At 37.5% G+C, this 72089-nt stretch overlaps 1 protein-coding gene across 3 annotated transcripts; it reads left to right on the forward strand.

The window, feature by feature from the left end:
* The first annotated feature begins 11024 nt into the window (after positions 1-11024).
* On the forward strand, positions 11025-44626 carry SFXN3 (sideroflexin 3). 3 transcript variants are annotated; one of them, XM_053692477.1, is made up of 11 exons: positions 11025-11146; positions 19411-19577; positions 22775-22945; positions 26909-27007; positions 27427-27502; positions 30372-30457; positions 31741-31868; positions 38671-38720; positions 41053-41102; positions 42715-42762; positions 44437-44626. In XM_053692477.1, exons 2-11 carry the CDS (start codon positions 19414-19416, stop codon positions 44531-44533), a joined length of 969 nt encoding a protein of 322 aa, XP_053548452.1. In that variant the 5' UTR covers positions 11025-11146; positions 19411-19413; the 3' UTR covers positions 44534-44626. The 3 variants fall into 3 exon arrangements, with proteins under 3 accessions (XP_053548452.1, XP_053548451.1, XP_053548450.1); XM_053692476.1 differs by having other exon boundaries at positions 11131-11237; XM_053692475.1 differs by lacking the exon at positions 11025-11146 and adding an exon at positions 14252-14272.
* The last annotated feature ends 27463 nt before the right edge of the window (positions 44627-72089 follow it).

Genomic DNA, 72089 nt, shown 5'->3' on the forward strand with positions numbered 1-72089 from the left:
GCCGGGATTGGTGGGGTGGTGCTACTGCTCACATTGGTTGGCTGCTTGAGATCAGCATTTCTTTGTGCTTTATCTATGTGTTTAACAACTTTGCATGGGTTAAACATATAGAGTTCTACAGTGAGTAGTGCAAAAATTATATTCTCTAACATATTTTTTTCCACTACAATGTCCCTTTGTCAACAACTTTTCATGTGTTGTGTAAGGACCTGCATATACACATTAAGCTGCTTCTGTTTATTACGTGATTACAGCATATTTTTCCAATATAAATACAAATTGTGCAGTTTAAACAAGTCAAAACAGCGATATCAGTGTTTCCTCCTTTCTGCTTGTTTAATTTAAAAAAATGAAAAAAAGCTTATGTGTATAGATAGATAGATAGATAGATAGATAGATAGATAGATAGATAGATAGATAGATAGATAGATAGATAGATAGATAGATAGATAGATAGATAGATAGATAGGTAAATAGATAAATGCATAGCAGGTATTAAAGAGTGCAGAAAAGAAAAACCCATGGCTACAGCTGTTTCATCCTTATTAGACTTCAGCCCATTAAGGGGTTGCCAAGTGTCCAGTAATCATCTGGACAGTCCAGTAAAATCTTCACTTAAATGTACAGTTTTTTTTAAAGTCTTTGAGAGTTAGTTAAGTGTAAAAGGTCTCCTATGCCTCAATAAGTGAGGAGCAGTCAAGGGGGTCAAATTGCTTCTATTTATGTGTTACTGTCAGCTAAAGACCTAAAATTATTGATTTATATGTTACTGGCATATAAATCAATTAAATAATTGCTGAGTTGTGCAAAATATGCAAAATCAAACAAGAGTGGGAGCTATGGTAGAGCTTTTTTTTTTTGGGGGGGGGGTGTCATTGTGTGACCCTACCTACTGTCATACCCAGCCATTGACTGATAGTCCAGAATTTTTGATGAGGACAGCTGTCAACCCTAGCCCATGATCAATTTCTAAATGCTGCTGAGTGAATCTTGGTCTAGTGCAATTAAATGATGGGGAGTAAAATGATGTGGAAAAAACACCTTGATTATGAGTTAAATAAAACTCAATAGTTCATTGCATAGCCCATCTACACCTCCCCCACAGAAAACCTAAACTATGCTATGCTTAAAAGCAACCCAGCATTGCACTAGCATTAAGAACTCTCTGTTTAAAACAGATACTTGAAGCAAAAAAAGGTTGGGCATTGTATAGCTCATTTGCATATAATTTCCCAGATTCCTCTGCTCCAGTACAAAAAAAAAGTAGTAGTTTAGGTTTTCTGTGTGGGATGTGCAGATGAGCTATGCAATGATCTGTTGATTGTTACTTAACCCCTTTTTGGAAATCTTTTTTTTATTCACTGTAATTTAAATGGAGACATTTAAAATGAGAAATAAATATTAGAATGTATGTGGTTGTAGAGAACTGCGCCTAGATTTATATATATATATATATATATATATATATATATATATATATATATATATATATATATATATATATATATATATATTGTATATACAGGCTACACTAAGTATAATAGTTAGCTAACCAAGGTAGTTAGGCAAACAAGGTTTTGGGGTAACCGAGGGGAAATATATTTATTTTATACTTTTAAGTTAAACCTTTTATTAAGAATGTGTGAGAATCTCATTCAGTGTACAGCTTGCCACATGTTTGCATCACTGGAGCAGCCGCTTCTGGGATTATATGTTTGTGGCAAGTGCGAGCATATTGTCTCTTTAGAAACTCGTATTGGGGATCTGGAGGAACGAATTGCAACACTACATGAAATTCAGACACTTGAAAGGGAAATGGATAGGACTGAGCTGGTTGTTAATGGTTCCAGCAGTGGGAATGGGGAGGATTCAGATGAGGAGACTCCAGGATGTAGCTGGGTCACAGTTAGAGGGCGAAGTAAGCGGAAGAGACGGGCCAGTTCTGAGCTGGTACACCCCAATAGATTTGCAAGATTAAGTGAAGATGTTGGGGATATCAGTTCAGGGGTGGCAGTGTCAGAGAGGGCCGTGTTGCCTAGTATAGTGAACAGTCCTTTAGCTGTGGAAGAGGAGCATACTATGGTGGGCAGTCCTTCAGTCATGGAAGAGGGGCATACAAGTCAGGGCCAGAGGCAGATGTTGGTGGTAGGAGACTCTATTATAAGGAAGGTTGATAGGGTAATTTGTCATCCAGACCCTTTACATAGAACAGTTTGCTGTCTTCCAGGGGCTCGTGTTAGGCATATTGTGGAGCGTATTGATAGATTGTTAGAGGGATGCGGGTCTGATCCTGCAGTCATGGTGCATATTGGTACTAATGAAGAAATCAGTGGGAGATGGAGAGTCCTAAAAAATGACTTCAGGGAGTTAGGTAGCAAGCTTAAAGCAAGGACCTCCAAAGTAATATTTTCTGAGATATTACCAGTGCCGTGTGTTAACTCAGTAAGGCAGAAGGAGCTAAGGTCTGTTAATTCATGGCTAAAAACATGGTGTAAAAATGAGGGGTTTGACTTTTTAGAACACTGGGCTGATTTTTCACTAGGGTATAAATTGTACAGTAAGGATGGATTGCACCTGAATGACATGGGTGCAGGTGTGTTGGGGGAAAGGATGGTAGCACGTTTAGAGAACCTTTTAAACTAGGCAAAGGGGGGGAGGGTAAATTAGAACAAAATAGAACAGAGAGATCAGTGTCTGAATATGTCACTCCCTTAATATCTCAAGGAAGGGATGACTTAAGAAATGTCACATTAGAAAGTATAGAGGAAAGTACACCAAGTAGCAGCAGAAAGCACATGAAAATTAAATGTATGACAACAAATGCAAGAAGCATGACAGGTAAAATGGGGGAGCTGACGCTCTTAGTTGCAGAAGAGGACTATGATGTTATCAGTATAACGGAAACTTGGTGGGATGATTCACATGACTGGGCAGTTAACTTAGAGGGGTATACATTATTTAGGAGGGACAGGAATAATAAAAGGGGTGGAGGAATCTGCATGTATATTAAACCTGACCTTAAACCTACAATAAGGGAAGATATTTATGATACAAGTGACAATGTAGAGACCCTGTGGGTTGAAATAAAGAGTGGGGGGAAAAATCCTAAAAAAATATTACTAGGAACATGCTACAAGCCTCCCAACATTAGTGACCTGGAGGAAACTCAACTACTTATCCAAATAGGTAAGGCTGCTAATAACAGTGCTGTAATTATGGGAGATTTTAACTACCCTGATATAAACTGGGCCAATGAAACTAGTAATTCAGCTAAGGGGGATAGATTTTTAAATGTTCTCAGGGATAACTTCTTGTCACAATTAATAGAGGAGCCAACTAGAAGTAAAGCTATATTGGATTTAGTGCTATCAAACAATACAGATATAATATCAAACATAGAAGTTAAAGAACATTTGGGTAACAGTGATCATAACATGGTCACATTTGAAATCTCTTTTCATATGCAGTGTTTTAAAGGCTTAACTAAGACTTTTAATTTTAAGAAAGCAAAATTCAACGATTTAAGGAAATCATTAAATAATATAAATTGGGAAAATGTATTTTCTAATAAAAATACAGAGGATAAATGGATAATATTTAAAAATTTGTTAAATAAATATACATATCAATACATACCATATGGTTATAAAAATAAAAATAAAAAAACTAAGCCGTTATGGCTAAATAAAAATGTGTTAAAAGAAATTAGGAAAAAACGTAGGGCATTTAAATTATTAAAAGAAAATAGTACAGACTCGGCATACAATATTTATAAGGAATGTAACAAAGCATGCAAAAAAGCAATCAAATTAGCCAAAATTGAAAATGAAAAATTAATTGCCAAGGATTCTAAGTCTAACCCTAAAAGGTTCTTTAAGTACATAAATAGCAAAAAATCTAAGAAGGATAATATAGGTACATTAAAATGTGTGGAGGGTAGCATGATAAATAATGACAGGGAGAAGGCTGAGGTACTAAACCAGTTTTTTTCTTCAGTATACACAAGAGAGGAACCATTGAATGATACTTTGGAACAGAATAGAACATGCCAGTCCATACCACTAACTGGGTTTTGTTTAGAGGATATCAGGAAAAAACTAAAAAATATTAAGGTAAATAAAACTCCAGGCCCAGATGGAATACACCCAAGGGTGTTAAGTGAACTTAGCACTGTTATAGACAAACCTTTACTCTTAATTTTTCAAGACTCATTATCCTCAGGCATGGTACCCCAGGATTGGCGTAAAGCTGATGTGGTGCCACTCTTCAAAAAGGGAAGCAGGGATGATCCAGGAAGCTATAGACCAGTAAGTCTGACATCAATAGTGGGGAAGATATTTGAAGGGATTATAAGGGATTATATTGATGAGCATATTCGTGTAAACAAGATTATGAGTTCTAATCAGCATGGCTTTAGGAGAAATAGATCATGTCAAACTAATCTAATTAGATTCTACGAGGAAGTAAGTAAAAATATAGATAAAGGGGAATCAGTTGATGTGATATACTTAGATTTTGCAAAGGCATTTGATACAGTGCCACATGAGAGATTAATGCACAAAATTAAGGGACTGGGAATAGCTGAAAATGTTAGCTCATGGATAAATAACTGGATAAAAGATAGGGAGCAACGAGTAGCAGTAAATGGATCATACTCAGATTGGACAAAGGTAATCAGTGGCGTCCCCCAGGGATCAGTACTGGGCCCTGTTCTTTTTAATATTTTTATAAATGACTTGGAGCAAGGATTAAATAGCGACATCTCTATTTTTGCAGATGATACTAAGTTAAGTAAGGTCATTAGGTCAGAGCAGGATGAACTCTCTTTGCAAAGGGATTTGCTAAAATTAGAACTATGGGCAAGTGAATGGAAAATGAGATTTAATACGGAAAAATGTAAGGTTCTACATTTTGGAAGTAAAAATAAGCAGGCTATGTATTTTTTAAATGGGACAAGACTTAGCCAAACACAGGAGGAAAGGGATTTGGGAGTAGTAATAGATAACAAGCTAAAGATGAGTGCACAATGCAGGGCAGCGGCTTCAAAGGCTAATAAGATACTAGCATGTATTAAAAGAGGCATTGATTCAAGGGAGGAAAGCATAATTCTGTCATTATATAAAGCCCTGGTAAGACCTCACCTTGAGTTTGGAGTGCAGTTCTGGGGACCGATTGCTAAAAAAGATATTGCAGAACTAGAAAAAGTTCAGAGAAGGGCCACAAAGCTAATAAGGGGATTGGAGAAATTAACCTATGAGGAGAGGCTAGCCAAACTGGGTCTGTTCTCTTTAGAAAAAAGGCGCTTGAGAGGTGACATGATTACTTTATATAAATATATTCAAGGCCCATATACAGAGATGGCAGAAGCTCTTTTTATTCCAAGAAAATTGGTTCTGACAAGAGGTCATAATTTAAGGTTGGAGGAAAGGAGATTTAATCTCCTGCAACGGAAACGTTTTTTCACTGTAAGAGCAATAAAATTGTGGAACTCATTACCAAAGGAGGTAGTGAATGCCAATACCATAGATACATTTAAAAATAGTCTGGATACATTTCTGTATATAAACAAAATTCATGGATATGATTGCTAGTATTAAATGGGTCACATTTTAATGGGGTTATTTAAGCTTAACTGGAGCTTTTTGTAAGTATTTTAGATTTGTATAGGTTGAACTCGATGGACTTCAGTCTTTTTTCAACCTTATCTACTATGTTACTATGTTACTATGTTACTATAAAAGACCCCCTAACTGGACCTTGGATTTTAAGTACCGAAAAAGGGAATAGGAGAGCCAAAATTGGCAAAAGTATATTTAAAACAGGATAAATCAGGGACAAAGCTGACTGAAAAGCAGGGTGATAATGACAATGGTATATCTAATAATGTATAAAATATGATATAGAAATTTATATATGGTATAGAAATTTCTATACTTATTTGCCTATATAGAAAGACCAACTGTAGGTGTTATATCATATATTATACATTATTAGATATACCATTGTCATTATCACCCTCCTTTTCAGTCAGCTTTGTCCCTGATTTATCCTGTTTTATATATACTTTAGCCAATTTTGGCGCTCCTATTCCCTTTTTCGGTATTTCGAGAAATAAATATTAGTTTGCCTTTATGTATTTATGTAAAAAATCCTTTAGCATAGTAAAAAAATTAATTTATTTAAAGGGATAGCCTAGTCACAATTAAACGATCATGATTCAGATAGCGCATGCAATTTTAAGCAATTTTCTAATTTAATCCTATTATCAATTTTTTTTCGTTCTCTTGGTAAGTTTATTTGAAAAAGCAAGAATTTAAAGGGACAGTCAACACCAGAATTTTTGTTGTTTTAAAAGATAGATAATCCCTTTATTACCCATTCCCCAGTTTTGCATAACCAACACAGTTATAATTATACACGTTTTACCTCTGTAATTACCTTGTATCTAAGCCTCAACAGACTGCCCCCTTATTTCAGTTCTTTTGACAGACTTGCATTTTAGCCAATCAGAGTTGACTCCATGGTAACTTCACGTGCACAGGCTCAATGTTATCTATATGAAACACATGAACTAATGCCCTCTAATGGTGGAAAACTATCAAAATGCATTTAGATTAGAGGCGGCCTTCAAGGTCTAAGAAATTAGTATATGAACCTCCTAGGTTTAGCTTTCAACTAAGAATACAAAGAGAACAAAGCAAAATTGGAGCCGGCCCAATTTTGGTTTAGCACCTGGGTAGCATTTGTGGATTGTGTGTGTGGGGGGGAGGGGGGAGGGGGGAAATAAGGTGTGCTATTGATGGGTTGCTACCAGAAATTACATTACAACTATACTTAGTTATTTGTATAATGATATTTGCAAAGATTTATTTATATAATTTGAATTTCTAAAAGCTTATTTAAAATGCATATAAAGACAATGTTTAGGACATAAAAGTATGCATTTGCTTTAAAGGAGATAGAAATCTCAAAATGTAATTGTTCATGGTTGCATTTTTTTTTTTGTTTAAATTTTTTTATTGAGGTTGTTAGAAGAAATTTAACAAACATGAAATACCATAAGACATAAAAATAAAGCAAAAACCATATTTCACAATAGTAAGGTATTGGATAATAGAAGAACAGGAGGTGAGTCTTTTTAGGTAGGTGGTTTGAACCTCAGTTTTATATTATTATCATATCTTATATGTGTTCCTCTATTGAAACTGCGGGTTACTCTTGAACCTTGCAAACTTATATGGTGTTAGAGAGGAATTTGGCTTTGTGAGTGGCCACTTTTGGGCCTAGATGAGGAGAAGAGAATTAGTATCTGGTATAGGAAATGTAATAATTAAAGTTAAAAGATAGAAAAGAGGAAGATGGGGAATCAACAGGCAATAGCTGTTTTGATTTAAATAGGGGGGGAGGGAAAGAAAGAAAGAGGGGGGGGGCTCTTGTGAAAAGTATAAGTAATTCGGGAAGGAGAAGTGACAATTAATACAAAGAACATCATTTTTTTTTTTTTTTTTTTTTTAAATAGGTAGGGTATATACTGTTCCATCCTAGCTCTGGGTCTGCAAGTGTCCGCGCATTCTAAGTTTTAATCTACACGGTGCTTGCTAACTAAATGGGGAGAGAATGTGAGCTAGAGGCAAGATAGAAAGTCTAGAAGGTTATATGAAAAATATGATAGGTAAGGTGAAGTAACAAGCAGTAAAGATCTATTACTGTGTAAGTGCCTAGGTAAATCTGACATTATCTTCTTGGTGGTCGAGTTAAACCAGCTTACTATTGCACTAGAAGATGTTGGAATGCCCTTATTGTGACCTGGGTAATAATTTGAAACGTGTGTTGGGTAGGATTAGTTAGGGGTGGGGGTGAGGTACTAGAGGCTTCATTGGGCGGTAGGGGTTACCTTATTGCAAGCGAGTTAAGTGGGGTATGTCAGGGTATTAAGCTGCACATTTAACAGCTATGTGTGATATAAGGCGTCCACTCTGATTCCCCTAACTGACTCAAACCTAATTGTTTATACAGAGCCTCTGTGTAGCGGAGACTATGATGTTAATCTAGCCACCCAAGTATAGTGCCTAATTCTGTACGGTAAATACTTGAATAATAGGGTAGGATAACATGTGTACTCCTGGAATATCACTTACAAGCAATTACAAATATGTAGGGTATATATTAGAATATAAACACATTGAACACTTACGGAATTTTAACATATGCTTACAACCCTGAGTCAGACATAGAACAGGTAAACTAGAGTGCATTGGGTTCTAATTTTCAAAATACCCATAACTAAAGAACTGAAAATGTTAAATAGTGTTCATAAAGTCTCATGTTCGGTGTCACATAAGACCTTCTCTAATTGCATTCGTCTCTATCCCACTCCTGACCGGGTTAATTCTGTGAAGTCCCGGGGCTCACCTACGTTGGAACAGTTGGTCAGGAGGAGGTCTCTGAAGGGCTTTATTTCGTAGTAAACCTGAGACACACACGGTCTAAACTTATTCATGTAATAGCTTCGATCATAGGCCATGTGTATTCTCAGCCGCTCCGGGTCCCCCACACGGAAGCCGGCCGTATCTCCCGCATAGGCAATCCGGGGCAGCGGGATAAGCCTGGACTTGTCAGCTGAAGCAGAGGTGAGATCGGGAGGCTGGTTGGAGATCTTGAGTGCAAGAGGAGGAGGCCGTGCCGGAAGAGGTGCCAGCTCAGCAGAATCATGCCTCTGTATAAGTGGACCGGATCTAGCCGAAAGAAGATTGCCCTTGCAATGTGTCGTGGGTGAGATATATTTCTGTTTGATTTGCCCAATTGGCCTGTCGTGAGTGTTCGCTGTTGTTAGGGCCGGGCAAAACTCCCCGGTATGTGTTTTCACGTGGTTCTTCACGGCCTCCTTCTCCTCCTCTACATTGTTGGTGTCCGTGTCAGTGTCTTCCTCTGTGAAAGGTGCTCTGACTAAGAGGGTAAGATCCTTAAAATAGTTGTCCATCTTCAGTCCCAAGTCTCTTAGCAGTGACTGGATCAGTGTACTATGCTCCTCCATGATGCAAGAGAGAGACCGTTTCCGTACAGTGCAGTCTGAGGAGCGTAGTAATTATTTTTATCTGTCCTGTCGCCTCTTCTCCTCTCCTTCAAGCAGTTCTTAAGCTCAGTTATATGTTGGAAGAAGAAGGGAGGGGATCTGCCGCTCTGATCACCGGGTATATAGAAGTGTATAGTTGTAGCTCCCACCTAACCTGGCTGCGTAATCTTGGTATCCCTGAGTTCAGGGGCATTTGTAGTTAAAGCTGAGTGGGCTTAGGATGTCGGATAGCAGAGATATTCACAATAAAGTTAAAGTTATATGGAATGTAAGCGGGAGCTCCAAAAAAACACGACCATTCCCCTCCTAGGCTGGCTCCGCCCCCTCATGGTTGCATTTTAATTTTATGTAGAAGGATTTTTGCAATTTATTTCCATTAGCAAAAGTGTTTCTAGTAAAAAGTATTACTGGCTCAGCGACATATGAACATATGCTACGTGGACTTGAACACCATGCCTGCTCAGAGAGCTATTGTATTTTACCTTAAAGGGACAGTATACACTCATTTTCATATAACTGCATGTAATGGACACTACTATAAAGAATAAGATGCCCAGATACTGATATAAAAATCCATGATAAAACGGTTTTAAAACTTACTTAGAAGCTCTCAGTTTAGCTATGTTGAAAAGTTAGCTGGAAAGCCCACTGCAAGTAGGAAATAAGAACCCCCCCTTCTTTTGCATATGAAAAGACCCTTTACACAAACAGGAGCAAGCTGGAGAAGGTAGCTGACGGTATTCTCATAAAATTTTGTGGCTTGGTTAGGAGTCAGAAAATCACAGCAATGTTATTTAAAAATAAGCAAAACTATACATTTAAAAAAAAAAAAAAATGATGGGCTATATAAATAGATAATTTACAAAACATATATGCAAAGAAAAAATGAGTGTATAATGTCCCTTTAAAGGGACAGTAAACATTGGAGAAAATGTTACATAATTCTGCAGTATGTGCAGAATTATGTAAGATGACAATATCCTTATGATTTATTTATATTTTTCAAACACGTAATATGTCACCCAAAAGTATACTTACCTCTACTGTAAAGTTGTCCTCTTCAGCGCAACTGCTTTTTCAAACAGCGTGTCACGGGTTCACTGTCTAATAACAGCGAGCCCATCGCACCATTGAATTACATCTAGCGCGGTCCTGCAATAAGTAAAGCTGTCGGCTGCTTTACCTAGTGTAAGAGTGGGCTACATATAATTTATTGGTCTGACGGGCTCGCTGTGATTAGACAGTGAGCCAGTGACACGCTGTTTGAAAAAGCAGCCAGGCTGAAGAGGACGGCTTTACAGTAGATGTAAGTATACTTTTGGGTGACATATTATGCATTTAAAGAAGAAACCATACAGCTATCGTGATATTACATAATTCTGTACATAATGCAGAATTATGTACCATTTTCCCCAACATTTACTATCCCTTTAATGAAGACATAATTTGTGCCATACAAGCCAATGCTAAATCTCTGGGAAGGTGTGACATTTGAATGCTGAAGCACTGGGCACTCACAGCATATGTGTGTATGCTGCCTAAACGGTGATAACTTTTACTAGAAGCATTTTTGCTAATAGAAATATATAGCAAAAAAGCTTAAAATTGAAAAACTCTTGTGAATTACCCCCATACTGATATATCCTTATCCAATTTAATGTAAGTGCATGTTATTTTCTTGAGCTATATTCAATTCCAGTAGAAAATATTCTCACATAAAACACCTACAAAATGTCCTTTATATATTTTATTAGGGAATTTTACAGAAACTGACGTTGATACGCACTCCCTCTTTGTTGATTTTCTCTTGCTTCTTTATAAAATAACATTCTGTACCTTCACTGCTACATATTGCCTCTGACATAATCATCTACCACTAACTGGTCTGAGCCGCCCACCTCCCTCCCAGCTCTTGGCTGGTTATTCTTAGCCATCCAACCCTTGTGTATTGCTTGTGTACACACCCATACTATGCTGTGTGATTTCCTGTAGCAGCCACTCACAGATCTCCCTAGTGTTTATGTCTGCTTTAGTATTAATGTATTGGTTTACAGGAAGACGGAGATCTGAAAGGTAGGTTGTCCTCCCCTGCATGTACTGTACAAGCTTGTGATGTCATTGAGAGGTCACTGTTCTTACTGCCTTCTGAGCAAGGACATATCAAGTAAGTGTCCTCTATAGATAATATTTTTTATAAAAATGAAAATGACTTTAGGATTATAATGCACTATAAACCCTTTACAGACTTACTATGTAATATTTAATTCACCATTTGTTAGTAGTGCACTGTGCTAGTGCTGTTGCCCAAAGTATTGAAATAGTTAAACATAATTGCATTTCACAGTAGAGATTAAATATATTTTTCGGTTAAGGGTTAATATAATATGTTCTTAGGGCTCCTATGAAACAGGTGGTGCTTTTAATGAAAGGATTTAGCTGGCAGATTAATGTCACACAGACAATACAGAATCCTTCTTTATTACAGCTACAGTGTGTGGCTGTGTCACACAGCAAAAACACAAAGATGTGTTGTACCCCACACCTGTTTGTGTGTATTATGTGGGAAAACCTGCATGTCCCCTCAAGCAACAGAATGCTGCAATATTTTTTAAAAATATATCAATTTCCGCACATCCTATCTAACTGAGCATGTTTATAATTGTATTTCCTTTATGAATTTTCTTTTTAGCTTCCTCCGACAAATAACACATTCAATATGCATAAATAATTTGTGCAGTTATTTTTCAGTCATTTCTACTGCCAGGAGCATTACGCCAGTCAGTCACAAATGAAACTGACTAAAAAATGTATCTAATAAAAAAATTAAAAGAAATTAATGTATGTATTTAATATGTGTCCTGTCTTATAACATGTCATGGTCACACCAGAGTCATGTGTTATATTTAATTTTTTTTTTTCTTAAAGTTTTGTTTAAAATTAATTTACTTAATAGTTTTTGTTCTTAATTTCCCACATGACAATACAATGTCACAACTAAACACACACACACACATATATATATATTGATATTGCTGTCTTGATCACATTTTATATTGTCTGAGCAATTATATTCAAAATCTACAAGCTGTGAATGTGTTATTTAAATTAAATGTTAATTTTACAATTTAAATTTCAAATAAATACAAGTAATTCTTCCTTTCCTTTAACATGGTAAAATCCTACACACAAGAAACACCACCGCTCAGTTATTTAGTTGTTATGGAAACAAGTCATATGACTGTTAGTGGTTTGTAATAGGATACAGCAAATAACCACCAGCAGAAGGAAGGTTATATTTGAAGGGGAAAAAAAAGATTTTTTTTCTTTCATTTTGGTATTTTTCAGTTCAGTTTACAATTATTAAAAATTGTATTTTTATTTAAAAACATAATTTTTGTTAAAATGGACCAATATTTTTGCAGCACAGGTTAAAAGGCCCTGAGGTTGCACATGAAAGAGGAGTAAAAATAGGAGTAGAGCTGTTTATAAACAGGTGATAAGAGATGCGTGAGAATTTAAGAGCTGATAAATTAGATATATGTTGTTGAGGGATAATTACATCTGTTCTCATAGTCAGATTAGCAGATCTCCTAGCTGTCCTGCATTCTGTGGGATTGTCCTGCTATAGGAGCTCTTTTTTGATGTCTCTCCTATTAATTTCCCATCACTTCTGGAACACCTAAACCCTGCCCTGGACTACCCAGTTATGCTTGTACCACCTCTTTCTCTTACACCACTTCCAGGGCACGTGAAAAGCCACACCCATAGATTTCACCATTTACACCCCCTATGGCACCCAGGCATGTTTCTGGACAGTCCTGATGCCGAATTCAGTTTGTCCTGGCTCTACCTCTGTGTCCCATAGATAGAATGTAGGAACATATGCATTAGTTGTGAGAACCACAACTGATGTCAGTTACATGGGAGGGCTGCGGGGAGAGTAGGAGGGAAGTCATGTGTTGGTCAGTTGCTTGCAGTCTGGAAGAGTTGCAGTCTGTGTTTCAAATTTTGACACATCTTGTGCAGAAATATGTGTTTATAAGTTGCTGAGAAATAGAAGAGACAGAATTTTATACTGTTAGGACAGTTTACGTTAAATGTCTTTATGCCCTTTCTTTCTCACACCACCCATGGGGTAGTTGATTTCTTCTGATACCTCTTGTTTGTGTAGCTTTTCGGTAGCCATTACTGCCACATTGACATTTTTAGTATAGGTTGAGGTTTCTACAGAAATAAAAGATATATTTTAAATGACATAATAAAGGTAAAGGAGTTATTTGTAAACAATTGAATACACTCCAGCAGGTAAAATAGATAGTTAGGAACAGATTAAAAGGGGAAACATTTTACAGTGCACGTCCCCTTTAAGCTCACTATTGACTTTAATTGCCGCATTAAAGGGATAGAAAGGTCAAAATTGAAATGTGTATGGGGGCATTTCAGTTTTAAATTGAACATTTTTTGCAATATACTTCAATTAGCAAAACTGCTTCTTGTAAAATTGACTACAATTTTTCAGAGACATACACACATATGCTGTGAGGGCCCATGCACCAGTACTCAAGCTCAGAGATCTGTCAGTAGTGTGTATTGCATCTGTAAAGACTTAATTTGTGTCATAGAAGCCACCACTGACTCTCTAAAAAGGTGCAGTGTTCGAATTCCGCAGCACAGGCCCCCACAGCAAATGTGCGTATGCTGCTGAAAAATAGTAATAATTTTTAATAGAAGCATTTTTACTAATGGAAATATATTGCAAAATTGAAATGTACCCATGCAAATTTAATTTTGGACCTTTCTATCCCTTTAAGGGGAGGAGGCAACTGGCATATGGGGGGGGGGGGGAGGAAAGATGACAGTTATTGTAAAATTGCATTGGACAAAAAGAGAGGGAATAGTATAAAATCCAGTTGCTGGAAGAACACAAAAAATAAGAAACAAATAAATATCTGTCCTTGAGCTAAAGTAAAACAAATCATATGATTCCTGTTTTTCAACAAAACAGCCACACCAAATGCAAATGGGTTAAAATGCCCAAGCTGTGACTCAGCTAACAAAAACTGGCATACAGTTGAATTTTTTTACTTTCTGGAAAATATGATAAAGCTGACTGTGTGGGGCGGTTGGATAGTTTAGCTCTTGCTAAAGTGAGAGCAGTTACTGTACGCAGCAGAAAGAAGCTTGAAGCAGGAAACTAAGGTAATTTGTTAGCTGTTACTTTTGGTCAGGGAGAGGGGTACCAGTTGTTAAACAGGTCTGGCACTTATTGCTACAGTTTTAATTAGTTCAGTTATTTGCAGTTCACTCTCGATAGTAGGACAATGATAATATTTGTATCTGTTTACCAGCTCTAAAGGCAGTGCAGCTTGTTATTGGGTAGTTTCACTTATAGTTTTTCCAGTCTCTAAAGTCTCAACAATTCCTATGTTATTTAAAGGGGTTCTGCACACCTCTCTATTTGTTATATGCATTAAAGGGAAAGGAAATTCAAAACTGAAATGTGCATGGGTGCATTAAATATAAGCATGTTTGCACTATACTTCCTTTAGGAAAAATGCTTCTGTTTTTCAGCGGCATACACACATATGCTCTGAGGGCACGTGCACCAGTAATCAAACACCACACCTTTTCAGAGAGTCAGCAATGGCTTATATAACACAAATTAAAGGGACATTAAACTACTGAGGACAACAACACAAGTATATTAACTCCTCACTATGTTATTGTGTTTCATCCTGTTCCTTCAGCAGTTTACAAATCAGTTTCTCTGTTTTAATAGCTTAAAGGTGCTGAAGCTCCGCCTCTTCATACTGGGTATGGCCATCTTTAAGCTCAGGTATTCTCACAGCCTGTGACAGAATAGTGCACACTAGATATGTGCGATTCGTTTCGGATCGATACGGAAATTCTGCAAATTCGGTGATTCGGATCGAACCGAATTTCCGAATTAAAATACTGCCGAATTACCAAATAAATCCGAATTACTTCGGATTTATTCAGTAAATTCGGATGGCCATGGATTACACTAGTATTGTACAGTATAAATCTAATCCCACCTAACACTTACCGAAATTCCGAACCGAACCGAATCTAACCGAATCCAGCCGAATTTAGGACATAATACTAGTCTAATCCCACCTAACACTTACCGAAATTCCGAATTTCCGAACCGAACCGAATCCAGCTGAATTTATTCGAATCCGAATGAATCTGAAACAAAACCGAACCGAATTTATTCGAATCCGAATGAATCCGAAACAAAACCGAACCAAATTTATTCGAATCCAAATGAATCCGAAACAAATCCGAACCGAATTGATTCAAATTTTTCCGAATTTGAATCGCTCCGAACCGAAATTCATAAAAATCCGAATCGATCCGAACCGAATTTTTCCGCCAAGCACATGTCTAGTGCACACTCACTGATCAGTAATATTGCCCACTTTTTTACAGCTGTATCATTTGGTTGGAGTTAGTGCAGGGGTCAAGTCGAGCGGGAACGCATGGGAACGGAGTTCCTGCACTGATTTTGCAGGAAGAACTAAGTTCCCTCTGGACAGAGAACATGACTGCTTCAGTAAACGCTGCTGCTGCTGGTGGGAAGAGCTGGAGCACAGTCTAGTCAGAGGGATAGTGAGATCCTCTAGTAATGGGCAGTAACACTTCCTACAATACAATAAATTCAAGCCTGTCAGCGGTCCTGCTGTGTGATCACCCCACACTGATTCTGTGACAAAGGAGGATTCTCAGGTCCAAAGGCAACCATTCAACCCTTCATTGGATTTAATTTGCTTTCATTAACCAAAGTTTATAGATTATATACATATAAATGCAGTGTGTGTGTGTATATAAAACAATATTAATTGTGATGGGGTGGTGGAAATCTTGGTGAGTGAGTTCCCACCCTTTTTTTTGAAGGACTTGACCCCTGAGTTAGTGTGCATGATATATTGTGTGAACGTTACTTTAATGCATTTCTACACAAAGTATATTTTAAAAAGCACTCAACAATAATATAGAGCAATGCAGCCACTGCAAAAATGTAACGCTCCTGTTCTGTATCATGCACCCTACTGTGTAGTACATTATACAGTTGTCAAAAAATTGACAACCTCATTGATAAGTAAATGAGCAAAATTTCTGTCTCAGGATTTGAGAATACCTGTGCTCCAAGATGGCAGCCCCCAGTACAAAGAAGTGGAGCTGGCACCATCTGATAGACTTTCAGGGGTTAAATAGGAACACAGCTTTAAAGAGAGCTGCAGCAACAGAAAGAAAAATGGCAGCATAGTGAGTAGTAACCATTCTAGAGTAGTTGTGTCCAATAGTTTAAAGGGACATGAAACACAATTTTTTTTCTTTCGTGATTTAGAAAGAGCATGCTATTTTAAACAACTTTCCAATTAACTTCTATTATCTAATTTGCTTCATTCTCTTTATATGCTTTGTTGAAAAGCATGTCTAGATAGGCTTAGTAGCTGCTGATTGGCGGCTGCGCATAGGTGACTCGTGTGATTGGCTTACCCTTGTGCATTGCTATTTCTTCAACATAAATAATAGAAGTAAATTGGAATCTTGTTTAAAATTGTATTCTCTATCTGAATCATGAAAGAAAACATTTGGGTTAAATGTCCCTTTAATGTCCCTTTAAGGCTTCACAGGCACAATACACACCACAGCCAACTCTCTGAGCTTGGATACTGGTGCATTGCTACTAATGGAAATATATTAAAACATGCTTCTATTTAATATTGAAATGCACCCAAGCACATTTCAATTTTGACCTTTCTATCCCTTTAATAAATATGATCCCCAACATATCATAGGAATTGGTGACAGTAAAGAGAAGGCAGAGGTCAGAGAGGCTGATAGTGAATCTACCCCTTTGTTAGTACGTATTAGAGTTTACTTATTAAAAACAGCTTAAAAAAAAAGCTTAAAGGGACAGAAAACTCCAAAATATTCTTTGTGATTCAGATAGAACATACAATTTTAAGCAAATTTCCAATTCACTTCTATTTTCCAATTTGCTTCATTCTCTTTTTATCCTTTTCTGAAAGAATATTGACAGCTAGCTGAACACATCTAGTTAATCACAATAGACAAATCTGTGCAGGCACCAATCAACAGCTAGCTCCCACTAGTGTAGGATATGTGCGTATTCTTTTTTAAAAAGGGGTACCAAGAGAATGAAGCACATTTGAAAATAGAAGTGAATTTAAAAGGGTCTTAACATGACATGCTCTATCTGACTCATGCAAGTTTAATTTTGACTTTCCTATCCCTTTAAGGTATTTGTTTATCCTTCCTTATCTAAAGGGGTTGAAAAATAAAATTAAACTGATATTTTTGTTTGTCTGTTTAATGTCTCTTAAAAGGGCACATTCTAGGTTGGCGCAAAGGACAAATTTATAAAAAAGTATAAAATTAATTCTTATGCTGCATTCATTCATATTTACAATTCCCCAGATGCTCACTAATTTGTCACATTATGCAGAAAGATTGTATCAAAATGCATCAAAGTAAACCCAGCAAGCTTCATGAAGCAATAAAGAACGTTAATGTTTGTTTTCTATCCTTATTTAATTAATTCAGACTTTCAACTGTGTCTAGAAATATTACTTCAATTAGTTTGTATTTGAGCAGCCAAATGACAGATGTAATGTAGTAATGTGAAAATCAAGACTTGTAGACTGCGAAACGCGTATCCCATGTATCGTTAGTTGCACTCTACGGGGCTGATTTACTAAATGTCGCCGGACATGACCCGCTGTAGCGGATCATGTCCACCTGACATCGCTAAATTCCGACAGCATACGCTGTCGGCACTTAACATTGCACAAGCATTTCTAGTGAAATGCTTGTGCAATTCCGCACCCTGCAGATTTGCGGCCGCTAGCAAGGGGTGTCAATCATCCCAATCGTATCTGATCAGGATGATCGCTGTCCGCCACCTCAGAGGTGGCGGACGAGTTAAGGAGCAGCGGTCTTATTCCTGAAGGCTCACGCGGAATAAGTAGCATTGAGTGCTTAGCAAATCGGCCCCATAGTCTTATTTTTATTGTGGTTTTAAATAAAGTATCTTATATATTGTATATATTGGGTTGTGAAACTTTTTGTTTTTATACTACGCAGAGACTTTTAACAGTACGTAGACATATGGCTTTAATTATTTTGTGTTTGGATCAGCGATGATGCCCATTCTTTTTTCTCACATTTAAATGTTTTTTTTTGTTTAGTTACAGTTATAGATTTTTTCAATCCACTTTAGCACTAAATAATTTTGTATTTTTTTTGGTGTATAGAGACATTCTAATGCATAATTAAAGGACCACTAAAGTCAAAGTGAAACTTTAATGATTCAGATAAAGCACACAATTTTAAACAAATTTCCAACTAGGAGTCTTAAAATCAGCACAATTTTATTAAAAAAATAAGCAAAACTATTTTTACAAAAGCGCTAACAGATGAGCTATATTGGGTCATCTGCAAAACATTTATGCAAAGAAAAATCTAGTGTACAATGTCCCTTTAAGTATTGTTACACCCTATGGCAGAAGATGTGCACAGTAAAAGTCATATTGTTGTCAGTTTGACCAGCCATATTGTGCACTTTAATTTAGCATGCACCATACAGAGAGGGAGCTGAACATTTTGTAGTGGTTGTAATATTGCTCTGTATTATTCCTGAGTGTTTTTAAAATATTGTTATGTAACTTTTAAACTGTGTAAAAACCTCACTTTCTATTCTATTATAGTCCGTACATGCTAAGGTATATGTACACTAATTACATGTTATATGTTATAATGTCTTTGTATTGCTGCTAAAAAACTAATATAATTAAAGCCCTATTATAGTGAAAAACATGAAATGCTTTCAGTCATCAAATCATGCAATTTTCTCACTATCAACCCTGCAAATCTATGTGTTAATCCTCGCAAATAGATTAAACACATAGGTAAAGTACCACTCAGGAGCATTAGGAACAATAGTCGAATGACCAAGCTGTGCAATGAGTGCTGCTGATTGGGTCAGCAGCAGTTTCTGCTTGGGACCAGCAGTTTTCTGTGACTTCAAATGGGTGATTTACGTAAGAGCTTATCCCCCACAAAGGGGGTAAACACATAGAAGTGCAGGGTCGGTATAATGATAAAATTTAAATGTTCTAACAAATGAGAGCATGCTATTTTTTCACTGTAATGGCCATTTAAAGAATAGTTTTTTTTTCCAGTTTATGACAAATATATATTTATTTCATACAAATGTATAACTTAGAAGAAACATTTTGGTAAAGACATTTTTAAACCGTGTCTAAAAATGTTTTTCTGCATACTAGACGATGTCTGCAGAACTTCCTTTCAACATCAATATCAAAGAACCACGATGGGATCAGAGTACGTTCGAAGGAAGAGCCAAGCATTTCTTCATGGTGACTGATCCACGAAATATCTTACTTGGTTCGAAAGTCTTAGATGAAGCAAAGAACATTGTACAGAATTACAGGTTGGCTTGCTAGCTTATACATCTTCATTGTAATATAATACGAAGTCCACTTTCAAAATCATGTTTTTGTGTTTAGTCAATGGCATCGACTCTAAACTTTTTTGGTTTCTGCAAGGTACCAACTCACTTAAAGAGCCACACTTCCTCTAAAAAGTAATGGGTCTGTCTAAAACCTGTGGGGGCCCATACAAATGTCAATATTCAAATATTGAATTTAGCATTTGAATATTGAATGTTAACATTTGACTACTATGCTAGAATATTGATTCCCATAGACTTACACTGAAGTCTATAAGAGTCAACTTTCAAATATTGATCAATAAATTCAGTAAGAAAGGGAGTTTAGCATAAAATTACTACCCTAGAAAGTAATGGGTCTGTTGAGAAAATGTGGGGGTGCAAAAAATGTCAACATTCAAATATTGAATGTAACATCTGAATATTGAATGTTAACATTTGATTATTATGCTAAGAATATTAATTCCTATAGACTTACACAGTCTATGAAAATCAACAATCAAATATTGATATATGAATATTCAAATACTATATTAGAAAAACAAATTTTACATTTGATAAAGGCAAAAATAAACTTTATTTTTTCCAAAAAACAAACTGTGTATTTTTTGCAGACCTTCAGCTTGGTTTAAAATTAACTAATGAGGCCAAAATTATTTATTTTTAATGAAGTGTTGAAATACCCCGCCACTGTTAAAACTTGTTTAACCAACAAAATACAAATTAAAATGGAGTACTGCTACATTATTTTTTCTCTAAGTTAAAGGGATATAAAACCCAAATTTTTTTTATTCATGATTATTGTGGAGCATACAATTTTAAGCAACTTTCCAATTAATTTCTATTATCAAAATGTCTTTGTTTTCTTATTATCCTTTGTTTAAAAACAGAAAGGTAAGTTTAGGAGTGTCTGCAGCACTAAATGGCAAAAGTTTTGCAACAATGTTATACATTAGCAAGAACACTAGATGGCAGCACTATTTTTTGTCATGTAGTGCTTTAGACATTTGAACAAAGCAAATTTGATAATAGAAGTAAATTGGATTTTTTTTTTTAAATTGTATTCTGTATCTGAAAAATAAAAGAAAAATGTTGTTTTTTTATGTCCCTTTAAGCATATTTACCTTTCCTTTTTTTGACAACTGTAAATCCAATAGCAAAGTGGTACTATTGTTCATGGTTGCATTTTATTGCCCATCTCTTTAATGAGTTAAAGGGACATTCCAGTCAAAATTGAAATGCACATTACCAGATAATACAAACACCTTAGACTCTCTGAGCAAGTGCTGTGTTTAAAATGCTGGTGCACTTTGCATACTTAAATACCCTTTTGAAACAGCTATAGCTTTTACTAGAAGCATGTTTGCTAATACATGTATATTACGAAAATGCTTCTGTTCAAATCTGAAATGCATCCACGTGGATTACAATTTTGGCTGGAATGTCCCTTTCAACAAGGCATCCTCAAACTTGGCCCTCTAGAGGTTTTGGAACTACATTTCCCATGATGCTTTGCCAGCATATTAGCTGGCTTAGCATAATGGGAAATGTAGTTCCAAAACCTCTAAAGGGCCCAGTTTGAGGATGTCTGCTTTAACCTCTTAACGACCACGACGTACCCTGTTTGTCGGCAGTCGTTAAGGGTTTGCCTGCTTCCTATAGCACAGGTCTTGCTGCAAGCGGCAAGACCGCGCTATTAGACCCTACCTCCCTCCCACCTAGGCTTGTTGGAATATTTAAAAGCACACTTCCATAGAAAGACCAGCAATGTTAAAGGGCCAGGAAATTTACCAAATAATGTTATATAATTCTGCACATAGTGAAGATTTATATAACATTAGCTAAGCGCTAGCTTTATAAAACGAAGGGCTGCATAGATATTTACCTAAGAAAATGACTTTTACAGAACGCCGCTCCTTGTTCTACTGAGCGGGTCTTTCAGAAGCGCATCGTGGCACGCTGTCTATTCACAGCCAGCCCGACCACGCCATTAAACTCAATCTAGCTTGCTCCCGCTGCCAGACCAGAGCGGGAACGAGGTAGATTGAGTTTAATGGCGTGGTCAGGCCGGATGTGAATAGACAAAAAACAGACCTGCTCAGTAGAACAAGGAGTGGCGTTCTTTAAAAGTAATTTTCTTAGGTAAATATCTATGCAGCTCTTTGTTTTATAAAGCTAGCGCTAAGCTAATGTTACATAATTCTGCACTATGTGCAGAATTGTATAACATTATTTGGTACTTTTACTGGCCCTTTAAGGGTACGTTGCTGGTCTTTAAAGGGTTAAATAAAATAAACGTGAAACAATACATACAGCTTATACTGGCTCTGCTCATTTAGTGAAAATATAGTACGAAGCATCTATTCAGTATATATCAAGATAAATATATTGAAAGGTAAGCTTCCCTTGTTTTGCTGCTGTCTCTTTAAAATCCCATCAATGTTTTTTAATCTCAGCAAATGTATACTTAAACAGTATATACTTGAAATAATGTATTAAAATAGTCAGGATGCTATAATATGTTTTCTACAATCTTTTAACTTACTATGGGCCAGATTACGAGTGGAGCGCAAAATTGCACTGGTATGAGAGGTGAGGTGCAATGCGAGCGCAACCTCACATTCACATTGCAGGGAAGCTTTTGTGCTCCAATGGGAGCCTAGTTCTCATGCCGTGAGTGCTCTACTTGTAATCTAGCCCTATATGTAATCCTATATTTGAAGCGATAACCCCAACTGTATTTTGAAAATACACTATGGGCTGTGGGCGCAGTGAAAAGGTTAATTTCACACATGTAAATTGTTATTGTCAATGAACAAAAAAAACTGCAATTAGGCAGTCATCATCAATACTGAATTAATTTGACTCTTACTTAGCTGCATTTCACACAAAAACAACCCTTCTATAAACTAAAATCCATCTTGTTTTTTTTAATTTTACATAGTCCCCAACATCCCCATCTGATTCAGCTTCAAACTGTTTTATTAATTCAAATTACATCACTTCTAATGAATTGGAATGGCTAAGAAAAAACAAGCAAAGCAAAAAAAAAAAATCACACAAGTTTGAATATGATGTTTTTGCACTTTTGCTGTATTGGAATGGGGGTTATTGACATTTTTGAATAATGATATTGTCAGTGGCATGTAACTGATGTAATGTAATTTAATGTATCACAGAATGGGAATACCCACTCCAGGACTAACTGAAGACCAGCTATGGCGAGCAAAATACATCTATGACTCTGCTTTCCATCCCGATACAGGAGAGAAGATGATGTTGATAGGACGAATGTCTGCACAGGTGCCCATGAACATGACAATAACAGGCTGCATGCTGACGTTTTACAGGCAGGTCACCCTCAAAATAATATTTGTAAATTCCTGAGTTTTGCTGATACTTTTAAGGGAAATTAGAGAGATCCGAGTGTCTGATTGGCCGTCTATAAAAATAATGCAAGTTATTTAGCTTAAAAAACAAACAAAAAAAAAACAAAAAAAACAATGTTGCCATTAACTCCTTCCTGTCGGGACTTATTTGTGGTATATATGATTAAGTGCCCATGTGGGAGGAGCTACATAGAGGAAACAACTAGAACTATTAGAGATAGAATAGTGGAGCATAAGAGTAACATCAGAACAGGTAATGATAAAGCCCCTGTAGCCCACCACTTTATCAAAATGGGTCACTCTATAAATCAGCTGACGTTTCAGATAATTGAGTTAATCGCCATGCCCCGTAGAGGTGGGGATAGAGAATGTATACTAAAGCAACGAGAATCCTTTTGGATCTTTAAGCTGGGTACGATGGAGCCAGTAGGCCTCAACAAAGATTGGGATCTGTCAGTCTTTTTGTAATTTTGCTGGACATGTAGGACTTTAAAATGTATAAAAATTTAGAAAAATTGTATTCATTATGAGTAGTCTTTAAATGGTTTAATATAGAAGTTTGTTCTAGAAACTTATATGTATAGTCACCTTTGTAAGAGTTTGTTTTTCTGTTTTTAATTGTGTTAATTATGTTAAAATCACCTTTAAAATCATTGCCTTTCAGGAGGCATATGAAGAGTTAATATTGCACTTATCCTTGAGCACCACCTAGTGAAATATGAGTATAACTGGATGTAATTCAGTTTATGTGATAGCATGAATAAGGGTGTATACCCGAAACATTGCTGCTACATTTGTTTGTGCTGTGACCTGCAATAAAGAAGTTTTGCTGCCACTTTTTCTAGTTTATTGAATTAGGGACCTATTTGTGTACAGTGGAACAAACTTTCGATGTAAACAAATAAGTAAAAATTTTCGTTCACGCGATCACGTGATTTCAATGATAGGATCGGGTCAGGGGAGTGCCTATGATGCTAGGTGTGCTCTCCACACTTAGGTGTAATCACTGGCTGGATGCTATCCTTATAAGAATATGTAGTGATTTTTTTTATTGAAGGAGGGCACTCACAGGACTTTTGTAAAGCAAGACAGTGCAATTTTATTTCCAAATGAATTTAGCAATTAAATAAATGTCGATGTTTCAGCCCCATTGCGGGCCTTCTTCAAGACAACAATTATACAAATAGTGCGAATGGCATCGCTTACAGCGGCATGCCAGCCGGTCTCCCTAACGACAGGTAGATATCAATCAAACATAAAAATAAAATGTTCCTTTATGTAAAGAAGAACATTGTAAAGTATGCATAACTACCTGCGGGTTTAGCGCTGTAGGTGTAACGCGGTGTCAGGTTAGCGTGCGAGTAATAAGTGTTAATTTTATTTAAGCACGCTCCATTAAAATCTATAGGAAGAAGTTAGAGCGGTGGCGATAGCCATAGTCCTTAAGTTAGCGTGCACCGGGTTTCGCTTGGGCGCAGACAATTTACTTTCAACTTGTAATACGCGTGCTAACCCACCCACGTTAGAAGTTTACTTCTAGCAGTGTTCGCGCACGAGCGAAATCGCTAAGTAGTGTGCTGCTTGTAATCTGGCCCACTTTTAGGCATGGTGAAAATTGTTTGCACATCTTTACCCAGAATATGGACATAGACTATGCTCATAAGTTGAATTTTAGTTTTCATCATTGCAGAAAGGAGAATTACAGAGAATGACTGCATGCATTCCCAGGCATGCACATGTAGAAGAGATTGGTTTTATACACTATAATCCCTTCAGTAGCAATTTGATAACTGCTTTTCAAAATAGTTTCCTATTTATTATTCTTACTGGGAATTTCCCAGTATATGAGACAGCACGATCACTATAAAGACAGATGCATTTCCCCTGTACTCTATTCACACCTATTTGCCTGTAGGATGCAGTCCGTAGAGCTCAGTGGAATTCTCTTACAAGCTATAGCAGCTGTACTATGTGCTAACGCCTGTGCTTAGTCATGCAGTCATAAGAGTATCCTGTTGGAGAGAGACTGATAGTCTGTTGAGGTAAACTGAGTAAGTGACTAATTCTACTTGGTAATTGTGCCCTACATTCTGAGAACCGATGCTTTACATGCCAGAGTCAGATGCGCTTCTATTTAGCAGACGCTCTACAGTTATTCTGTTATTCTGAAGTACAGGGCTGTCTAAGGGCCACACAATCCAGTTTTGTTTTGTAGGTCTAATGGTTCTGGGTTATGTCATGTTTGTGTTATTCAACTCCAAGCTGCTTATATGCAGTACATGTTTGCAAAGTTCTATAGTTATGCATTTAAGTTATCCCACATTACTTTTCTATTTATTTCCATGTGCATAATATCACATGCCCATTCATACATGTATTGGGGGAGGGGCCTACTCGGTTGTCTGCAATTGGCTCTCTCCTCTCTTTAAAATGATCCAATGTATGTGTCCCTTTTTGTTTTGTCAACACATGTGTTAATGAGCTAGTATAGTATAAACTGACCAAAAGGGCCTGGATACACTTCAGCATGATGTGACCCATTGGCAGTGTTTAGTTGGCATGGAGAAGTAATAAGTAATAAGTAATAAGTAATAATAAGAAGTAATAAGTAATAAGATGCTGGTGATTACTTGGTTCAGAGCAAAATGTATTACAGTGATAGGTTCTTAACACAAGTGAACAAGAATATAAATCAATCAATAAAAAGTGACTATAACCTTCACACAATAAATACAAACCACATGAAAACACCACAATTTTCAGATGAATGTAAGTCCTTTTAATTTAGAGTGGATGAATATGAGCAATTTTGACAGAACTCTTCAGGTTTGTTCCTCAAAGAGAGAAAAGGAAAACCATATCGGGAAACTGTAAAATCCGATGATATACAGCAATCCTACTCACGTTACAGAGCTTCAATAGCTCCAAGAATTGCGCTTTATAAGGGAAACCCAGGGTAATGCAGGATACACTGTAGTTTCCGGTGCTGGTTACAAAGTTTTATTAAAAGATTACAAAAGAGACTTGACAACAAATCACTTAAGGTATAAGTGTACAGGCAAGCAGCAACATATTAGCGTGTATGAGTCTTTATACATAGGACTACTTTCTCCACAATGCTGTACCACAATTTGGCCCTTCCTTGTGATCAGTCAATGTTCCTTCATTAACTCTGCAAATTCTTCTTGAAAAAGCTATGTTGAAATAGTGAAACGATTGTCGGAAAATTGTGGTGTTTTGATGTGGTTTGTATATATCTTGTTATGGGTCTAGTCACCTTTCATTGATTGATTACTTGGTTCAACCAGGCCAAATTCATGTACAGGAATCGTATGGTCATAATAAGAAGCAAGGTTAGTTCAGGCATGGGGTCAAATACCAGCGTACCAGTCCAGATCATTATGCAGAGACAAGTCAGGGAAGCAAAGGTATGGCAACAGATTGGGAGGTTCACATACATAATCATCAGGCAAAGACAGGTTAGGTTCAGGCAAAGTTCAGCAAACATTAAGGTATTTCATTGTTGTGCCCCTTTTATTGCAAAAATTTTAAAACATAGGCCAGCATTTCAGATAAATGTTCAGCCTTTTTCAAGACCTCATGGCATGCTGCATACCATCAAAAAAGTACTATCACTTTTTTCATGGTATGCATCTTGTCATGAGGTCTTGAAAAAAGGCTGAGCATTCCAAAATGTTGAACTTTTTTCAAACTTTTTGCCTTCCTGCTGATATATATATATATAATCTATAAAATCTGTAGAAATTGGACAAAAGCTGCTTACATTCATTATAGTAGTGACATTATCAGTTTACCTGTGAAGTGTAGACACTAAAAATGCATGTCTAAAATACTCTGAAATATAGTGATTTATAAATACAAATTGTAGTTTCATTACGTGTTTCTTATCTTCTCTGCTTGCAGAACAACTCCTACTGTCATATTTTGGCAGTGGATTAATCAGTCGTTTAATGCCGTTGTGAATTACACTAACAGGAGTGGAGATGCCCCCATCACAAATAGGTGAGATTGAACTCAAGATCACAGTTGTCCCGAAATTTGCTTGACACTGACGGCTTGGAAGCCCTGTCCCACCCACAGCTTTAATGACTATTTACTCTGTTTCTGTTCTGGCTTATGATAGCTCTAACTCTGCACAAAAATGCCCCCCCCCCAAAAAAAAAATGATTAAGCTTTACTAACCGCTTAATATAATTGATAGATGATGTGACAGTACTACAGATGAACACACATTTATAATGTTCATAGATCACTGCAACTGATAGTATTAGCTTGTTGTAATTATAAAAATGTGTATTTTGCCTTTTGAGGTTGCACCAAACAATGTAAACAGTGCAAGTCCATTATCTATATGCACATTCTTCTTTCTAAGCTCTTGCTGTATGCTTTGTACTAACTTATTTTCACCATTTATCTAACAGTCAATTGGGGACGGCATATGTCAGTGCGACCACGGGTGCTGTCGTTACTGCTTTGGGACTCAAATCACTGACCAAGGTATGAATACTTTATTTGTAATCACATTATAAACAAAGATCAATTTGGCATAATTAGGCAAGTTCTTAGAAGCAGGAGAGTAGACCGGCGTTTCTCAATTCCATTCATCAGTGCACATTAACAGGTTGGAATTTCAGAATTACCTTGGGTGAGAGCAAGTTTATAACCATGGTTACTGATCAGCTGATTATTTAATATGTGCTCTAGTTCAGATATCCTAAAAATCTGGCCTCAAATGACCCTCCAAGCCTTCCAACAATGCAGACAGGAATAGGTTACTGTAGTCATGCTGACCAATTGCAAGGGGTTGTCATCAAATTATTTGTCACATTTAAATGCTATTTGTGCATCTTATAGATGGTAAAGGCTGGTAAAGGGGCTTAAGTATTTTTATCTCCGCGATTGTGATTATTATTTGCTTCAATAATTACCAACAGTACTGGTACAGCTCAGTTGTAATCTTCATCTGAGACTTAGCGCCAAATTCTCCAACACTCTCTGCTCAGGTAAAATTATCTAAAAAGACCCATCAGTGCTACGATTACCTCCACAGAACTCTTTATAACATTGAGCTCTGTATCTCACTAAGGGGCAAAGCCTACATTTCTGTATGGAAAAGAAAACGTATTCTTTACAATACAGTGATCAATAAAAAAGCACTTTAAGTAGCGCATTGAAAGTACAAATGTAAAATTTGTAATTAAAGTATGCATTAAAAATTGCATTAATTAATCCTCGTTAAAATTTGTTTAAATGATTATACAGCAAAATGCAAATTTAAATTATACAGTCAAATTCTTATGTAAAGTATGCAGTAAAAAATTGTGCACAATACAAATCATATTTAATGTACACTCACCGGCCACTTTATTAGGTACACCTTGCTAGTACCGGATTGGGCCCCCCTTTGCCTTCAGAACTGCCTTAATTCTTCGCGGCATTGATTCATCAAGGTGTTGGAAACATTCCTCAGAGATTTTGGTTTATATTGACATGATAGCATCACGCAGTTGCTGCAGAGTTGTTGGCTGCACATCCATATTGTGAATCTCCCATTCCACCACATCCCAAAGGTGCTCTTTTGGATTGAGATCTGGTGACTGTGGAGGCCATTGGGGTATAGCGAACTCATTGTCATGTTCAAGAAACCAGTTTGAGATGATTTGAGCTTTGTGACATGGTGCATTATCCTGCTGAAAGTAGCCATCAGAAGATAGGTACTGTGTAGTCATAAAGGGATGGACATGGTCAGCAACAATACTCAGGTAGGCCGTGGTATTTAAACAATGCTCAATTGGTACTAAGGGGCGCAAAGTGTGCCAAGAAAATGTCCTCCACACAAGTATACCACCACCACCAGCCTGAACCGTTGATACAAGGCAGGATGGATCCATGCTTTCATGTTGTTTACTCCAAATTCTGACCCTACCATCTGAGTGTCACAGCTGAAATTGAGACTCATCAGACCAAGGCAACGTTTTTCCAATCTTCTATTGTCCAATTTGTGAGCCTGTGCGAATTGTAGCCTCAGTTTCCTGTTCTTAGCTGACAGGAGTTGCACCCGGTGTGGTCTTCTGCTGCTGTAGCCCATCTGCTTCAAGGTTTGATGTGTTGTGTGTTTAGAGATGGCATTCTGCATAACTTGGTTGTAACGAGTGGTTATTTGAGTTGCTGTTGCCTTTCTATCATCTCAAACCAGTCTGCCCATTCTCCTCTGACCTCTGACATCAACAAGGCATTGTCATCCACACAACTCCCGCTTACTGGATTTTTTTTTTTTCTGACCATTCTCTGTAAACCCTAAAGATAGTTGTGTGTGCAAATCCCAGTAGATCAGCAGTTTTTTAAATACTCAGACCAGCCCGTCTGGCACCAACAACCATGCCACGTTCAAAGTCACATAAATCCCCTTTTTCCCCATTCTGATGCTCAGTTCGAACTTCAGCAAGTTGTCTTCACCACATTTAGATGCCTAAATGCATTGAGTTGCTGCCATGTGATTGGCTGATTAGCAATTTGTGTTACCAATCAATTGAACAGGTGTACCTAATAAAGTGGCCTGTGAATGTACACAATGTTAATATCTTAACAAAAAGTAAGAAATTCTAAACGTATGGGCTTAGTGTATATAGGTGTTAAAAGAGGGCTTTTCCGGTTAGTATCCTGTCCAGCTCTCTTGCTGGAATTGTTCTTGTATATGTTTCTCTCTGATACTCAGCACCTATACACAATTACATAGTATAATTATATATTAGATTATATTCCATACATTTAAATATAGTGTTCCCTCAATGTAACAAGAGTGGTGCCATTGCTCATCTCTCAAATTTTGGTGGTGGGTGTGCCTAATGTTTCGGCTAGGTCTTATCATACTGTCTAAGCATGTTCAGTATTCACAGTTTTATCTCTCTAAATGAAAGATTTGTGGCAAAATATGCAATGTGCTTATAACACTGGTAGAAAAAGATATGTTTGTGAAACTAGAGTAGAAGTGAATGCAAGTTTACTGAAAACACTATCATTTGATTTGTATTAAAGAAAGGATTTGTTTTAAAAAAAAACCACAACATAAAATAGAGCATTTTTTTTTACTTTCTTTTTAATTTTTACGTTTTTACTATTACTTAAGTATGCCTTTTCCTCATAGAAGTCAATAAGAACTGACTTTAAATGGATTTAGGCCGCTGTCTGTGCTGAGCATGTTCCCTGGATATCTGGTTGTATCTTCCTGTCATTAAACATAACATAAAATAAATTTTCTGTTGATAAATAATGAACCAATCTCAGAGATAAATACACATTTCATTACTTCTCACTTTTTAGTTATTGCTCATGCTCTTTATCATGACTATGCATTGCATCCTTCTAGCATCTACCATCACTAATTGGGAGATTTGTCCCCTTTGCTGCAGTTGCAGCTGCCAATTGCATCAACATCCCATTAATGAGGCAAAGGTAAGTATGTTACATTGTGTTCTAAGCTGTAATCCCCTCTCATTTTGTTCATTAAATTATTAACGCATACATAAAGACAACAATATTTCAGAGGAAATGGGAGGTATAGGTGACCATTTTATAAGCTAATTTAAGTTTAAGTACAACACTCTGTAGGGCACCTGCTTTTCATGCCGTTAATATGTACAGCGTACAAGCAGACCTCCAACTGTCCATCTTTGAGAGAGACAGTCCCTAATTCTGAGCTCTGTCCCTCTGTTTCTCTGAGACAGCCATATGTCCTGATTTTCAGAATTTCCCTAAAGTGTTTGAATTTTACGCCGATTCCAATACTTTAACCATAGAAATATGTTTTGATGGCTCTTATAAGCTAGTATGCTCTTCTACAGCCTGATATTTAAAACCTCACTGGCATGGAGAGAAATCACGCAAAATCTTTGGGATTTTTCTTTAGACCTTGTACTGTAATATAGAAGTCTCTGTTTCACATAAGCAGCATAAACATTTCTCAAGATAAAATTTGTGTTTCTACTTTTTTTTTAATGGCCTCGCCGTACAGACAAGAGGTTTTGAATATCAGCCCCCTAGTCTGTATGACTGCTCAGCACAGTAATCTTAAAGGGACAGTCTACTCCAGAATTGTTATTGTTTAAAAAGATAGATAATGCCTTTATTACTCATTCCCCAGTTTTGCACAGCCAACATGGTTACATTAATATACTTTTAACCTCTGTGATTACCTTGTATCTAAGCCTTTGCAGACTGCCTCCTTATTTCAGTTCTTTTGACAGCCTTGCATTTTAGCCAATCAGTGCTGACTCCTAGGTGTGAGTACAATCTTATCTATATGGCACACATGAACTAATGCCCTCTAGCTGTGAAAAACGGTCAAATGCACTGAGATAAGAGTCGGCCTTCAAGGGCTTAGAAATTAGCATATGAGTCGACCTAGGTTTAGCTTTCAACTAAGAATTCCAAAGCAAATTTTAAGATAAAAGTAAATTGTAAAGTTGTTTAAAATTGCATGCCCTATCTGAATCATGAACGTTTAATTATGACTACACTGTCCCTTTTAATATATTTAATCCTGTGCTATTTTATTCCATAGTCTTTTCGTCCTAGAGGATTAAACCTTCGAAATAACATAACATGATGTATTTTACTTGTGATATGTAATAAAATGAATGGAAATGCTAAAAATAGGTTATAAGTTCTGAAGCTGATAAGAAACAGGCATTTGCCTGGAAGCCTTTCTGCCTGCTAATTCTTTGTTTCTTGGCCAGAGAGCTGAAGTGTGGGATACCTATCACAGATGAAAATGGAAATCGCCTTGGCGAGTCCACTAAAGCTGCTCAGCAAGCCATAGCACAGGTGGTGGTATCCCGGATTGGCATGGCCGCACCTGCCATGGGTAAGTATATTTGTTGTTCTCATAAATTGTAGGGAAAGAAAGATCAAAATTGAAATGTGCATGAGAGCATTTTAATTTTAAAATAGAAACATTTTTGCAGTTTACTAAATGCTTCTAGTAAAAGTTATTAATGTTTTTCACTGTCATACGCACATATGCTGTAATTGCGCTGTGCACCAGCATTCAAGCACCACTCCTGCTCAGAGAGTCAGCTGTGGGTTGCATGACACAGATTAAAGGGACAGTCTACTCCAGAATTGTTATTGTTTAAAAAGATAGATAATCCCTTTATTACCCATTCCCCAGTTTTTAATATACGTTTTACCTCTGTGATGACCTTGTATCTAAGCCTCTTCAGATTGCCCCCTTATATCAGTTCTTTTGACAGACATGCAGCTTAGCCAATTAGTGCCCTCTCATAATTAACTCCATGGGCGTGAACACAATTTTATCTATATGGCACACATCTAGCTTTGAAAAACTGTCAAAAGCATTCAGATAAGAGGCAGCCTTCAAGGGCTTAGAAATTAGCATATTAGCCTAGGTTTAGCTTTCAACTAAAAATGCCAAGAGAACAAAGCCAATTTGATGATAAAAGTAAATTGGAAAGTTGTTAAAATGACATGACCTATCTGAATCATGAAAGTTTAATTTTGACTAGACATCCCCTTATAGGGGCATATTGATGATTGTGTAAGCGGGCATGATCCGATATAGCGGATCATGTCCGCTGCACATCGATAAATGCCGACAGCGCCAGTTTTTGTATACTGCTGGTGCAATGCCGCCCCTACAGATTCACAGCCAGGGGGTGTCAATCAACCCGATCATATTCAATCGGGTTGATTTCTGTCCGCCACCTCAGAGCAGGCAGACAGGGTATGGAGCAGCTTCATAACTTCTGTTTCCGGCGAGCCTTCTGTTTCCGGTGAGCCTTCTGTTTCCGGTAAGCTTGATAAATATGCCCCTAAGTCTTCACTGATGCAATACACACCACTACCAGTTCTCATGGTGTTTGAATCCTGGTGCTCTAGTCACACTTAGTATATCTGCGTATGCCACTGAAACAGTAATAACTTTTACTAGAAACATTTTTGCTAATTAAAGTGTATTGCAAACATGCTGCTATTTGAAATTGAAATGCCTTTAATTATGAAATCCAGTATTATTCTGAATAATTTACAATGGTAAATGTGCTTATCTTGTACCGATGAGGAATGGTTGAATTTCCTTTAAACAATTGCCGTAACACAAAATGCTCTTATATAAAAAATAAAATATTTTGCTTACTTTTCTTACTAAGGGCCAAATTTCAAGTGCTGCACTAATTCTTTATTTCTCATAAGCGCTAAATGTGCTCAAGGTAAAAAAAATGTTTACCTGTAGTCTTATACTTACCTATAGCACTCTGGGGTATAGGGATGGGCATATTTTTTGCAACATTCGAAAAATTTAACACATTTTAACACATTAGTTCATGCGTTTCGAATTTTAATGCACATCTCTACTTGAAAGTAATGGGTGCACTAGAGCTATGCAAGTCGCGCTAAACCTTCACTGGTAAATCTGATTTACAATGGTCCAGCGATATTGCTTATCATGTCCGGCACTATAATAAGCACGCCACTTGTAATCTGGCCATAAATAAGTAAACAAACTTGCCTTCCAATTCTAAACCTCGCACACAGGCTCACTTAAAAAAAGAAAATTGTGACAAAACCTTCTTTAGCTATATCAGGGAAAAGAGAAAAACTAACGGGGGGCTAGTAAGACTCAAGACTGATGATGATAGAGTAGTGGAAAGAGATAAACAAATAGCAAACTGTCTGAATGATTGCTTTTGTTCAGTCTTCTGTGGGTCCAGATAATATTCATCCAAGGGTTCTAAGAGAACTTCAATCTTTGATAGCTACTCCATTAGATAATTTATTTAATCAGTCACTGTTAACAGTTGTTCCAAAAGATTGGAAAATTGCAAGGTAGTCCATCTTCATAAAAAAGGGTAGTAGGGAAGATTCTGCTAACTATAGGTCAGTCCGTTTCACCTCAATTGCAGGGAAATTAATGAAAACTCTTTTAAAGGAAAGACTTGTGTCTTACCTTCAGACAAACAACTTAGAAGACTAAGGACAGCATGGTTTCACTGGTGGAAGATCATGTTAGACTAATCTAATTGATTTATTTAACTATTTAAATAAATTAATAGACCAGGGAGGAGCCATGGATGTTGCATATCTAGACTTTAGCAAAGCATTTGACACTGTCCCAAAAAACAAACCTATTCACAAAATGTATTGCTTTGGAGTAGATGCTAAGATTGTTAAGTGGCTAGAATGCTGGCTAAAAGATAGAAGGCAAAGGGTTTCAATTAATGGAGTACTTTCAAATGAGGGGTCAGTTACTAGTGGTGTTCCCCAAGGGTCAGTCCTTTGGTGTTGATGTTCATAAATGATATTGAAAGTGAACTTCAGGGTAGGGATGGGCAAATGTGCTGAAAGTGTAATTAAGTGTAATTAATTTGGTAGAACAAATAGTCCTGTGGACATTTATTTTGAACAATCGAATGTTGATAAGAATGAAAATCCATTAAAATTCAGAAGTCAAATGTTATTTCCGGTTTTCAGATGTTACTTTAGTTTTCAAATGTTTATAATTGGATTGAATATCCACATTTGAAATGTTATTTATTATTTATTTATATTTTAAATTAAAAATAAAATTTTCTTCTAAGTGAAGAACAAAGCTATTTGAAGTATTTCTTAATGCACCTTCGACTTTAGTGCAGTTGTCTTAGGGCACCTTCCAGTTAGCTTGTGAGTGAAAGCCAGAAGAGACTTTTGTAGCGTGCCCCATAGAAGTTTATGGGGAAAGGGCGTTAGCGAGATTGTGTTGTCCAACCTCAAGATGTTAGCGCTTCAGAGTTTTTTACTTTTTAACATTATGCTTTCCACTTGAAAGACGAGAGCAAGAATAGGAGCACAATTGATTTAACTTGAGCAGGGTTAGCATTCAATAGCGCTAATATTTTTGTGCTCCAGTTGTAATCTAGGGCCTCATTGGGAAGGGGAGAACATTTTTACAGTACACTGTCCCTTTAAATGTTTTAAATTGTTCTAAAACTATTTTTAATTTATTTTTTTAAACTAATCCTATTACTGCAGCAATAACACAGGAAAATATGTTTATTTTCCTCCTCTTTCCCCATTTCAAAGCAACTGACATTCTGTAAAGTTCAGATTACTTGTTTACAAGGCATTTTAAAGTCTCTTTGCTTCTGCTGTGGATTCATATAAGGTCATTTGCTAATCACATTTTGTAATTGGTTGTCTGACATTTAACAAGCAAAGATTTAATTCTAGTTCAAAAAGTTTCCTTCAGTCTTAACACCTCTCACCTGCTGTGTTGTTTTTCAAGGCTGCATTTAAAACATTAATATTCTGAAATGGTAAAGTCATTCAGACTCCACGATGTCTTACCTCTTAAATGACAGTCATGTCAGGTCAAGAATGTTAAACTGCTATGAATTCATGCAGGCGATTACCCAGTTCACTACCAGAGATGGTAATCAAATTATTTATATTTTTTTATTTATTTAGTTATCTAAATGTATGCCCTGATTTTTCTGGTTAGAAAATAATTATCTTGAAACATGTAAATTGTTTGTACATATGGCTTTTCCTCTCGCTCTGACAAATCCAGTGGAGTAGGAGGAAATGCTTCTCGTGGACTAGCACCATTGGAACAGGAGAGACTGCTCCTCCCTGACCACCACCATAAGAACACAAGAGAATTTTCCTTACTGACCAACATTAGAGCAGTGGAGAATGCTCCTCCCTGACCACCATGATAAGAACACAAGAGATTTCTCCTTACTGACCAACATTAGAGCAGGATTAAGTGCTCAATCCTGACCAACATTATTAGATCATGAGAGAATGTTCCTCCCTGACCACCACCATAAGAACACAAGAGAATTTTCCTTACTGACCAACATTAGAGCAGTGGAGAATGCTCCTCCCTGACCACCATGATAAGAACACAAGAGATTTCTCCTTACTGACCAACATTAGAGCAGGATTAAGTGTTCCTTCCTGACCAACATTATTAGATCATGAGAGAATGTTCCTCCCTGACCACCACCATAAGAACACAAGAGAATTCTCCTTACTGACCAACATTAGAGCAGGATTAAGTGCTCCTCACTGAAAAAATTAGATCATGAGAGAATGCTTCTGTCTGACTAGCACCATAAGAACACAAGAGAATTCTCCTTACTGACCAACAACATTAGACCAAGAGAGAGTGCTTCTTCCTGACCAACAACATTTGGGCAAGAGATAATGCTCATCCCTGACTAGCACCATTAGAGTATGAGAGAATGCTCCTCCCTGACCTCCACCATTAGAGCAGTAGAGAATGCTCCTTCCTTACAAACCATTGAAGTACTAGATAATGCTCCTGTCTGACTACCACCATTGGAGCAGGAGAGAATGCTCTTGTCGGACCAGCCCCATTATAACAGGAGAAAGTGCTCCTCTTGGACCAGCACCTTTGGATCAGGAGAGAGTGCTCCTCTAGGACCATTGGAGCAGAAGAGTGCTCCTCTAGGACCATTGGAGCAGGACGCTCCTATCAGAACATCACTATTGGAACATGAGAGAATACTGCTCTAGGACCAACACTTTAACAATTGTTTATCTTATATAAGGGTCCCTCTCAATTCCCCATCAAGTCAAAATTTCCTATCATCCCCCTCATGTCTAGAAGATATTTGCCATTTTCTTGTGGTTCAGCAAAGGTTTAAACTAGTTATTTAATTATTTTTCTCTCCTGGTCCAATGGTGGTGGTTAGTACTTGAGCACTAAAGGATATCTTCTAATACATCTCCAGTGCGAATCTGCTTATTTGTTGTTTCAATTGTACACTCTATCTGATAGTTAACCAGAGCTCTTAAGTCGCAATAACCCGATGCTCATTAAATTCAATTGCACTCAAGCAAACCCTTTTACTTTAAACTTGTGGGTGCAAACACCTATGATAAACCCCTTGTAGCTTGCTTGCAACAATTAGCGCTCCTCTCGTAATCTCCTTTTGAACGTAATGGAGCTCACTGGAAATGGACACTTCGCTGTCCAGGGCAAAGTTAGTAGTGAGCAGGGAACGTACTTTAAAAATTAAATACTGCAGCCAATATAAATAACATTCCGCTGCATCTTACAATCGCCTATATTTTTCCTATGTATGTGTTTTTCTGTTAGGGATATAGATATTTCAAGTGTTTTGAGGAAAGCTTGACACCTTTCAGTTTGCGAGAAAAAACTGTGAGATCTGTAGCATTAAGATCTTTACAGAATTACGCTGGGATTAGATACGCCAGTGGAACGCCCATGTTTAGCTCATTTTACAAAAAACAACAATTACGCTTAGTATTTTGTACAAATAAGTACACATTTCAAAGTGATTGTTGCACATCCAGTGTACTTACATTTTTGATGCACCTTAGCAATACAATTTTTTCATGCATATTTTTGTGTGAATTGTTCAATTATTTGTTTTGTAAGATTTTTAAAATACAAATTTTATTGTGCTCTTTTGTAATGTACGCATCACCTCCCCATACGAAAATGCTGTTAACGCCCCTTAGTGAGACACCCTGTTTTCAGGGTAAAATGTGTCTTTCCACCAGTGAAATAGAAGTACTGGCGAGCATTCTTTAATAATCTCGCCAGCCCAGAGACCTTTAGATCACTGGGCCCTATGTGTTTAGTTCCCGCAAAAGGATTAAACACCTAGGTAAAATCCCACTTCGATACTGCAATAATTTGTATGTGTTCAGCATATCCTAAAACTACCACTAGATGGCAATAAAGCACATATTCTTGCTAAATCAGCAATAGTTTGGATTTTCTCTGTGGGAATTCATACATGCTTGAAGAGCGAATGGGGTATAAGCTTATATTTTATGAAAACAATATAACTTATTGCATAGTATATTTCATTTAATTATTTTAATCACTCCCATTATATAGTCTACAGCTAGTAAATAACTAGACTCCACAATAATTTCTAAAATAGAAACCTTCTCGGGTTAAATAAATGTAAAGTATTTTGACTGCACTTTAATTGTATATCCTCAAATATCACCTTTTGTGACCTGTTGATACCTGCATTTAATTTGTAATCAATAGAGTACCAGTTTAACCCAACAGAAGACTGAGCTCAGTATCCACTATACTCTTAGCCAGTATTTTCTCAATTCACCCTTATTCTGACACCTTAGTTTCTGGTCTCGACAAATGCAGGTTCCAGGGAGCCACTGGCAACTCAAAATAATGGCTACTTTGTTTAGTGTCGCCAAAAACACCCATTGCCCCCCCCCCTTTCTATTCGCCACCAGCCACATCTTCAATTTAGCTTGGTGCAGCTGGATTATTATCGGCCTCACATCTGTGAAATACAAATGCAACTTTTACTAGGTTATTATATAATGTATATGTGTGCAATATATATCTATATATTTATCTATGTATGTGTATATATATATTTCCCTCCCTATATTTCTTGTTTTATATTATGATGTTAGAATGTGTGTGTAATGAATATCTTATCTCATAGGGATCCCCTAAAACACATTTGTTGAACCCAGCCCTAGGTATACTCTTAATATCTTGTTTATGTTTAGTCTTCATCAATGTGTGATTTAACAATGTGCAATAAAGCAGAATTCTGTAATTCATGAAAAAACGAAAATCTCACAAGTTTTTTTCTAAAAAAAATAATCAGTGTAACTTTTATTCCTAGCGATTCCCCCACTGATAATGAACATTTTGGAGAAGAGAGCCTTTCTAAAGGTAAGCCTGTTGTATCTCACGCTATGCCATTTAATCTATAACTCTCAAAAAAAGAGTGATTTAAAGGGATAGTGTACTTTAGAATCTTCTATAGTTCATATATAAAAACAACATTTAAACATGTTGAAACTATTTTTTTTATGCCTAAAAAGTAAAAAATGTTTATATTTCAATTGTAAATAATAAAGCAGTTTAATTATTTTCTAATAATGCTTATTGGCCGATAGGTACTTCCTACTGATACTAATAGGCTGATAGGTATTTCCTGTTAATGTCCAAAAACTAACAACGGCAAAATGCACAGCAATGGTTAAATGATTATCTTTATTCTATTCATTCATGTAAGAAGCAGTCAATAAAAGTGAACGTAAATACAATGGGGTATATTTATTAAGTAGCAGATGATGCTTAATCCGCCCGAGGTTTCAGGTCCGCCTGAAACCTAAGTTAAGAATCAGTGGTCTTAAGACCACTGCTCCTTAACTCCTCCGCCACCTTCTAGGTGGTTCTCACTCGTTCCCACCTTCCGATACGATCAGAATGATTGCCATCCCCTTCACTACAGCAAATCGTGTCCGCTTGACCTTTGATAAATCTACTCCTATAACTTAGCAGCCTCTATAGCAACCCAGAAAACAATGCGTTTCAGGTACTGCCGTATTCTTAGCTGTTGCACTATTATTAAATCACATTTAAAGGACACTTACAAAACCATAAATTAAAAAAACAATTAGGACCAGATTACAAGTAGAGCTCCACTGAGCAATACCAGCGTATTCAAATGTGCGCTGGTATTACAAGTTAGGTGCAATACAAAAGTGACCTGCTGATTGGGTGACCAGTAATGCTCTGTGGCTCCCAAGCGGGTACTTTATCTGTAATTAAACTCATAGCATTGAGGGGTTGCGCTTTAGAGCATGTAATTGTTCCACTATAAATTATTTTTAATCCCTTATTGCTCACGGGCTGATAAACATAACTGCTTCTACTTTATTGGTGTAAAGTGATATACCTTACAAACATAAAACAAAAAAGTTCAGTTTTTTTTCTCAGTAAAGGAACATTCATCTTCCCCAAATAAAAAAAATTAAATATATATATATATATATATATATATATATATATATATATATATATATATATATATATATAGGTCAGAATCCATTCATCCAGAACAGAAGCACTGCACTCACCGGATTTTCATTGAAATAAAACGTCCTTTTATTGGTACAAAGATTAAAATATCCCCAAACGTTTCGGCACCCACTGGTGTCTTGTTCACTGGGAGCTAGAAAAAGTGCAAGAAAAAGTGAGACACAGTGGGTGCTGAAACGTTTGGGGATATTTTAATCGTTGTACCGATAAAAGGACGTTTTATTTCAATGAAAATTTGGTGAGTGCAGTGCTTATGTTCTGGATGAATGGATTCTGACCTGGCTATTTTCTACACAGCACCACGGTACTACATACTCTGAATTGGTGAGTGCATTTGTTTGGACTATGCTATATATATATATATATTACAATGCCGTCTTACTGTAATGCCCCTGTAATAGCAACCTTTTGTCAGAAAGCCATCCTATCGATTAGGAGTAGTGTGTTTGCGTGTCTGTGCGTATCTGTGTACATGTGTGTGTCTGTGTATATGTGTGTGTGTCTGTGTGCATCTGTGTATATGTGTGTGTGTCTGTGTTTATATACTGTATGTGTGTCTGTATGTATCTGTGTACACGTGTGTGTGTATATATGTGTGTGTGTATCTGTGTATATGTGTGTGTATGTGTGTGTGTCTGTGTGTATCTGTGTACACGTGTGTGTATATATATATATATATATATATATATATATGTGTGTGTGTCTGTGCATCTGTGTATATGTGTGTATGTGTATGTGTGTGTGTGCGTCTGTGTGCATCTGTGTACATGTGTGTGTTTGTGTATATATGTGTGTGTCTGTGTATGTGTGTGTCTGTGTGCATCTGTGTGTGTATCTGTGTACACGTGTGTGTGTGTACAGTATATATATATATATGTGTGTGTGTCTGTGTGTGTCTATGTGCATCTGTGTATATGTTTGTGTATGTGTGTATCTGTGTACACGTGTATGGGTGTATCTGTGTATGTGTGTGTGTGTCTAGATGTGTGTGTGTCTGTGTCTATATGTGTGTGTGTGTGTATATGTGTGTACATGTGTGTGTATATGTGTGTACATGTGTGTGTGTGTATATGTGTGTACATGTGTGTGTGTATATGTGTGTGTGTATGTGATTTTGCAATGAGAAATCTTCATGTGAAAAGTCTGCCCTGCATTTATTGAATTATTTTATTATCAGCGCTATCCATTGATGAATGCACCGCTACAAGTCGGGTTGGTTGGATTTTGGTGAGTACAACCACAAAAATAATGTTAACTTGTATATGCTTTATTTGATACTTGCATGCAAATAGACATTTGCCAGTGATATTTGTTAGTGTAATACTAGTATTGGGCTCCATTTAACACACCCCGTGGGCAGACCTGGTTCCCAGTTGGAGAGGTTGGGACTTGTGAGATAGCCTCCTTTGCTCATTAAGCCACGCCCCCTGCTCTCACACAAACAATTGGGTGACAGCAGGGTTTAACAATCATCCCAGACAAATTAGTCCGGGATAATTTAAGTCTGAGGTCATGAAGCCCTTCTTCATTTGTATTTACCAGCTTGCATGATCATATCTTCACTTTAAAGGGACATAAAACAAGTTGGTATAAAGACAAAATATAATAATATGTACTATGTATATGTAGAATGCAGACATAAATACTCATTATCTGCTGGAGAATGCTTAGAAGCAAACAAGCTGCTGTGAAATACAATGCCTGTGTTTCTGATGCTAATCACTGATAGGGGGGGTGGATCAGACAGCTCCAGAGAGCATGACTTTTTAAGTAATTTTTCTTATTTTTGAAAATGATTTTAAAATACTTGTCAGCAATTTGTAAACAATTTTTTAATGCAAACTATTTTTACTTAATTTGCCCTTTTAGGATATGCACAGAACTCAACATGTTTTATGGCACTTTAAGAGTTCCAAGGCTCCACCTGTAGCATGACAAATGAAGCCTGTATACTTCAAATAGATTATTTTAGGGTTTATCAACTCCTGTTTATCAACTCCTAAAAGGCTAAAACAGGCACCACCCAATAGGGAAAACCCTCTTGTAGCACTGTCCATTTCCAGCACTTGTTTTGAGAAGTATTTACCTCTGGTCGTTCAGTAGCTCAATCATAAACCCCTAAAATGCACCAAGATGTTGAGCTAAGAGCATACTTAGCCGCTAATTAGTAATTACACTTTTCTGCACAGACATGCTGGTGTTACCCACTAATAAGTGCCTGTGTAAGGTCATAGATTAGCAATCTCAGCAATTAGAATGGAAGATAATCCGCTTTATTTTACCTAAGTGCAGCCCATAGTGGGACATAGTGTAGTGCAATAGTCTGCAGGAACTGCACCTTTCTACCTACCATACTATTGACCATTATGTCTCTTTAAAGGGATACTAAACCCAATTTTTTTCTTTCCTGATTCAGATAGAGCATGCAATTTCAAGAAACTTTCTAATTTACTCCTATTATCAAATTTTCTTCATTCTGTTCGGTGGCCACCAATCAGCAAGTGCTAACCCGTATACTGAACCAAAAACGGACCAGCTCCAAAGCTTACATTAATGCTTTTCAATTAAAGATATCAAAAGAACAAAGAAAAATTGATAATATGAGTAAATTAGAAAGTTGCTTAAAATTGCTTGCTCTATCTGAAAAATGAAAGAAAAAAAAGTTGGGTTCAGTATCATTTTAAATCTGGCTTGATATGTCACCTTGAGAGTTGAGAATTGAGTTTAAAAAAAAAACAGATTATTTTATATCAGCTGCTATTTATTACAATGACATTTTAATAAATTATCCTGTAATTAGGATAAGCTCTACTAATTTGTTCTTCTTGTTTTGTTCCAGCTTGGTTTTTGCAACACCACTGTGCTGTGCACTTTTCCCCCAGAAAAGGTAAGAACACCTACTGTAGTATTGGATCGTTGGGTTTCATTCATTCTTTCTATTGCAAATGTTTCTGCTCAGTGCAACAAGCTAGAAGCTGCAATGCGGAAGGTAAATCTTAGTTTTAAAGGGACCTGGAACACAAATCAATAGCACAGTTTTATGTGAAATAAGAAATAATCTGCCCTACAGTTGTCGGTCAAAGGGATATTAAACACATTGAGTTTTTAATATAAAATGTTTAGTTATATGTAAAAAAAAAAAAAACTGCACTATTTCATGATTTATTTTGCTCACTTTTCATGTAATTTAATTTTAAAATTGTGACTTTTGTAATTATTAGAACTGGTATTGTTCCTGCATACTTTTCAAGGCTAACCCTGCTGCATATATTTCGCTAATTGGCTTTAACAGATAACATGCAAACATTTCACTTTATACTAACTTCATGATCGTGGCCAGCTTTGCTATCTGTAGAATTTGACTGATAACAACTGCAAAACAATGCACTTTATACTAATGTAATGACAGTGGCTTGCCCTGATGTCTGCAGATTCAAGTACAGATTAGCTCCTCCAAGTGGTTGGTTGCTTTTGGCTATTGGAATGAAAGGCAGTAAATATGTTTTGGTATCCTTAAAGCATACCTAGGTAGGCTGGGGAGCAGCAATGCATTACTGGAAGCTAGTTGCTGACTGGTGGCTGCACAAAAATACCTCTTTTTATTGGTGCACCAGATGTCTTTAGATAGCTCAGAGTAGTGCACAGCTGCTTCTTCATAAAAAGATACCAAGAGAATGAGGCAAATTAAAAAAAAAGAAATACATTGAAAAGTTGTTTAAAATCACCTATTTGAATCAAGAAAAATAAGACAAATAAATATTTTAGGTTTAGGCTTCACAGGTAATCTAAAGCTGTCTGTGGTCTTTTACACTGTCTGCAAAAGTCGCGTTCTTTTGAGTCACTGCTAAATTTGGCGCCAGATTAGTCGCAGAAGCAGTCTCAGCCAATTGGTGCCTTAAACGAATACTAAACCCATCTGTTTTCTTTAATGATTCAGAGAGATCATGCAATTTTAAGCAACTTTCTAATTTACTCCTATTATCAATTTTCTGCATTCTCTTGCTATGTTTATTTGAAAAGCAAGAATGTAATATTAGGAGCCGGAACATTTTTGGTTCAGCACCTGGGTTACGCTTGCTGATTTGGTGGCTAAATGTATCCACCAATCAGCAAGTGCTATCCAGAGGTCTGAACCAAAAATGGGCCAGATCCTTAGCTTAGATTCCTGCTTTTTCAAATAAAGATATTAAGAAAAACGATAATAGGAGTAAATTAGAAAGTTGCTTAAAATTACCTGCTCTAGCTGAATGATAAAAGTAAAAAGTTGGGTTTAGTATCCCTTTAAATCCAGGAACACTCTCAGCCAAGAGCTATTGTGCCTTAGATGCATTTGAAAACCGGATTTATTTTGAATGGTTTTCAAATATATTGGAATGGGAATAAAAAAACAAATGCATCATATTACCAGCAAAATGAACTCATTACTTGTATTTACTATGTCATTACTATGTATGAAGTGTGTAAACCTAACATTAGTTTTATTGCCATCATTTCCGTTTTATTTGTTTTAAACATTCAATACAATAATATGTTTTTAATTTCATTGTTTTTTTTCCTTTAGCTCAATAAGTGTGTCCAGCCTAGAACCTGAGTTACAAGCCCAGATTCTGGAGAAAAGCCCTGGAACTAAAGTTGTGTATTTTAACAAAGGACTATAATCAGGATGAGCAATATCTAGTCCTGTTACTCAGGGTACAAATGATCACATGTTTTATACCCTTAATCAGCTGCTAATACACGTTGTATTTCTATTTGTGAGTGTATTCCATTGTTTTCTCAGGTAAAATGACCTATTGTTGTGTCACTTCATTGTGATTGTGGTTTGGTATTTTTCTCAAGGAAAAATGAAAACATTCCAATAACTAATCACCTAGTTCATTAAAGGGATACTAAACCCAATTTTTTTTTCTTTCGTGATTCAGATAGAGTATGCCATTTTAAGCAACTTTCTAATTTACACTTATTATCAATTTTTCTTTTTTCTTTTGCTATGCCCATTTTTGGTACAGCACCCTGTATAGCGCTTGCTGATTGGTGACTACATTTAGCCACCAATCACCAAGCGCAAGCCAGGTGCTGAACCAAAAATGGGCCGGCTCCTAATCTTCCTAGCTTTTAAATAAAGAAAACAAGAGAATGAAGAAAATGTGATAATAGGAGTAAATTAGCAAGTTGCTTAAAATTGCATGCTCTATCTGAATTATGAAAGAAAACATTTGGGTTTAGTATCCCTTTAAGGCTCAGATTCCAAGTGGAGCACTATTGATAGGGTGAGCTATCTATATCACAAGTCTGCGCTAAAAATAATGCACAATATGATATTACAAGTCAGTGATAAAAACAGGTTTACCAGAGAATGTTACCACTTGCGACCTTCTTTTTTAGTGACCTATACATTGAATGGATAGCGTGACTGTGCTAAACATTGCTCAAATCACAAGTGGTAAGTCATGTGTTGCATCAAAAAAGTTAGCGCAACTAGAAACCTGAAGTAAAGTGTTAGGGTTAGAATAAAAGCAAAGCAAAAGTAAAGTATATCACACATATAAAAACAAGTAATATATACGATTTGTATTAAAGGGACAGTCTAGTCAAAATTAAACTTTCATGATTCAGTTAGGGAATGCAATTTTAAACAACACTCCAATTCACTTTTATCATCAAATTTACTTTGTTCTCTTGGTATTCTTAGTTGAAAGCTAAACCTAGGCAGGCTCATATGCTAATTTCTAAAACCTTGAAGGCCACCCCTTATTTCAATGCATTTGGCAGTTTTCACAGCTAGAGGGAGTAATTTCATGTGTTTCATATAGATAACACTGTGACCCCGCCCTGGATTTACAAGTGAGAGGGCACTGATTGGCTAAATACATGTCTGTCAAAAGAACTGAAATAAGGGGGCAGTCTGCAAAGGCTTAGATACAAGGTAATCACAGAGGTAAACAGTGTATTTATATAACCGTGTTTGTAATGCAAAACAGGGGAATGGGTAATAAAGGGATTATCTATCTTTTTAAACAATAACATTTCTGGAGTAGACTGTCCCTTTAATAAAATAGTTTTATATCTTTTTATCTATCTCTCTATCTATTATCTATTATCTATATTAATTTAAACTACTGTATATTTTAAGACTTTGTGAAGAAAACTATTTTTTTTTAACGTACCTTCGGGATAGCGCTTGAACAAGAGTATTGTAGCGTGCCCATAGAAATCTATTAGGTGAGAGATTTAGCGCAGTCGCACTATCCGACCTCCAGATGTTAGCATGTCTCAGGCTTTCCCTTGAGTGATAACATTTGACCTTTTAGCATTGTTAGCGCACCATAGCGCTACCATTTTTACGCTACACTTATAATCCAGGCCTAAATGTTACTGTAGCTTCTGTAGTAGGAAATATATAACATAGACACAAACAGGCAGATACATTTCCCTGGATCGTTTTGGGACTGGGAGGGGAGGAGTCTTGTGCACAGTGGGTGGAGTTGTAATAGGAGAAGTGGAGCTACTGGTAGGGTTGCCAGCTGTCCCCCACAAAAATACTGGACAATTCGTTGGTAACAGGGCATCATGGGTAGGGGGTGTCACATAATGCCCACCCCCTACCTGAGCGCCCACTCTTGACCCCTCTATGTATATTTTTCACAACTGATCATTTAACCTCTTGGCTGCCATTAACATACAAATAAATAATTTGACCTCTTTGGTTGCCAGTAACACACATAAACAGAAGTGATTTGACTCTGTGGCTGTCCCTCATTTCTTTCTGCTCCATATTTGTAATACATTGAGGCTTAGGTGGCCTTTTAAAACTAACACTCAGGGACTTTAAAACCTGGACATGTAAGTGTCTTTTTTTGTGTGAAGATTTTACTGGACAGTCTGCTTAAAGGGACAGTATACACTCATTTTCATATAACTGCATGTAATAGACACTACTATAAAGAATAAGATGCACAGATACGGATATAAAAATCCAGTATAAAACTGTTTAAAAACTTACTTAGAAGCTGTCAGTTTGGCTCTGTTGAAAAGGTAGCTGGAAAGCCCACTGCAAGTGGCAAAAAAGACCCTCCCCCTTCTTTTGCATATGAAAAGACCCTTTACACAAACAGGAGCAAGCTGGAGAAGGTAGCTGACGGTATTCACATAAAACTTTGGGGCTTGGTTAGGAGTCTTAAAATCAGAGCAATGTTATTTAAAAATAAGCAAAACTATACATTTATTTTTAAAAAAAAACTTTATGGGCTATATAAATAGATCATCTACAAAACATTTATGCAAAGAAAAAATGAGTGTATAATGTCCCTTTAAATACGGGACTGTAAAGTTAAATACTGGACACCTGGCAACCTTAGCCACTAGGTGGAGACAGTGTGTGTTGCGAGCAGAGGTGGTGCAGTCCCTAGAAACCAGGACATTGCTCTGACAGCGGCATCTCCCTACCCATGACAGTCCTGCAAGATTTGGGACAGTTGGGAGGCGTGCGTACTTATGCTCACATACTTATACAGGCAAGCACACACCCACATGCATTCAGGCACATACACCTATGTATGCAGGCATGCACGCTCGCACACATGAGCACACATGACAAAAAAATACATGCAGTCAGACACATACACCTATGTATGCAGGAATGCACACTCTACAACAAATACATGCATTCAGGCACATACACTTATGTATGCAGGCATGCACGCTCTACAACAAATACATGCATTCAGGCACATACACTTATGTATGCAGGCATGCACGCTCTACAACAAATACATGCATTCAGGCACATACACTTATGTATGCAGGCATGCACGCTCTACAACAAATACATGCATTCAGACACATACACCTATGTATGCAGGCATGCACGCTCGCGCACATGAGTACACATGACAAAAAAATACATGCATTCAGGCACATATACCTTTGTATACAGGCATGCACGCTCGCACACATGAGTACACATGACAAAAAAAAACATGCATTCAGGCACATACCCCTATGTATGCAGGAATGCACGTTCCCTCGCACACAATAACACACATCCATACACACACGGATGCTTACTTAATAGCCACCTTTACTAGCTTTCCTAATCAAAAGAGAAACTGACTGTTTGCTATATATATGAAAATCACTTTTTGTATGTCACATCATTAAGAGAACTTGTTTAAACATTGCAAAAAAAAAATAAATGTAAACTGACATAAAATCTATGCACAATCCTAATTTTAACAGACTGCTGCAAAAACACATTTCTCTTGTAAGGTGTATCCAGTCCACGGATCATCCATTACTTGTGGGATATTCTCATTCCCAACAGGAAGTTGCAAGAGGACACCCACAGCAGAGCTGTAATATAGCTCCTCCCCTAACTGTCATAGCCAGTCATTCTCTTGCAACTCTCAACAAGCAAGGACGTTGTAGGAGATAGTGGTTAAATATAGCTAGTTTATTTTCTTCAATCAAAAGTTTGTTATTTTTAAATAGTACCGGAGTTGTGCTATTTTATCTCAGGCAGTAAATAGAAGAAGAATCTGCCTGAGGTTTCTATGATCTTAGCAGGTTGTAACTAAGATCCATTGCTATTCTCACATATGTCTGAGGGGATTACACAGATGAGGTAACTTCAGCGAGAGAATGGCGTGCAGTTTATTCTGCTATCAGGTATGTGCAGTTATAATTTTTTCTAGAGATGGAAAACACTACATACAGTGATTTAATAACGACTGGTATCATGCTTACTCCCAGGGGTAATACCCTTATGATATTTACAATATAAAACGTTTGCTGGCATGTTTAATCGTTTTTATATATGCTTTGGTGATAAAACTTTATTGGGGCCTAGTTTTTTCCACATTGCTGGCTTAAATTTTGACTAGAAACAATTTCCACTGTTGTAGTATAAAATTTACAGTTGGTGCAGTTAAAATTACAAACTGTGACATCCAGCTTCCCTCAAAGGCCCTCTGAATGCTATAGGACATCTCTAAAGGGCCCAAAGGCTTTCCAAAGTCGTTTATTGGGGAAGGTAGGGCCACAGCTTGCTGTGGCAGTTGGTTGTGACTGTTAAAAAACGTCTATTTCGTTTTTTTGATCCGTTTTTTGAACTAAGGGGTTAATCATCCATTTGCAAGTGGGTGCAATGCTCTGTTAGCCTATTATACACACTGTAAAAATTTTGTTTGATTTACTGCATTTTTTCACTGTTTTTCAAATTCTGACAAAATGTGTTTCTCTTAAAGGCACAGTACCGTTTTTTATATTTGCTTGTTAACTTGATTTAAAGTGTTTTCCAAGCTTGCTAGTCTCATTGCTATTCTGTATAAACATGTCTGACATAGAAGAAACTCCTTGTTTATTATGTTTAAAAGCCATGGTGGAACCCCCTCTTAGAATGTGTACCAAATGTACTGATTTCATTTTATGCAATAAAGATCATTTTCTGTCTTTAAAAAATGTATCACCAGAGGAATCTGACTAGGGGGAAGTTATGCCGACTAACTTTCCCCACGTGTCAGACCCTTTGACTCCCGCTTAAGGGACTCACGCTCAAATGGCGCCAAGTACATCTAGGGTGCCCATAGCGTTTACTTTACAAGATATGGCGGCAGTCATGGATAATACACTGTCAGCGGTATTAGCCAGACTACCTGAACTTAGAGGTAAGCGAGATAGCTCTGGGGTGAGACAAAATGCAGAGCATACTGACGCTTTAAGAACCATGTCTGATACTGCCTCACAATATGCAGAAGCTGAGGAAAGAGAGCTTCAGTCAGTGGGTGATGTTAATGACTCAGGAAAGATACCTGATTCTAATATTTCTACATTTAAATTTAAGCTTGAACACCTCCGCGTGTTGCTTAGGGAGGTTTTAGCTGCTCTGAATGACTGTGATACCATTGCAGTGCCGTTCTCTTCCCCTCCTATTTTTAGAAAAATGTTTCCAATAGACGCCACCACATGGGACTTATGACAGACAGTCCCTAAGGTGGAGGGAGCAGTTTCTACTCTAGTAAAGCGTACTACTATCCCTGTCGAGGACAGTTGTGTTTTTTTTTTTTTTTTAGATCCAATGGATAAAAAATTAGAGGTTACCTTAAGAAAATATTTATTCAACAAGGTTTTATCCTACAGCCCCTTGCATGCATTGCCCCTGTCACTGCTGCTGCGGCGCACTGGTTTGAGTCTCTGGAAGAGGCTTTACAGGTAGCGACTCCATTGGATGACATACTTGGCAAACTTAGAGCACTTAAGCTAGCCAATTCTTTTATTCTGATGCCATTGTTTATTTGACTAAACTAACGGCTAAGATTCTGGTTTTGCTATACAGGCGCGCAGAGCGCTATGGCTTAGATCATGGTCAGCTGACGTGACTTCAAAATCTAAGCTACTTAACATTCCCTTCAAGGGGCAGACCCTATTCGGGCCTGGTTGAAGGAGATTATTGCTGATATCACTGGAGGAAAAGGTCATGCCCTTCCTCAGGACAGGTCCAAATCTAGGGCCAAACAGTCTAATTTTCGTGCCTTTCAAAACTTCAAGGCAGGTGCGGCATCAACTTCCTCTAATAATAAACAAGAGGGAACTTTTGCTCAATCCAAGACGGTCTGGAGACCAAACCTGACATGGAAAAAAGGTAAGCAGGTAAAAAAGCCTGCTGCTGCCTCTAAGACAGCATGAAGGAACGGCCCCCTATCCGGGAATGGATCTAGTAGGGGGCAGACTTTCACACTTTGCCCAGGCGTGGGCAAGAGATGTTCAGGATCCCTGGGCGTTGGAAATTATATCCCAGGGATATCTTCTGGACTTCAAAGCTTCCCCCCCAAAAGGGAGATTTCACCTTTCACAATTATCTGCACACCAGATAAAGAGAGAGGCATTCTTACACTGTGTACGAGTCCTCCTAGTTATGGGAGTGATCCATCCAGTTCCAAAGGAGGAACAGGGACAGGGTTTTTACTCAAATCTGTTTGTGGTTCCCAAAAAAGAGGGAACCTTCAGACCAATTTTGGATCTAAAGATCTTAAATAAATTCCTCAAAGTTCCGTCGTTCAAGATGGAAACTATTCGTACCATCCTACCACTGATCCAGGAGGGTCAATATATGACTACAGTGGATCTAAAGGATGCTTATCTTCACATTCAGATACACAAAGATCATCATCAGTTTCTCAGGTTTGCCTTTTAAGACAGGCATTACCAGTTGTAGCTCTTTCCTTGGGATTAGCTACAGCCCCAAGAATCTTTACAAAGGTTCTAGGGTTACTTATGGCGGTCCTAAGGCCGCGGGGCATAGCAGTAGCCCCTTATTTAGACGACATCCTGATACAGGCGTCAAACTTCCAAATTGCCAAGTCTCATACGGACGTAGTACTGGCATTTCTGTGGTCGCATGGGTGGAAAGTGAACGAGGAAAATAGTTCTCTATCCCCACTCACAAGAGTTTCCTTTCTAGGGACTCTGATAGATTCTGTAGAAATGAAAATTCACCTGACGGAGTCCAGGTTATCAAAGCTTCTAAATTCCTGCCGGGTTCTTCATTCCGTGGTTCAGTGTATGGAAGTAATCGGCTTAATGGTAGCGGCAATGGACATAGTGCCGTTTGCACGCTTACATCTCAGACCGCTGCAACTATGCATGCTCAGTCAGTGGAGCGGGGATTACACAGATTTGTCCCCTCAACTGAATCTGGACCAAGAGACCAGGGATTCTCTTCTCTGGTGGCTTTCTCGGGTCCATCTGTCCAAAGGTATGACCTTTCGCAGGCCAGATTGGACAATTGTTACGACAGATGCCAGCCTTCTAGGTTGGGGTGCAGTCTGGAACTCCCTGAAGGCTCAGGGATCGTGGACTCAGGAGGAGTCTCTCCTTCCATTAAATATTCTGGAACTAAGAGCGATATTCAAGGCTCTTCAGGCTTGGCCTCAGTTAGCAACTCTGAGGTACATCAGATTTCAGTCGGACAACATCACGACTGTAGCTTACATCAACCATCAAGGGGGAACGAGAAGTTCCCTAGAGATGTTAGAAGTTTCAAAAATAATTCGCTGGGCAGAGATTCACTCTTGCCACCTATCAGCTATCCATATCCCAGGTGTAGAGCACTGGGAGGCGGATTTTCTAAGTCGTCAGACTTTTCATCCGGGAGAGTGGGAACTCCATCCGGAGGCATTTGCACAACTGATTTATCGTTGGGGCAAACCAGAACTGGATCTCATGGCGTCTCGCCAGAACGCCAAGCTTCCGTGTTACGGATCCAGGTCCAGGGATCCCAAGGCGACACTGATAGATGCTCTAGCAGCGCCCTGGTCTTTCAACCTGGCTTATGTGTTTCCACCGCTTCCTCTGCTCCCTCGACTGATTGCCAAGATCAAGCAGGAGAGAGCATCAGTGATTCTGATAGCACCTGCGTGGCCACGCAGGACCTGGTATGCAGATCTAGTGGACATGTCATCCTTTCCACCATGGTCTCTGCCTCTGAGACAGGACCTTCTACTTCAGGGTCCTTCCAACCATACAAATCTAATTTCTCTGAGGCTGACTGCCTGGAGATTGAACGCTTGATTTTATCAAAGCGTGGCTTCTCCGAGTCAGTTATTGATACCTTAAGACAGGCACGAAAGCCTGTCACCAGGAAAATTTACCATAAGGTATGGCGTAGATATCTTTATTGGTGTGAATCCAAGGGTTACTCATGGAGTAAGGTCAGGATTGCTAGGATATTATCTTTTCTCCAAGAAGGTTTGGAAAAAGGATTGTCAGCTAGTTAAGCGTCTGGCAGATGTTCCAGACGTTCAGGCATTTTGTCAGGCTTTAGTTAGAATCAAGCCTGTGTTTAAACCTGTTGCTCCACCATGGAGCTTAAACTTGGTTCTTAAGGTTCTTCAAGGAGTTCCGTTTGAACCTCTTCATTCCATAGATATCAAGCTTTTATCTTGGAAAGTTCTTTTTTTGGTAGCTATTTCCTCGGCTCATAGAGTCTCTGAACTATCTGCCTTACAATGTGATTCTCCTTATCTGATTTTTCATACGGATAAGGTAGTCCTGCGTACCAAACCTGGGTTCTTACCTAAGGTGGTATCTAACAAGAATATCAATCAAGAGATTGTTGTTCCATCCTTGTGTTACACAATTTGGACGTGGTCCGTGCTTTAAAGTTTTACTTACAAGCTACTAAAGATTTTCATCAAACATCTGCTTTGTTGGTTGTCTACTCTGGACAGAGGAGAGGTCAAAAGGCTTCGGCAACCTCTTTTTCTTTTTGACTAAGAAGCTTAATCCGCTTAGCCTATGAGACTGCTGGACAGCAACCTCCTGAAAGGATTACAGCTCATTCCACTAGAGCTGTGGCTTCCACTTGGGCCTTTAAAAATGAGGCTTCTTTTGATCAGATTTGCAAGGCGACGACTTGGTCTTCGCTTCATATTTTTTCAAAATTTTACAAATTTGATACTTTTGCTTCTTCGGAGGCTATATTTGGGAGAAAGGTTTTACGGGCAGTGGTTCCTTCCATTTAAGTTCCTGCCTTGTCCCTCCCTTCATCCGTGTACTTTAGCTTTGGTATTGTTATCCCACAAGTAATGGATGATCCGTGGACTGGATACACCTTACAAGAGAAAACACAATTTATGCTTACCTGATAAATTTATTTCTCTTGTGGTGTATCCAGTCCACGGCCCGCCCTGTCATTTTAAGGCAGGTAATTTTTAAATTTAAACTACAGTAACCACTGCACCCTATGGTTCCTCCTTTCTTGGCTTGTTTTCGGTCGAATGACTGGCTATGACAGTTAGGGGAGGAGCTATATTACAGCTCTGCTGTGGGTGTCCTCTTGCAACTTCCTGTTGGGAATCAGAATATCCCACAAGTAATGGATGATCCGTGGACTGGATACACCACAAGAGAAATAAATTTATCAGGTAAGCATAAATTGTGTTTTCTGCCTCATTTTACAAGTAAGAGAAAGTTAATACCTGCAGAGTATCCTTAAAGGGACATGAAAGCCAAATGTTTTTCTTTTATGATTCAGACAGAGCATAACGTTTTCTAAAAGTATCAAATTTACTTCTATTATTCCATTTTTATCATTCTCATGGTATTCTTTGTTAAAAAGCCTGCCTAGGTAGGTAGTGTGCATTTGTTTGGAGCACTACATGACAGCAAATACTGCTGCTATCTAGTGCTCTTGCAAATGTATTGCATTGTTAAAAGCCTTATAGTGCTCCAGACACATGCATGCTCCTGAGCCTTCCTACCTGCTTTTCAACAAAGGATAATAATACATTTGCTAATAGAAGCAAATTGAAAACTTTTTAAAAATTGTATGTTCTGTCTGAATCCCTTTAACCTTGCCCAAATTGTGCTTAATTTTAAGCTATATGAAATAACTAGAATGAGAATAGAGGTTAGCTCTTTTATACCTCAGTTCTCTGGTACATATTTGTTTTGTTTATCCTGCAAATCAGAATGAAAACATCTGTACATTTTGCTGTGCTACGGCAGGAAGCTTAGTTTCCATTGTTAGACTTGATTAAGTGGAAATGTGCTGGAGTATTACAAGTAAGATTTTGTAGGAAATAGATGGCTAATTAAAAAAAACAAACAAACAATGTAATGGCTATAACAGGATTTTAGCTACATGGTATACAGTTTGTGACTGGTCATTTAAAAGGACATTGGAAATTAAAGAGACAGTGTACTTTAACATTTTCTCCCCTTTAATTTGTTCAAAATGATCCATTTTAGCTGCTGATGTGTATTAAATTATTTACAAATAGTTATCATACCTTGGCAGTTGAAATAGTTGTATTTGCTTGTAGTATTCCCACCTATACTGAAAATGTCAGTACTTAAGTATTGGCTGTAAAAAACAACTGTGTAAACATAGTCAGCAGAAGAAATGACATTCTCATTGGGAGGTAGGAGAGATAAGTAATACAATGCTAATTATCAATTGTTCTGTGTAAGGGTTGGGATTTGGTATACAGACAGAGCTAAATATGGAGGCATGTGTGTATAGTGATAAAACAAGGAGATCTGATTTCCCGGCAAGCTCAGCTTGTTTCATTGGATTGTGGTGTCAAGTAACCCAAAACACCCACGCACCCAACAACAGCTATTTCATATACTAAAATAGACATAAATGAGCAACTCCACATGCATTTTATACTCTGCTGATGGTCATTGGAACACACTAAGAGGCCCATTTATCAAGCTCCATATGGAGCTTGTGGGCCCGTGTTTCTGGCGAGTCTTCAGACTCGCCAGAAACAGCAGTTATGAAGCAGTGGTCTAAAGACCGCTGCTCCATAACCCTGTCCGCCTGCTCTGAGCAGGCGGACAGGAATCGCCACAATTCAACCCGATTGAGTACGATCGGGTTGATTGACACCCCCCCTGCTGGCGACCGATTGGCCGTGAGTCTGCAGGGGGTGGCGTTGCACCAGCAGCTCTTGTGAGCTGCTGGTGCAATGCTGAATACAGAGAGCGTATTGCTCTCCGCATTCAGCGAGGTCTTGCGGACCTGATCCGCAATGTTGGATCAGGTCCGCAAGACCTTTGATAAATAGTCCTCTAAGGGTCCAAATTGTCCTTCAGGCTCGCTGGAAACAGAAGTTATAAAGCAGCGGTCTAAAGACCGCTGCTCCATAACTTGTCCGCCTGCTCTGAGGTGGCGGACAAAAATCAACCCGATGGAATATGATCGGGTTTATTGACACCCCCTGCTAGCGGCCGATTGGCTGCAAATCTGCAGGGGGCGATATTGCACAAGCAGTTCTGGTGAACTGCTTGTGCAATGATAAATGCCGACAGCGTATGCTGTCGGCATTTATCGATGTGCAGCGGACATGATACACTACATCGTATCATGTCGGCTCGCACTTTGATAAATATGCCCCTAAGGGTAAATTGATTTTACAGTACACTCTCCTTTTAATATCGCAAGAAAATTTGCACAGATTTCATTAATAATATACTTTCAGTCCTTTAAGACGTGCTCTGTGCATTATAAATGATGGAACTATTTTCACTTACTACTGTCATGTAGATGGCACTTCCCTTACGCAATTTCACCTGTCTATAAAGTTCTCAAATAGCTTGTCTGCAAAACTAGGCTGCTATTTCATTTTATATTTGAGAACTTTATAAATAGGCAGGTAAGTTTATACATAATTAAGTAACTTCAATAAAGTAAATTCTTACTTTTTTTAACATGCTCATTTTATTTATTCAGATTTAAAACCAGAATGCAAAAGTATGACACTATTTATCATAAACAAATTCATAAGCAAATGCCAATTTTCACATGAATACATCAAAATAAAACACAAAAATCGTGTGCCTGAGTTTCACTTAGCCTCTGCCTATGTTTATAAACAATCGTTGTCTAACCAGGACTTTGAAAAAGCTATAGATTATTTAACCCCTTGGAAATGTGCTGCAGTACATTGCTGCTCAAAATCTAAATGTAAATGTAATGTGGGGCATCTATTTCAGTACACAACATTGTGAGGATCTATGATGCAATGTTATTTGTAAAAATCTAGTGATGTTAGTTCATGATAATCTCCCATGGTTCTTAGTCAAACAGGAAAAAGTACTAACAGGTATAATTTGTTTTGGCATATGCATAAATAAGTCTAAAATGCTTAAGTGTGCAGCTTTTGTCCAGTATTATGTATTAAATATGGTGCTAAAACTTATTATAATAATAATTAAAAATATTTAAGACAATTGATTCTTTTTTATTGAATGCTATTATTTTACCCAATTTCCCCCCTTTTAATAACAATATTTGGGCATTTTTTTATAATACAGTTCTTTTGCAATCAAGCATTGCAATCAAGCATCAAACCTGTAGATCAGTTTTGAGAGCCACCACCCATTAAGAACAAAATTCCAGAACATGTCTTAGGTTAGAGCACATAAGGGATAAAATCGATAATAATATCTCAACAAATTAAATGAAAGACATACACAGAGCTGGAGGAAGACCAGGCATGGTTGTGTTTATTTATCAAAATCAAGACAACTAAATTGATTGTTCACTAAGTCACCTTCACATGGTGGTGGCAATTAAAGACCCTACATATTAAACCCTAAACAAGAGAGAGGGCAAGCAACTCCCTGGTGGGACCTAACAAGGAACTGCCCCTACAAGAGCTTCAAGCCCTCTAGAAGCTCTCCAGCCAGCAGATCCATGGGGTGGGGCACACTTAGGTCACGATTTAGGAACATTGCCCCACCCATTAATCCAACCTTCAGCCCATAAGGACCCTGCACCCAAGTGATGCTTCAACCCATATAGGGCACCAGATTAACAAGCCATTCAGCACGCTAATACCTGGGGAAGCTATAAATTACCGACTAAGGACTTACAGCAGTAAATATCAATTAATTAGATCTCCAGTAAATCTGTCAGCAACCCAAAGGGAGCCATCTTGCTTCAAAGTCACCATCAACTGCACCTGTAACATAACAGAACAACAATAAGGGAAGGGAGGGTCGGAAAATCACAGCAGGCAGCAAAGGAAAAGAAGAAGAAGAAACGGCTTCTAGCCTTTAAATAATGGTGAGTAAATCCTCCTACCAATTTGCAACATAACTGCCACGCACAACACTCGCCCTGTACAATCTGCAGGGGTCAGGCCCTTTGTTTGCTTTAGGCTGGCAAGCACTGGCATTATTGATGATACTTCAAAGTCACCATCAACTGCACCTGCTTTAGGCTGGCAAGCACTGGCATTATTCATGATACAAAACATAAAAATTAATATTGCTGATGTTTTGCAGGGATTGGGATGCAGTTTTAATGATAGCAAACAAAAGCAATGTAGAAAAAGAATAGAAAAGTGATTTTGGACTGCAAAATGTAAAGACTGGAACATCCCTTACAAATTTCAAGTCCGATTGTCAGTATGATTATCCTATCTATATTGTCAAACGTATTAATTGCTAATTTTACAATTCAGAGTTCAATGTATTAAAGGGACAGTCAAGTCCAAAAAAAAACTTTCATGATTTAAATAGGGAATGTAATTTTAAACAACTTTCCAATTTATTTTTATCACCAAGTTTGCTTTGTTCTCTTGGTATTCTTAGTTGAAAGCTAAACCTAGGAGGTTCATATGCTAATTTCTTAGACCTTTAAGACTGCCTCTAATCTGAATGCATTTTGACCACTAGAGGGCATTAGTTTATGTGTTTCATATAGATAACATTGAGCTCATGCACGTGAAGTTACCCTGGAGTGAGCACTAATTGGCTAAAATGCAAGTCTGTCAAAAGAACTGAAACAAGGGGACAGTTTGCAGAGGCTTAGAGACAAGGTAATCACAGAGGTAAAATGTGTATTATTATAACTGTGTTGGTTGTGCAAAACTGGGAAATGGGTAATAAAGGGATTATCTTTCTTTTTAAATAACATAAATTCTGGTGTGGACGTTCCCTTTAATCTATTTAAAGTGCATTTGTCTTCCGACTTATACGTATTTGTCTGAATTTTGACCCATTTGCCCACATAACTAGTAGATGAATGGGAGTGAAATGGCAAAAGTAACAAAAATGTTCATGTTAATTAGTCACATTGGTTTAATTTCTCTTCGGCACTTTCGCCACATAATAAAGGGGCAGAGAACACAGGAAATGGGGAAGGAGCTGAGATTGTTTGACAGATCAACTCATTCCTTAGAAATGACCTACAGGGGGTCTGACCATTCATGTGTACTTCCCCTGTCCAATCCTGACAGAGCATTACTAAATGATTAATGTGAGGGCCAGCAAGTCAGGCATTAAATGCCAAACAGGCTTGTCCAAGCCACTCTAAACCTAGTATAGGGAGGTGGTAGTCTATGTGAACATCAGCCTTCTTTAATCACTTTAAATTCAGCTTCTGAACAGCAAAGTGGTGTGCGCCTCTGTCAGCTGTGTGTGCTGGTTTTTTTTTGTTGGAAAAAAACCTTTGTATGCAGAAAAAGATTTTTCTTGCAGTGCAATGTAACTTCACATACTGCATTTTTTTTCACTCTGAGGACCAGGGGCGTGATCCGATATAGATCGCAGTTTGCAGCGCAAGCGAGGGAACCGGCGTCGCCCGCAGTTTCAGCTCGCAACTCGAGCTATCCCATATAAGTCGCCGTCAGATGCTAACGTGCCGTAAGTCTGACAAACCAGCGATGTCCAGAAATCTGCGCAAGTACAAATTTCTGGCGTCGCCAGTGACTTGCGGCACGTTAGAAACTGCCGGCGCCTATAAAACCTGACTAAAGTCTAAAACACCCGCACTGTCTAACACGCCTCCCTAACATAGCCCGACACGTCTAACCCTCTATCCGCTATCCCCCCTCACTAGCCTAACAATAAAAAAGCTATTAACCCCTAAACCGCCGCGCCCGTACCCCGCCGCCAGCTATATTATATCTATAACCCCCTAAAGTGAGCCCCTAACACCGCCGCCATCTATATTAAAATTATTAACCCCTAATGTAAGACCCTTACACCGCCGCCATCTCTATTAAAATGATTAACCCCTAATTTAATCTACCTACCCCACCGCCAGCTATATTATCTATATTAACCCTAAGTATATTATAGTTAATATAGGTATTACATTATATATATTAACTATATTAACCCTAATTATATTAGGGTTAATATAGTTAATATAGTTACTATAGTATTTATATTAACTATATTAACTCTATCTAACCCTAACTAAATTTATATTAAATTAATCTAATTCATTTATAAACTAAAATATTCCTATTTAAATCTAAATACTTACCTATAAAATAAACCCTAAGATAGCTACAATATAATTAATAATTACATTGTAGCTATGTTAGGGTTAATATTTATTTTACAGGTAAATTGTTAATTATTTTAACTAGGTATAATAGCTATTAAATAGTTATTAACTATTTAATATCTACCTAGTTAAAATAATTACCCAATTACCTGTAAAATAAATCCTAACCTAAGTTACAAATACACCTACACTATCAATAAATTTAATAAACTACAAACATCTATCTAAAAATACAATTAAATTAACTAAACTACAAAAACAAACACTAAATTACAAAAAATAAAAAAAAATTACAAGATTTTTAAGCTAATTACACCTATTCTAAGCCCCCTAATAAAATAATAAACCCCCAAAATAAAAAAAATTCCCTGCCCTATTCTAAATTAAACAAATTTCAAAGCTCTTTATCTTACCAGCCCTTAAAAGGGCCTTTTGTGGGGCATGCCGCAAAGAATTCAGCTCTTTTGCATACAAATACAATACCCCCCCCCATTACAACCCACCACCCACATACCCCTATTCTAAAACCACCCAAACCCCCCTTAAAAAAGCCTAACACTACCCCCCTGAAGATCTCCCTACCTTGTCTTCACCACACCGGGCCGAACTCCTGATCCGATCCGGGCGATGTCTTCCTCCAAGCGGCAAAGAAGAATTCTTCCTCCGGCGATGTCTTCCTCCAAGCGGCAAAGAAGAATTCTTCCTCCGGCGACGTCTTCCTCCAAGCGGCAGCAAAGTCTTCATTCTTCCGGCGGCATCTTCAATCTTCTTTCTTCGCTCCGCCACCGCGGAGCATCCATCCCGGCCGACTGCTGAACTACGAATGAGGTACCTTTAAATGACGTCATCCAAGATGGCGTCCGCCGAATTCCGATTGGCTGATAGGATTCTATCAGCCAATCGGAATTAAGTTAGAAAAATCTGATTGGCTGATTGAATCAGCCAATCAGATTCAAGTTCAATCCGATTGGCTGATCCAATCAGCCAATCAGATTGAGCTCGCATTCTATTGGCTGTTCCGATCAGCCAATAGAATGCAAGCTCAATCTGATTGGCTGTTCGGATCAGCCAATCGGATTGAACTTGAATCTGATTGGCTGATTCAATTAGCCAATCAGATTTTTCTAACTTAATTCCTATAGGCTGATAGAATCCTATCAGCCAATCGGAATTCGGCGGACGCCATCTTGGATGACGTCATTTAAAGGTACCTCATTCGTAGTTCAGCAGTCGGCCGGGATGGATGCTCCGCGGCGGCGGAGCGAAGAAAGAAGATTGAAGATGCCGCCGGAAGAATGAAGACTTTGCTGCCGCTTGGAGGAAGACGTCGCCGGAGGAAGAATTCTTCTTTGCCGCTTGGAGGAAGACATCGCCGGAGGAAGAATTCTTCTTTGCCGCTTGGAGGAAGACATCGCCCGGATCGGATCAGGAGTTCGGCCCGGTGTGGTGAAGACAAGGCAGGGAGATCTTCAGGGGGGTAGTGTTAGGCTTTTTTAAGGGGGGTTTGGGTGGTTTTAGAATAGGGGTATGTGGGTGGTGGGTTGTAATGGGGGGGGGGGGGTATTGTATTTGTATGCAAAAGAGCTGAATTCTTTGGGGCATGCCCCACAAAAGGCCCTTTTAAGGGCTGGTAAGGTAAAGAGCTTTGAAATTTGTTTAATTTAGAATAGGGCAGGGAATTTTTTTTATTTTGGGGGTTTATTATTTTATTAGGGGGCTTAGAATAGGTGTAATTAGCTTAAAAATCTTGTAATCTTTTTTTTATTTTTTGTAATTTAGTGTTTTTTTTTTGTAGTTTAGTTAATTTAATTGTATTTTTAGATAGATGTTTGTAGTTTATTAAATTTATTGATAGTGTAGGTGTATTTGTAACTTAGGTTCGGATTTATTTTACAGGTAATTGGGTAATTATTTTAACTAGGTAGATATTAAATAGTTAATAACTATTTAATAGCTATTATACCTAGTTAAAATAATTAACAATTTACCTGTAAAATAAATATTAACCCTAACATAGCTACAATGTAATTATTAATTATATTGTAGCTATCTTAGGGTTTATTTTATAGGTAAGTATTTAGATTTAAATAGGAATATTTTAGTTTATAAATGAATTAGATTAATTTAATATAAATTTAGTTAGGGGTGTTAGGGTTAGATAGAGTTAATATAGTTAATATAAATACTATTGTAACTATATTAACTATATTAACCCTAATATAATTAGGGTTAATATAGTTAATATATATAATGTAATACCTATATTAACTATAATATACTTAGGGTTAATATAGATAATATAGCTGGCGGCGGGGTAGGTAGATTAAATAAGGGATTAATCATTTTAATAGAGATGGCGGCGGTGTAAGTGGCTTACATTAGGGGTTAATAATATTAATATAGCTGGCGGCGGTATAGGGGGATTAGATTAGGGGTTAATAATTTTTATATAGGTGGCGGCGGTGTAAGGGGTCAGATTAGGGGATAGATAAGGTAGATGACAGCGGTGTAAGGGGTTCTAATTAGGGGATAGATAAGGTAGATGGCGGCGGTTTTAGGGGCTCACAGTAGGGGGTTAGTTTATGTAGATGGCGGCGGGGTCCGGGAGCGGCGGTTTAGGGGTTAATAACTTTATTAGGGATTTCGGGGGGGGGGGGGGATCGCGGTTGACAGGTAGATAGACATTGCGCATGCGTTAGGTGTTAGGTTTATTTTAGCAGATCGCGGTTGTAAGGGAGATAGACATTGCGCATGCGTTAGGTGTTAGGTTTATTTTAGCAGCCAGTTTAGGAAGTTACGGGGCTCCAATAGTCAGCGTAAGGCTTCTTACGGCTGCTTTTTGTGGCGAGGTGAAAATGGAGTAAGTTTTCTCCATTTTCGCCACGTAAGTCCTTACGCTGCATATTGGATACCAAACTGCGCGGGTTTGGTATACCTGCCTATAGCCCAAAAAACTACGGGCGACGGCAGAAATATACGCGCGTAACTTCTAGGTTACGCCGTATATAGGATACCAAACCCGCGCAAATATTGGCGTCGCCGGCTTTTGCGGGCGACAATTTTTATCGGATGGACCCCCAGGGATTTATAATTTGTCTTTACTAAAGAGTTGTAGCTAAATATATATTGCAGTGGGGGCATAGATAAGACTGATAGGTAGCTCTCCTGCCTTTGTTGGGGAAAAAAGTTTTAATTGAAACCCTTTTTGTGCAGTTTTTCTGGCAGTGAGTGCATCACACTGGCTACACATTTATACTGTGCAAAAGTCTTAGGCCACCATTAGATTTGTTGTTTTAGCAAAGTGTTAATGACCATCTATATTTATTTTTCGGTCTCTTTATTAAAGGGATAGTCTAGTCAAAATTAATCTTTCATGATTCAGATAGAGAATGCAATTCTAAGCAACTTTCTAATTTACTCCTATTATCAATGTTTCTTTCTCTTAATATCTTTATTTGAAAAAGCAAGAATGTAAGCTTAGGAGCTGGCTCATTTTTGGTTCAGCTCCTGGCCGACTTTTTATATTTTTTGCTTTCTAATAATCTTTTTTTGTTAAAGGGGCATTGTATACCTCTTGTTTTTGTGTAAAAATTGTGCAATTTCTTAGAGAAAAATCTGTCTCCAAGGTTTTCAAAATTCTGCAAATTGCCTAAAACGATTTGATTTGCAGGTTACAGGATTTGCCTTTTGTCCTGCATGAGACAAGCACAATTGTACACAAAAGCAAGAGGTGCTTAATGTCCTTTAAAGCATAAATAAGAACAATTTCCACAAGTATAACATAACTTGAAGATTTTCCTTTTACCAGTATGGCTTCTATTTTTAGTATAACCTTTACCACAATTAAACTAATATATATATATATATATATATATATATATATATATATATATATATATATATATGTGTGTGTATTTATTTATGGCAATTCACAATGTTGCTGGAGCTTCCTGCACATGACAGTGCTGGTTATGTGTGCCTTTACTGCTCCAAACAGGACTGCCTGGCTGCCATGTACGTATGTCAGCCAGATTAAGCATCCTCTCTTCCCTTCTCTTCCTCCATCTTCCTATCCCTATTTAAAGGAATAGTATAGTCAAAATTAAACCTTCATGATTCAGATAGAGCATGCAGTTTTAAGCAACTTTCTAATTTACTTCTATTTTAAAATGTTATTCATTCTCTTGCTATCTGTATTTGAAAAAGCAAGAATGTAAACTTAGAAGCCGTCCCATTTTTGGTTTAGCACCTGGGTAGAACTTTCTGATTGGTGTCTAAATGTAGCCACCAATTAGCACGCGCTACCCAGGTGCTTAACCAAAAATGGTGCGGCTCCTAAGCTTACATTCAAATAAAGATAGCAAGAAAAACTGATAATAGGAGTAAATTAGAAAGTTGCTTAAAATTGCATGCTCTATCTGAATCATGAACGTTTAACTTTGACTAGACTAATCCTTTAATAAAATATGTCATGTGTAGGCATAATCTGAAAAATAAATGCAACTGGTGATGTACATATATTTACTTGGGAATGGATAATTTGTAGTATTATTAGTAGTACTTCTTTTAGTAAAGTTGTAATCTATGAGTAATATTCAAAGCAGGAAGAAGTGGACTAAAGAACAAATATTGTATGAAAATATTTACTGGTTTTAAAGTGAAGACTGTAATACTAAATATTTTTGGGAAGATGTTGTTTTATACACAAGCTGTTGTCTCCTTACACCATCACATTTGTGTAGGAACATAACAAAACTCCGGAACTGAAAACCAAGGTTGAAACCCACTAATGTTTATAGAATAAGAGACTTACTGGATCCATAAATCAGTGGTCTTTTGGGGGCCTAAATATAGAAAACAAAATCTTTTTAAAAGGTGATACCCTCATTGTCCTTATTAATTGTGCCCATACTGTATAGTTATGTAAAAAATGTATTGTTTGCTATCCCTTTAAACAGTGTCGCTCACTGACAAACTGTGAAGAAATAGCATCCCTAAGGAGCACCGAGCACCTGCCCGCTTGCTGTGCATCCCAGGAGGGACAGAAGACAGTGACAAGTATGCCATGTGTCACGGCTTTGTGACATAGGGTATGAGCCATCTGCACTCACTGGGTTTGCTTGGTGAAGTGGAAGAAACTGGGAGACATGATTTGACATCAACAAGCCCACAATTAACCCCTTACAGAACAGCTACGAAAGTACCCTGTACATCGCTGGTCTTTCTTTGGGGTTTGCGTTACTAATACTGTGGTCTCGCCATCAGCAGAGAGACAGCAATATTTTCAGTGACCAGTAGGGGAGAGGGAGAAAAATAGTGCTGTTATAAACAAGAAAACTCTAAGGGGTAGATTTATCATACCCTGGGCGGACATGATTCGCTATGTATTTTCTAATAAAAAATACAGAGGATAAATGGATAATATTTAAAAATTTGTTAAATAAATATACATATCAATACATACCATATGGTTATAAAAATAAAAATAAAAAAACTAAGCCGTTATGGCTAAATAAAAATGTGTTAAAAGAAATTAGGAAAAAACGTAGGGCATTTAAATTATTAAAAGAAAATAGTACAGACTCAGCATACAATATTTATAAGGAATGTAACAAAGCATGCAAAAAAGCAATCAAATTAGCCAAAATTGAAAATGAAAAATTAATTGCCAAGGATTCTAAGTCTAACCCTAAAAGGTTCTTTAAGTACATAAATAGCAAAAAATCTAAGAAGGATAATATAGGTACATTAAAATGTGTGGAGGGTAGCATGATAAATAATGACAGGGAGAAGGCTGAGGTACTAGACCAGTTTTTTTCTTCAGTATACACAAGAGAGGAACCATTGAATGATACTTTGGAACAGAATAGAACATGCCAGTCCATACCACTAACTGGGTTTTGTTTAGAGGATATCAGGAAAAAACTACAAAATATTAAGGTAAATAAAACTCCAGGCCCAGATGGAATACACCCAAGGGTGTTAAGTGAACTTAGCACTGTTATAGACAAACCTTTACTCTTAATTTTTCAAGACTCATTATCCTCAGGCATGGTACCCCAGGATTGGCGTAAAGCTGATGTGGTGCCACTCTTCAAAAAGGGAAGCAGGGATGATCCAGGAAGCTATAGACCAGTTAGTCTGACATCAATAGTGGGGAAGATATTGGAAGGGATTATAAGGGATTATATTGATGAGCATATTCGTGTAAACAAGATTATGAGTTCTAATCAGCATGGCTTTAGGAGAAATAGATCATGTCAAACTAATCTAATTAGATTCTACGAGGAAGTAAGTAAAAATATAGATAAAGGGGAATCAGTTGATGTGATATACTTAGATTTTGCAAAGGCATTTGATAAAGTGCCACATGAGAGATTAATGCACAAAATTAAGGGACTGGGAATAGCTGAAAATGTTAGCTCATGGATAAATAACTGGATAAAAGATAGGGAGCAACGAGTAGCAGTAAATGGATCATACTCAGATTGGACAAAGGTAATCAGTGGCGTCCCCCAGGGATCAGTACTGGGCCCTGTTCTTTTTAATATTTTTATAAATGACTTGGAGCAAGGATTAAATAGCGACATCTCTATTTTTGCAGATGATACTAAGTTAAGTAAGGTCATTAGGTCAGAGCAGGATGAACTCTCTTTGCAAGGTTCTACATTTTGGAAGTAAAAATAAGCAGGCTATGTATTTTTTAAATGGGACAAGACTTAGCCAAACACAGGAGGAAAGGGATTTGGGAGTAGTAATAGATAACAAGCTAAAGATGAGTGCACAATGCAGGGCAGCGGCTTCAAAGGCTAATAAGATACTAGCATGTATTAAAAGAGGCATTGATTCAAGGGAGGAAAGCATAATTCTGTCATTATATAAAGCCCTGGTAAGACCTCACCTTGAGTTTGGAGTGCAGTTCTGGGGACCGATTGCTAAAAAAGATATTGCAGAACTAGAAAAAGTTCAGAGAAGGGCCACAAAGCTAATAAGGGGATTGGAGAAATTAACCTATGAGGAGAGGCTAGCCAAACTGGGTCTGTTCTCTTTAGAAAAAAGGCGCTTGAGAGGTGACATGATTACTTTATATAAATATATTCAAGGCCCATATACAGAGATGGCAGAAGCTCTTTTTATTCCAAGAAAATTGGTTCTGACAAGAGGTCATAATTTAAGGTTGGAGGAAAGGAGATTTAATCTCCTGCAACGGAAACGTTTTTTCACTGTAAGAGCAATAAAATTGTGGAACTCATTACCAAAGGAGGTAGTGAATGCCAATACCATAGATACATTTAAAAATAGTCTGGATAAATTTCTGTATATAAACAAAATTCATGGATATGATTGCTAGTATTAAATGGGTCACATTTTAATGGGGTTATTTAAGCTTAACTGGAGCTTTTTGTAAGTATTTTAGATTTGTATAGGTTGAACTCGATGGACTTCAGTCTTTTTTCAACCTTATCTACTATGTTACTATGTTACTATGTTACTAGATACAAGGAAAGCATAGAAATATTATGTAAACAATACATTGTTATTTTGCTGCTTGTGGTCAGATGTAAATCATTCCATACAACATTGGAAAGTTGCAGGCTATATAAGGTGCTTCATTCTTTATCTGCCCTTTTTCAACTCTTCAAGGCTTAAACACATAGGCCTCTAGTTATCAACGTGTCTACTTACCTGCCTTCGCCGGCCCCAATACGCCCGCCTAAGCTCGCCTACCATCGCCGCCGCGAACCTGAAAAATCTTGCCAAAGTTATCAATAAATCTGTCAAAAAGCCGCGGACCAAGTAAGGGGCGATGAGCAGCGGACTGTGATAGTTATTACTCATCCGATCTCGCTGCTTTTCGGCTTTTTTACAGCTTTATTGACAAGCTGTCACTAAGCACCCACACTAACTATACTGTTCTACCCCCTATACCGGCGCCCCCGGAGCCCCCCGCAACTAAATAAAGTTATTAACCCCTAAACCGCCGCTCCTAGACCCCGCCGCAACTCTTATAAATGTATTAACCCCTAAACCGCCGCTCCCGGACCTCGCCACCACCTACATAATACCTATTAACCCCTATCCTGCCCCCCCTATACCGCCGCCACCTATAATAAATTTATTAACCCCTATCCTGCCGATCCTGTACCCCGCCGCAACTAAATAAATTGTTTAACCCCTAAACCGCCGCTCCCGGACCCCGCCACCTATATTAAACTTATTAACCCCTAATCTGCCCCCCCTACACCGTCGCCACCTATATTAAACTTATTAACCCCTAATCTGCCCCCCCTACACCGTCGCCACCTATAATAAATTTATCAACCCCTATCCTGCCCCCCTATACCGCCGCATCCTATAATAAAATTATTAACCCCTAAACCTAAGTCTAACCCTAACCCTAACACCCCCCTAACTTAAATATTAATTAAATACATCTAAATATTATAACTCTTATTAACTAAATTAATCCTATTTAAAACTAAATACTTACCTTTAAAATAAACCCTAATATAGCTACAATATAAATAATAATTATATTGTAGCTATTTTAGGATTTATTTTTATTTTACAGGCAAATTTAAATTTATTTTAACTAGGTACAATAGCTATTAAATAGTTATTAACTATTTAATAGCTACCTAGTTAAAATAAAGACAAATTTACCTGTAAAATAAAAACTAACCTAAGTTACAATTACACCTAACACTACACTATCATTAAATAAAGTATTCCTATTTAAAACTAAATACTTACCTGTAAAATAAACCCTAATATAGCTACAATGTAATTAATAATTACATTGTAGCTATTTTAGGATTTATATTTATTTTACAGGTAACTTTGTATTTATTTTAGCTAGTTAGAATAGTTATTAAATAGTTATTAACTATTTAATAACTATCTAGCTAAAAGAAATACAAAATTACCTGTAAAATAAATCCTAACCTAAGTTACAATTAAACCTAACACTACACTATCATTAAATTAATTAAATAAATTACCTACAAATAACTACAATTAAATGCAATGAAATAAACTAACTAAACTACAAAAAATAAAAAAAAAACTAAGTTACAAAAAATAAAAAAAATAAGTTACAAACATTTAAAAAATATTACAACAATTTTAAGCTACTTACACCTAATCTAAGCCCCCTAATAAAATAACAAAGCCCCCCAAAATAAAAAAATGCCCTACCCTATTCTACATTAAAAAGTTAACAGCTCTATTACCTTACCAGCCCTTAAAAGGGCCTTTTGCGGGGCATGCCACAAAGAATTCAGCTCTTTTGCCTGTAAAAAAAAAATACAACCCCCCCCAACATTAAAACCCACCACCCACATACCCCTAATCTAACCCAAACCCCCCTTAAATAAACCTAACACTACCCCCCTGAAGATCATCCTACCTTTAGCCGTCTTCAGCCAGCTGACCACCGATGGAACAGAAGAAGACATCCGGAGCGGCAGAAGTCATCATCCAAGGGGCGCTGAAGAAGTCTTCCATCCGACTGAAGTCAACATCCAGGTGGTGTCTTCAATCTTCATCCATCCGGAGTGGAGCGGAGCCATCTTCAGATGAGCCGACGCGGAGCCATCTTCTTCCACCGACGACTGAACGACGAATGACGGTTCCTTTAAGTAACGTCATCCAAGATGGCGTCCCTCGAATTCCGATTGGCTGATAGGATTCTATCAGCCAATCGGAATTAAGGTAGGAAAAATCTGATTGGCTGATTAAATCAGCCAATCAGATTGAAGTTCAATCGGATTGGCTGATCCAATCAGCCAATCAGATTGAGCTCGCATTCTATTGGCTGATCGGAACATCTTGGATGACGTCACTTAAAGGAACCGTCATTCGTCGTTCAGTCGTTGGTGGAAGAAGATGGCTCTGCGGCGGCTCGTCTGAAGATGGCTCCGCTCCGCTCCGGATGGATGAAGATTGAAGACGCCGCCTGGATGTTGACTTCAATCGGATGGAAGATAGGTTTACACACAAAATCTTACAAAAGGAAAGGGAGGGGAGATCGTGGTTGCTCTGAGGAGCCCAAAACCACCAAGAAACAAGAGGGGGTGAGGTAGTAGGGGGTAGGGGTTTAACCCTTGCAGTCCGGTATCCGTGACAGTCCTAGTTCTCAAAATCTTAGCAGACTGTTCATTTTGCATTACAGGAAAAGTAAGTCTGTTAAACTGCTTAAAGGGACAGTTTACTCAAAAAAGTTATCCCCTTTAATTTGTTCCCAATGATCCACTTTACCTGCTGGAGTGTATTGTTTACAAGTATTTCCATTAGCCTTATATTAGCATTTAATATAGTTTATTTAGCTTGTGGTATCCCCACACATTTCCTGAAAGTTTTTGGCCTCCAGGCCAAGCTGTGTTAACACAGCCAGTCGACGAAATTACACTCCCAGTGGGTTATAGAAAAGATAAGGTAATAAAATGTTAATTTTCCATTGTTCTCTCCAAGTATTGGTGATTGGTTTATGGACAGATATAAGATAAAGAAGCAGGTGATATGTACACAATGTGATAAAGTAATGTGATCTGATTACACCTACAAACTCAACCCATTTTATTAGGTTGTGGCTTCAAAACTCAAAATCAGCTAATTCATATACACAAATAAGCCTTAAAATAGCAAATCTCATACATTTTTTCTACTCTGCAGCTGGTAAAAAAAAGTAATTGGAAACACATTAAGGGAAAACTATTTTATGTTATTTTATAGTATACTGCCCCTTTAACTTAATCTGATCCCAGAAAAGCAAGCTCCCCCACTAAAGAGTCTGAAAAATCAACTATCAACTCTGTACTTGCTAGGCTCTAAAGTGCTCAGGCCTAGTGATGTTCTCAATTATATTGTCACTGCTCTGAGAAGCAAGCACAGGGCATTTTTTGTTTCTTCCTTAACATATCAAAAATCATAATCCCAACTTCTCCTTCATCAGCAGCCAAATCAGGTACTCCAGGATCTTCCATCTTGGGAACAACAAGTCCTTCCACAGCTGAAATAGTGGATGTTCCTTCCCCCAAAGAGGAATCTGTATCCTCAGGATTCCACTCCCCCTCTTTGTCTGGCAAAGTGTTCAGTGGAACAACACAAATGACACTTTCTGGTCTATGGACAATCTGCTGTCATATGCCCCAACTCCCCACAGTTCTCCAACCACCTAAGAACCCAGTGAAAAGTTGGTATCTTCAGCAAATGTGGGGCATTCCAGCATAAAACAAATAGCCCATATTAGCAAAAAATGGTAAAGGTATGAGTAGGATATGATTTCACTTCTCCAATGTTATCCATATGAAACTCAACCCAGAACCTTCTTTTACCATTATAGGTGCCAAACAGATTCTTCATCCTCTCTGGTGCACTAATATATGAACAGTATTGCTTTAGCCATGCCATAATTTTACAACCCTTCACAAAAGTATTATTATTATGATCAGCCATCTTAAAATCCTGCTTGAAGCAAAGCATAACCAACTCTTCTGTGTCATCTTCAAGACATCGGTTCTCCATTAGAACAGTCTGAAAATGAAGCAAACCACAGCTCTTCCTTCTTTCCTTGGTCTGTCCTGGGTAAATGTTGATCTCACTGGCATAGTCTTTTGCAAATAAGAAGATTAATAACACACAATGAAATGCTGCACCCCCCAATCACAGCAAGAACCCACCTCTGAAGAATAGGGTCCAGGGTGAAGGTCCTGAGTGAGACTTCCTGACAACTCTCTATGTGGGCTTCATCAGGAATTTGGCGGCGCTATACAAATAAATGATAATAATAATAATAATATCCCTCCAGGCACTTTTGGCAGGAAGTTCATGTCTAGTTTTCCCATCAACCTTACTAAAGTTGATACAGACAGAGTACATCATTTAAAAAAAAATCCCAATTTACTTATTTATCAAATTGTGCACAATATTTTATATGCACACTTTGAGGCACCACTACCTACTGAGTATTGCAAGAGTTCACAGTATATATTTATAAAGTCTGTGTTTTGTTAATGGCTGTCATGTGATAAAGAGGGCCAGCTAATGAAAGAAATGTCAAATTAATCAGAAAACAATCTGCTCATTTGAAATTCAGATTCAGTGCTATCGCATTACCTTTTTAGTATGCATTCGTTGATTATGCAATCCCACTGTATTTAATGGTCCTTTATCTAAGAGAGGAAACCATTGCAAGCTTTAAAATACTACAGACTTTTTATCTTTCTGTATTTTAAGACTACCTTGTTGCTTACATGTACTAAACATACTAGTATTCATTCAAACATTGTCATGTTCTCACCTTCTTTTCAATTAAAAATGATTTTTCATTTTTGTAGGAAATGGCATTCAAAGGACATGAAATCCATTTTTTTCTCATGATTTGGAGTGTACAATTTTTTTTT

The sequence above is a fragment of the Bombina bombina genome, chromosome 9 (genome assembly GCF_027579735.1).
Source record: "Bombina bombina isolate aBomBom1 chromosome 9, aBomBom1.pri, whole genome shotgun sequence".
Taxonomy (NCBI): Eukaryota; Metazoa; Chordata; class Amphibia; order Anura; family Bombinatoridae; genus Bombina; species Bombina bombina.

Bases quoted from the DNA above. Each gene is read 5' to 3' on its own strand.
- SFXN3 (XM_053692477.1), top strand. From the start codon at position 19,414: ATGTCTGCAGAACTTCCTTTCAACATCAATATCAAAGAACCACGATGG. The intron at 27,503-30,371 runs GTATGAATACTT...GCATCCTTCTAG, and splicing joins GACTCAAATCACTGACCAAG to CATCTACCATCACTAATTGG. The intron at 30,458-31,740 runs GTAAGTATGTTA...TTTCTTGGCCAG, and splicing joins ATCCCATTAATGAGGCAAAG to AGAGCTGAAGTGTGGGATAC.